We start from the raw sequence: 72,089 nt of genomic DNA on the forward strand, positions 1-72,089 counted from the left end.
TGCAATTAAATACAGGGAGGGACAAAGCGCAGCTAAGTAATTCACAAAAGCACAACTACGGAAAGAAAACTTTAGCTTGGTTTTTCCATCAGTCAGTTACTGGGCTGCTACCAAGGTAAGGGATTTTGTTACAGTGAGGACTGTCACACTGTTGTAGTGGCCCACAGCAGAGATATGAGTCATCTTACTGAAGACCCCCAAGTGGACTGTGCTAATCTCCTCAGTCTGTTATAACAAAGTACCAAAGACTGGGTGGCTTAAAGGGCACTGCCTTCTTGCTGTGACCTCACATGGCAAAGAAAGAGAGAGCCAGCTCTGGTGTCCCTCTTCTGATAAGGACACTAATCCCATCATGGGGCTCCACCCTGATGACCTCATCTAACCTTAATTATTTCCCAAAGGCCTCCACCTCCAAATACCATCACATCAGGAACTGGCGCTTCAACATATGAATTCTGGGGACACACAAAGACTGCATCCATAGCAAGGAGAAATGGAGGGATCATAACAATGCAAAATATCAGCATGTCATATAGATGACTTGGCAGAAAAAAAAACCCAGAAAACTCTATTTCAGTAAATTTTAAAATAAGCAAGTTATTTACTTTACCTTAGAGACAAAATATCACCTGTAACTATAATTCCTTTCTGACTTCTCCTAAGGAGGGGTCCCAAACTAAAAAGTGAAACAAAATAACAGACCAAATACAATAAGATTATCTATAATGAAACAAATAACAGACCAAATACAATCATCTAGAAGCAAAATCCAGAATCATTCCCATTGGAGAACATGGATTAGACAAAAGAATTTTTAATCCATGGATTAAAAATTAGTCTTTTGGGGACTTCCTTGGTGGTGCAGTGGTTAAGAATCTGCATGTCAATGCAGGGGACACGGGTTCAATCCCTGGTCCAGGAAGATCCCACATGCTGTGGAGCAACTAAGCCCATGCACCACAACTACTGAGCCTGTGCTCTACAGCCCACGTGCCACAACTACTGAGCCCACGCACCTAGAGCCCATGCTCTGCAACAAGAGAAGCCACTGCATTGAGAAGCCCGTGCACTGCAATGAAGAGCAGCCCCCACTCACCGCAGCTAGATAAAGCCCATGTGCTGCAATGAAGACCCAACACAGCCAAAAAATAAATTAAAAATTTTAAATTAGTCTTTTTGAGATGCAAATGAACTTAGGTACGAAACAAAAGCAGACTCACAGACTTGTGGTTTCCAGGTGCGGGGGTGGGGGGGGTGGGGGGGGATAGGTTGGGGGAAGGGTATATTAGGAGTTTGGGATTAGCAGATGCAAACTATTACATATAGAATGGATAAACAACAAGGTCCTACTGTATAGCATGGGGAACTATATTCAATATCCTGTGATAATGGAAAAGATTATGAAAAAGAATATATGTATAACTGAGTCACTTTGCTGTACAGTAGAAATTAACACCACATTGTAAATCAACTATACTTCAATAAAATAAATTTTTGAAAAAATTAGTCTTTTTGAATCTGCAAACCTCAGAACACTATGTAAAATAATTTGGACCAAATGATTTAAAAAAAACAAACAAAAAAATTCCATTATAAAGCACCCTGATGGACAGGGCACTTAGGATTCTCTAGCCTAGGCAAAATGACATATCCCAGCATAAAATTTAGGAACACAGGCCCTGGAGCCCTCCCCCTCAATTTACATCCTGGCTTCACCACTCATTAGTTACATGACCTTGAACCTGTTAACTTCCCCAAGCTTCCATGTCCTCACTTATAAAAAGGGGTTAATAGTACTACCCACCTCATAGAGTTGTTGCTAAAATTAAACGAAGTTTAGACAGAAAGCACTTGGAGCAGTGCCTAAAAATAGTAAGCACTCTAATTTTTAGAGAAATGCAAAAAACTTCACACAGGGCAGAATGGCCATCATTAAAAAGTCTACAAACAATAAATGCTGGAGAGGGTATAGAGAAAAGGGAATCCTACACTGTTGGTGGGAATGTAAGTTGGTGCAGCCACTGTGGAGAACAGTATGGAGGTTCCTCAAAATACTAAAAATAGAGTTGCTATATAATCCAGCAATCCAACTCCTGAGCTTATATCCAAACAAAACTATAATTCAAAAATATACATGAACTTCTATGTTCATAGCAGCACTATTCACAATAGCCAACACATGGAAACAACCTAAATGTCCATCAACAGATGAATGGAGAAAGATGTGGTACATATATATAATGGTATACTACTCAACCATAAAAAAAGAATGAAATAATGCCATTTGCAGCAACATTAATGGACCTAGAGATTATCATACTAAGTGAAGTAAGTCAGAAAAATACCATACCATTGGAGCACCCAAATACATAAAACAAATACTAACAGACACAAAGGTAGAAATTGAGAGGAATACAATAGTAGTAGGAGACTTTAACACCCCACTCACATCAATGGACAGATCTTCCAGACAGAGAATCAATAAGGCAAGAGAAATCCTAAATGACACAATAGAACAGACAGACTTAATTAATATTTTCAGGACATAATATCCAAAAAAACCCAGAATACACATTCAAGTACACATGGAACATTCTCTAGTATTGACCACATACTAGGGCACAAAACAAGCCTCAACAAAGTTAAGAGTATAGAAATTATCTCAAGCACCTTTTTTGACCACAATGGCTTGAAACTAGAAATTAACCACAGAAAAAGAAATGAGGAAAAAAACCAATTACATGGAGACTAAACAACATGCTACTAAAAAACCAATGGGTCAACGATGAAATCAAAGAGGAAACTTAAAAACACCTTGAGACAAATGACATGTCATCCAAAAGCAGCAGAATACACTTTTTTCTCAAGTACACACACAACATTCTCCATCTTGGGTCACAAATCAAGCCTCGGTAAATTTAAGAAAATCGAAATCATATCAAGCATCTTTTCCAACCACAATACTAAAAGATTAATTACAGGAAAAAAACCCTGTAAAACAAACAAACAAGTGGAGGCTAAACATATGCTACTAAACAACCAATGGGTCACTGAAAAAATCAAAGAGAAAATCAAAAAATACCTGGAGACAAATGACAATGAAAGCATGACAATCCAAAACCTATGGGACACAGCAAAAGAAGTTAAGAGTAAAGTTTATAGCAGTACAACCTTACCTCAGGAAATAAGAAAAATCGCAAATAAACAACCTAAACTTACACCTAAAGCAACCAGAGACAGAAGAAAAAATGAAACCCAAACTTAGTAAAAAAAATAATAAAGATCAGAGCAGAAATAAATGAAATAGAGGGACTTCCCTGGTGGTCCAGTGGTAAAAAATCCACCTTACAATTAGGGAGACATGAGTTTGATCCCTGGTCAGGGAACTAAGGTCCCACATGCTGCGGGGCAACTAAGCCCACACGCCTCAACTAGAGAACCCAGGTGCCACAAACTACAGACCCCACACACTCTGGAGCTCGTGCACCACAACTAGAGAGAAGCCCATGTGCCACAACTAGACAGAAGTCCAAGTGCCACAACTAGAGAGAAGCCTGAGCGCCGCAACTAGAGAGAAGCCTGTGTGCTGCAACGAAAGATCCTGCATGCCTCATCCAAGATCCTGCGTGCTGCAACTAGGACCCGACATAGCCAATAAATAAATGAATAATAAATAAATGAAATATTTTTTAAAAGAAATAAATAAAATAGAGACAGTAGAGAAGATCAATGAAACTAAAACCTGATTCTTTGAGAATATAAACAAAAGTGATAAACCTTTATCCAGACTCATGAAGAAAAAAAGGGAGAGGACTCAAATTAATAAAATTAGAAATGAAAAATGAAAAGTTACAACGGACACCACAGAAACACAAAGGATCATAAGAGACTACTAAAAGCAACTGTTCACCAATAAAATGGACAAACTAGAAGAAATGGACAAATTCTTAGAAAGGTAAAACGTTCCAAGACTGAACCAGAAAGAAATAAATAGAAAATATGAACAGACCAATCACAAGTACTGAAATTGAAACTGTGATTAAAAATCTTCCAACAAACGAAAGTCCAGGACCAGATGACTTCACAGGCAAATTCTATCAAACATTTAGAGAAGAGGTAACACCTACCCCTATGAAACTCTTCCAAAAAACTGAAGAGGAAGGAACACTACCAAGCTCATTCTACAAGGCCACCATCACCATGATACCAAAACAAGACAAAGATATCACAAAAAAAGAGAAAATTACAGGCCAATATCACTGATGAACATAGACGCAAAATTCCTCAAAATAATAGCAAACCGAATCCAATAACACATTAAAAGGATCAAATACCATGATCAAGTGGGATTTATCCCAGGGATGCAAGGATTTTTCAATATCCACAAATCAACCTGTGTCATACGCCACATCAACAAACTGAAGAATAAAAACCATATGATCATATCAATAGATGCAAAAAAAGCTTTTGACAAAATTCAATACCCATTTATGATAAAAACTCTCTAGACAGTGGGCAAAGAAGGAAACTACTTAATACATAATACATATTAAAGGCCATACATGACAAACCCACAGCAAACAACATTCTCAATGGTGAAAAAATGAAAACATTTCCTCTAAGATCAGGAACAAGACAAGTATGTCCACTCTCACCACTATTCAACATAGTTTTGGAAGTCCTAGAAATGGCAATCAGAGAAGAAAAAGAAATGAATCCAAACTGGAAAAGAAGTAAAACTGTCACTGTTTCCAGATGACATGATACTATACATAGAAAATTCTAAAGATTCCACCAGAAAACTACTAGAGCTCATCAATGAATTTGGTAAAGTTGCAGGATACAAAATTAACACACAGAAATCTCTTGCATTCCTCTACACTAATGATGAAAAATCAGAAATAGAAATCAAGAAAACAATCCCATTTACCATCGCATCAAAAATAATAAAATACCTAGGAATAAACCTACCTAAGGAGGCAAAAGATCTGTACTCAGAAAACTGTAAGATACTGATGAAAGAAATAAAAGATGACACAAACAAATGGAAATTTTTACAATGTTCTTGGAAGAATCAATATTGTGAAAATGACTATACTACACAAAGCAATCTACAGATTCAATGCAATTCCTCCCAAATTACCAATGGCATTTTTCACAGTATTAGAACAAAAAAATTTACAATTTGTATGGAAACACAAAAGACCATGAGTAGCCAAAGTAATCTTGAGAAAGAAAAATGGAGCTGGAGGAATCAGGCTCCCTGACTTCAGACTATACTACAAAGCTACAATAACCAAAACAGTATGGAACTGGCACAAAAACAGAAATATAGATCAATGGGACAGGATAGAAAGTCCAGAGATAAACCCATGCACTTATGGTCACCTTATCTTTGATAAAGGAGGCAAGAATATACAGTGGAGAAAAGACAGCCTCTTCAATAAATGGTGCTGAGAAAACTGAACAGCTACATGTAAATGAATGAAATTAGAACACTCCCTAATACCATACACAAAAATAAACTCAAAATGGATTAAAGACCTAAATATAAGGCAGGATCCTATAGAACTCTTAGAGGAAAACACAGGCAGAAAAGACTCTGACATAAATTGCAGCAAGATCTTTTCTGATCCACCTCCTAGAGTAATGAAAATAAAAACAGAAATAAACAAACAGCTCATGCAGCTCAGTATCAAAAAAACAAACAATCCAATGAAAAAATGGGCAGAAGATCTAAACAGACATTTCTCCAAAGAAGACATACAGATGGCTAAAAAGTCCATGAAACGATGCTCAACATCACTAATCATTAGAGAAATGCACATCAAAACTACAATGATGTATCACTTCACACTGGTCAAAATGGCCATCATCAAAAAATCTACAAACCATAGAACCTGTGGGTGGGAATGTAAGTTGGTACAGCCACTATGGAGAACAGTATGTTGGTTCCTTAAAAAAGTAAAAATAGAGCTACCATATGATCCAGCAATCCCACTCCTGGGTATATTTCTGGAGAAAACCATAATTCGAAAAGATACATGCACCCCAAGGTTCATTGCAGCAGTATTTACAATAGCCAGAACATGGAATCAACCTTAATGTCCATCAACAGAGGAATGGATAAAGATGTGGTACATATATACAATGGAATATTACTCAGCCATAAAAAAGAACGAAATAATGTCATTTGTAGCAACATGGATGGACCTAGATATTGTCATACTGAGTGAAGTAAGTCAGACAGAGAAAGACAAATATCATATGATATCACTTATATGTGGAATCTAAAAAACGGGTACAAATGAACTTATCTACAAAACAGAAACAGAGTTACAGATGTAGAAAACAAACTTATGATTACCAGGGGGTAAGGGGGGGCAGATAAATTGGGAGATTGGGATTGACATATACACACTACTATATATAAAATAGATAACTAATAAGGACCTACTGTATAGCACAGGGCACTCTACTCAATACTCTGTAATGGCCTATATGGGAAAAGAATCTAAAAAAGAGTGGATATATGTATATGTATAACTGATGCTCTTTCCTGTACACATGACACTAACACAACACTGTAAATCAACTATATTCCAATAAAAATTTTAAAATATATATACAATGGGAAAAAGACAGCCTCTATAGCAAGTGGTGTTGGGAAAGTTGGACAGGCACATATAAATCACTGAAGTTAGAACACACCCTCTTACCATATACAAAAATAAACTCAAAATGGCTTAAAGACTTACACATAAGACATGACAGCATAAAACTCCTAGAAGGGAACATAGGCAAAACAGTCTCTGACATAAATTGTACAAATGTTTTGTTAGGTCAGTCTCCCAAGGCAATAGAAATAAGAACAAAAATAAACAAATGGGACCCAATCAAACTTACAAGCTTTTGCACAGCAAAGGAAACCATTGACAAAATGAAAAGGCAACCTACAGAATGGGAGAAAATATTTGCAAATGATGTAACTGACAAGGGATTAATTTCCAAAATATATGAACAGCTCATACAACTCAACAACAAAAAACAAACAACCCTATCCAAAAATTGGTAGAAGACCTAAATAGACATTTCTCTAACGAAGACATCAGATGCTCAACATCGCTAATTATTAGAGAAATGCAAGTCAGAACTACAATGAGTTACCATCTCACACTGATCAGAATGGCCATCATTAAGAACTCGACAGGTAACAAATGCTAGAGAGGATGTGGAGAAAAGGGAACACTCCTACACTGTTGGTGGGAATGTAAGTTGGTGCAGCCACTGTGGAAAACAGTATGGAGGTCCGTCAGAGAATAAAAATAGAATTACCATATGATAAAGCAATCCCACTCTTGGGCATGTATCCAGACAAAACTATAATTCAAAAAGATACATGCACCCCTATGTTCATAGCAGCACTATTTACAATAGCCAAAAGATGCAAACAACCTAAATGTCCATCAGCTGATGAATGGAGAAAGAAGAGGTGGTACATATACACAATGGAATACTACTCAGCCATCAAAAAGGACGAAATGATGCCATTTGCAGCAACACGGATGCACCTACAGATTATCATGCTAAGTGAAGTAAGTCAGAAGGAGAAAGACAAATATCATATGATATCACTTATTTGTGGAATCTAAAATATGACATAAATGAACCTATCTATGAAACAGAAGCAGAATCACGGACATAGACAACAGACTGGTGGTTGCAAAGGGAGAGGGGTTGGGGGAGGGATGGAGTGGGAGGTTGGGGTTAGCAGATGTAAGCTTTTATATACAGAATGGATAAAGAACAAGGTCCTACTGTATAGCACAGAGAACTATATTCAGTATCCTATGATAAATCATAATGGAAAAGAATATTAAAAATGTATATATGTATAACTGAATCACTTTGCTGTACAGCAGAAATTAACACAAGATTCTAAATCAAGTACATGTCCATAGAAAAAGAAAAATACCATATGATATCACTTACTGTGGAATCCAAAATATGGCACAAATGAACCTATCTATGAAACAGAAACAGACTCACAGACATAGAGAACAGACTTGTGGTTGCCAAGGGGGATGGGGGATGAGGGATGGGGGAGGGATGGACTAGGAATTTGGGGTTAGTAGATTCAAACTATTATATACAGAATGGATAAAAAACAAGGCCCTACTGTATAGCACAGGGAATATATTCAATATCCTGGGATAAACCATAACAGAAAAGAATATAAAGAAGAATGTACTATATATATATATATATGTATGTATAATTGAATCACTTTGCTGTACAGCAGAAATTAACATTGTAAATTAACTATACTTCAATTAAAAAGTTTTTTTAAAAACAGTAAGCACTCTATTTCTTCATTAAAGTTAGCTACTTTTTTTTACTTATCAACCATTGCCTCATCACAGATTTATGACCAATGTCCTTGGGGAGGCAAGACCCTGGTGACCTCAGAAAAGCAAAGTATAATCTGTGCTGTCAAAATGCCCCAACAAGGAAGGGTCTCATGAGTCCCTGTGGTGCCCATGAGAGTGTTAACACCTTGTGCTGCAGTCAGAACAGAAACAACAGGCTCCGGGAAATCAGAGGAAATGGAAAGCTCTCACATACAGGGGATGCAACATACCCCCAGACTCACTCGTTATCCTCTCACGCCTCTCCCACCCGTTTCCCATGCCGTAGACCTGCTCCTCCTATTTTCTGTACTGTACACCCAGCAGTCAACTTCCCCATCACCCTCCTCCCTTAGCCTTCCCATCACTAGGACCTTTACAACATAGGTTGGAAATACATCATTTTCATTCACTCACCTCCCAGCACACTGCTGCTGCCCTACACCACCTCTCAGCTGGGCTGCTGCATTAGCCTTCTTACATGTCTCTGCTTCTACACTTTCTCCAGGCCAATCGTTCTCTTCGAAATCTCCAGAAGAACCTCTCAAACTTGCAAAACCCATCATGACACTTCTCCAATAAAACCTCCATTTCTTTCAAGCCGTGCCCCTCCTCCTCTCTCTGCTCTCAATTCCTTCCACCCCCAGAGTCCTATTTTACACTTGCCATATGGAATCCAGACAGGTTCCTCAATCTCCCACATCCTCTCCCACCTCTGTGCCTTGGGTGCAGGCTCTTGCTTCTGTGTGGGATTCCACCATCGGTTTTCTACCTAGAAATCTCCAACTCACTATACAAGGCCTAGTGTCAAATGCTGCCACCTCTCTGGAGCCTTCTCTAGCTTCTGCAGGCCAACCCAGATGCTCTATCGTCCACACACTTATGGTATCAAACACAGCTCCATAATCAATGTGCTCACCATTTTGTAATGGTTCATCTGCAGGAATATCCTCCAGCACTGGGCCTGGATATTGTAGACCATGATAACATTAATGAGAACAATGTAGTAACAAAAAAAATAACAATAATCCTTTCTTTTGTTTCTAAAAAATGCTATTAATGTTGAGTCTTTGGTAGATTCTAGGTACTTCACTAAGCCATTGATTAGCTTGAACCACATAAGATTGCTATTTTTTATTGGTCAAAGTGGTCACACATTAATGATTTCATGTACTTTGCCCCAAAACACACATCTTTTAAATTTAATCTTCACAACAACCCTAAGAGGTAAATATGTTATTATTCCCATTCTATGGGTGGGAAAATTGAGGCTCAGAGGTTTCAAGTAACCTTGCCCAAGGTTCTAGGACAAGAAAGTGAAGGAGCCAGGACTCTAGTCCAAAACTGTCTGCCTCTCAATGCTCTTAACCAGGGCTATATCCTGACCCCAGGATTTTTTATTTAATTCTTTAATCAACTAATGAGGCAATGACATGAGGGTCCCTGGAGATAGGATGATGGTTGCCTAACATAAAGATACAAGTCTGTGTTCAGCAAGTCCAGAGAGGACAAATTCTGATGGCCATGCGGGAGTTAAAGCAGGTTTCTCAGCAGCCAGCAAAGGCTGTTAAATACTGAAATGAGTTCATAAAGGTTATAGAATCTCCTTCAAGGGAAGGATTTCTTCCCCCAGTGGAGGATAGAGTCTCATCTGTCTGAGATGGTTTAAATATAATCCTCTGTGAAGGTCAATAAATTGTGCTCACCAAGTTCTTTCCAGGTTCCTTATGATACTCAGATACATGGGCTTAATGTGGCTCAGCGTGTGGCCTGCAAGGGGGGAGGGGGCTGATCCTCCAGCCAGAAATAATCTCTTCCTCCTTTACACGCTTTCAGCCCTCTGATTTGACCTTCTTTATGACGCATGTAGTGATTTTTGTATGTCGTTTTGCTTTCTGCAAGAGAAAATGCATCCAAAGCATGAAGTGTGTGTGGCTCATTTTGATATCTCCCATAGCACCTGACAGAATGTTTAGTGCTACATTATTAAAACTTTGATTAAATGAAGTTTCCTTCCTCTTCTGAAAGCAATCTTATAGTCCCAAACTGAAAATAAGCCCCTGATTTTCATCTAAAACCTATTATCAAAACTCAGTAACTCACACCATTGGGGGCAAAGTTTTCTTAAATATGCTTTTGGTCCAATCATTATCAGCTATAACATAATTTTTTTCTTTCTTGCATCATTTTGAAATATGGTCATTCAATGTTAATTCCTTCCAGGTAAGATGTCTGAAAAATGAACCAGCATTTCAGCCAATAAGAAAGGAATCTGGCTAGGTTACTAATAGAAACTAACATATCCAGGTATCTAAGTATTCCACAATTCCCAGTTAGAGTCACCACCACCTCAAAACAATTACAATGGAAAAGGTTTTCCATAATTGTCACTCTACAGAAGGATAAATTTTCATGATGATAATAAGTACAATAAAAAATTGCTCTAGCTGTACACCTGAAACTAACCCAACATTGTAAATCAAGTATACCCCAATAAAAACTTTTTAAAAAGTTGCTCTAGATGCTTTTATTCTCAATAAAAACAATAACTATACTTGTACTGAATATTAAAATAAAAAAACTTTCAAATGATCTAGCTCATTCGATCCATACAACAGTCCTTACCATTTATATCACCACTTTAGAAGATATTTAGAGGAAACTTGGATCAGAGAGATGAAGAAAATTGCTATGACTCACAAAGCTAGGAATAGCAAGAGTCTAGACTGGAACCCAGGCATTTTCCTGACTCCAAATCTCATGATCTTTCTACTGAATCTTTCTGTCCACATGGCCAATCTTAAAAAAAAAAAAAATAGCATTTGTACCTCAGCAGTATAAAAAAGATCAAGATCCAGAGATAAATGACCAATTTGTTAGAGGAGCCACGTTTTCTTAATTTTAGTAATTGAGCTTGAACATTAATTCCTCATATCTGGTTAAAAAATACCAATAGCTAACATTTTATTGAGTGCTTACATCTTGCCACTGTACTCAGTGCTTTCCATGGATCAATTCACCTAATCCTTACAAGTTTAGAAGGTTGGTTCTCTTTCCATTTTACAAATGTGGAAACTGCAGTTTATAAAGATTAAGTTGTGAGACCTTAGTTTTCCCAAGGTCACGTGATTTGGAAAGTCAAGTGGCAGAACTGTGATCTGAACCCATATCAGCAAAACCCAGAGCCTAGTCTCTTAACCGCTATGCTAATCTGCTATGCCAGCGGTTCTCAAGGCTCGATCCTGGGGAGGCAACATCAGCATCCCTGGGAACTTGTCAGAAATGTGAATTCTCTGTCCACACCCAGACCTACTCTGGGAGAGGGGCCCAGCAATCTATCTATGTTTTAAAAAGCACTACCAAACGTAAAATAGATAGCTAGTGGGAAGCAGCCGCATAGCACAGGGAGATCAGCTCGGTGCTTTGTGACCACCTAGACGGGTGGGATAGGGAGGGTGGGAGGGAGGGAGACACAGGAGGGAAGAGATATGGGAACATATGTATATGTATAACTGATTCACTTTGTTATAAAGCAGAAACTAACACACCACTGTAAAGCAATTATACTCCAATAAAGATGTAAAAATAAAATAAAATAAAAAAATAAAAAGCCCTCTAGGTGCTTCTAAGTTACACTACAATCTGGGAACTTCTGTGCTAGATGGAAACAAAATTTACAAGCAGCTCATGCAGCTCAATAACAAAAAAACAACCCAATCCAAAAATGGGCAGAAGACCTAAATAGACATTTCTCCAAAGAAGATATACAGACTGCCAACAAACACATGAAAGAATGCTCAACATCATTAATCATTAGGGAAATGCAAATCAAAACTACAATGAGATATCATCTCACACCAGTCAGAATGGCCATCATCAAAAAATCTAGAAACAATAAATGCTGGAGAGGGTGTGGAGAAAAGGGAACAGTCCTGCACTGCTGGTGGGAATGTGAATTGGTACAGCCACTATGGAGAACAGTATGGAGGTTCCTTAAAAAACTACAAATAGAACTACCATATGACCCAGCAATCCCACTACTGGGCATATACCCTGAGAAGACCATAATTCAAAAAGAGTCATGTACCACAATGTTCATTGCAGCTCTATTTACAATAGGCCGCAGATGGAAACAACCTAAGTGCCCATCATCGGATGAATGGATAAAGAAGATGTGGCACATATATACAATGGAATATTACTCAGCCATAAAAAGAAACGAAATTGAGCTATTTGTAATGAGGTGGATAGACCTAGAGTCTGTCATACAGAGTGAAGTAAGTCAGAAAGAGAAAGACAAATACCGTATGCTAACACATATATAAGGAATTTAAGGAAAAAAAAATGTCATGAAGAACCTAGGGGTAAGACAGGAATAAAGACACAGACCTACTGGAGAACGGACTTGAGGATATGGGGAGGGGGAAGGGTGAGCTGTGACAAAGCGAGAGAGAGGCATGGACATATATACACTACCAAACGTAAGGTAGATAGCTAGTGGGAAGCAGCCGCATAGCACAGGGAGATCAGCTCGGTGCTTTGTGACCACCTGGAGGAGTGGGATAGGGAGGGTGGGAGGGAGGGAGACGCAAGAGGGAAGAGATATGGGAACATATGTATAACTGATTCACTTTGTTATAAAGCAGAAACTAACACACCATTGTAAAGCAATTATACCCCAATAAGGATGTTAAAAAAAAAAGTAAATGGTAACCGTTCATAGGGATTCTGTATACGCTCTGTGCTATCAGGGAATGCAAAAAGGAAGTGGGAGAAGTTGGAGACAACTAATAAGGTTGTTGTAAATGAAAATCTTCAGGGGATAGAAAAGCCAAAACGGGAAGAAATAACCTTAACTAGTGCACGCAGAAGCTAAAAACAGCAATGATGAGCAATTAATCAGGCAATATGTTACACTGTAATCAAGGATCAGAAAATTCCGGAAGAACTAAATGACACAGAGTTTATTACTGCACGGTAAATGATCATTAATAAAACATGGCTGTTAAAAGAACCAAAGAGATGAGTAATCACAGAAAGGAAATGTCAGCTGTAGAAGGAATAACCTGTGGTCTTAATCACTTGGAAAAATTACAGGTCTGGACATAGAATCAAAAGAAAAGAATGGAAATTAGCAGTGTTATGAGAATATGGCACAAACCTGATTGCTTTCTTTATATATAAAATTAAGATAGTTACAAAGACACCATGCACTGGTGAATGAAAAGTTTGACTCGGCTAACATTTCAACGGCTAAAAATAGTGAATTTACATAATTGTAGTTTCATATTGTTTAGCATCAATCCCCATCTCTGGTGTAGAAATAAAAAATTACTTACATTAATGCAGAGATTACTTGGCTTGAAATTTATCCGCCCCCACTGGTTATTCTTTGGATTTATCTGGCTGATGACCTCTGCTGACCTGTAAATTTCCTAAAGGACTAACTCTGCACACGCGTGTTTCCAAAGAGAGAAACAGGAGCAGTTTCCAAGGGCATGTCATTCCTGTATCATTCATTCTATCTCTACAGAGGACTGCTTTCTCAAAGTGTAAGAAAAATACCTGCAAGTAAGTATAAAAAGAAAAAGGATTCCAACAGAGACACCAAGTCATTATACTACAGAACTGTGGGTTACTCCTTTCATTTGAGGGCTACTGATTTGAGATCTTTAAAAAAAAAAAAAAATCAGTCTAGAGGAAGCAAATCAAAGAGAATATGGTAATTAAAGCTGTCAAAGGAAATACTAACCAGTAAAATCGTCTAACTGGAATTATGAGAAGATATCATAACTTCCATGGAGGAAAAAGTATGTTCTTCTCCAACTTAGTGTCATGCAGGAATTTTTCATTCTCATAGCAACAAAAATTATCCTAATTAGTTAAAATGTATCACCTACTTACTGTGTGCCAGGAATCATTCTAAATGCAATATATACGTCATCTCCTATACTTTTCGTAGCAACTCTATGATGTATGTGTTATTGTTGCCCTCTCTCAATTTCATATTTGACAGATAAAGAAATTTTGCGGCAGAAAGTTAAAGTTACTCTCCAAAGATGGCCCCCAATAATTCTGCCCCTCCCTGTATGTACAAGCTGCTCCTCCCATAAAGAGGTACAACTTACATTCCTTCCCCTTGTATCTTCTAAGACTAAATTGGCCAATAGAATGCAGAGAAAGAAATATTGTGAGTATTCTAAGCCAGGTATTAAGAAGGCTGGGCTGTTTCTACATCTCGAAATCTAGCCATCATGTTGTAAGAAAGCCCAAGCATCCACGTGGAGAGGCTCTTGCGGAAAATAATCAAGACCTTTGGCTCACGGTGGCCGTTGAGCTCCCAGCCAACAGCCAGTACCAACTTGCCAGTTACGTGAGTGAGCCATTTGGGAAGTATATCCTCCAGCCCCAGTTAAAACACCCCAGCTGGTAGCACATGGAGCAGAGATTAGCTCAATCAAACCCTATCCAAACTGCAAAATCATTGTTGTTTTAAGCCACCAAGTTTTGACATTGCTTATTACACCCCAACGGACAAATGAAACACTGAACTACCAAGATTGCACAGTGAGATAGTCCAACACCATGTAGGCCATACCTTTCTCTCTCATATAAATTAAGCTGCATATGAGGGTGTGCAAAGAAAGGATTCGAATCAGAGGCAGGGGTGAATGGAAAATGTGCTTATATGGACACCTTATTCAACAAATAGTCACTGAGAATCTGGGAGGTACCAGGAACTAAGCCCAGATGCTATAGATACAAAGGTAAATAGTCAGTCTTTAGCTCAAGAAATTCTCCATGCAAGGCCACTAAGACAAAATTTCAATACCATAGGAAATGATCAAATTGATGCAAAATAACGGACAGCTGTTTGGGATTACCTGATGAGGGGACCTGAGTTAAAAAGTTAATACTCTTGGCAGTGCGGCCCCGTGGCCTGGAAGATCTATCTCTTGCTTCAACAGTGTTTAGACGAAACAGACCCAGGGACGCCCCTGCTTCCAGCCTCCGACCACCCTCCAACCTCCTTTCCAATCGCAACCTTTGGAGCCAACCACTCAGGCGCCTTCAGCTTCCAGGACCAGCCAACACTGTTTTTTGAGCTTAGCTCCCTATTGTCGATCAACCATGACCCCCCCAGATTCCTCAGAATTATTCCACCCAGGTGGAGGCCGCAGTGAACTGCCTGGTCAACATGCATCTGCAGGCCCCCTACACCTACCTCTCTCTGGGCTTCTATTTCGACCACAACGATGTGGCTCTGGAAGACGTGGACCACTTCTTCAGCAAGTTGGAAGTACAAAACATACATCTCTTGAAGATACAAAACCAGCACGGCAGCTGTGCCCTCTTCCAGGACATACAGTGCAGAAGCCGTTCCAACATGAGTGGAGTAAAACCGCAGACGCTATGGAAGCCACCGTGGTCATGGAGAAGAACGTGAACCAGGCCGTTTTGGAGCTGCACGCCCTGAGTTCTGCCTGCGCAGACTCCCAGCTCTCGGACTTCCTGGAGAGCCACTTCCGGGGGTGAGCAGGTGAAACTCATCAAGAAGATGGCGCCCACCCGACTAATCTCCGCCAGCTGGTGGCCCCCAGGCTGGGCTGGGAGAGTATCTGCTCAACAGGCTCAACCTCGAGCACGAATAGGAACCTCCTCAGACCGGCGCCCCTTGAGGAGCCCCTCTGGCACCCCTCTGGTGTCAGGGCTTCTGCCTGAAGCCTCTCTCTGCAGCCACTAGGCAGCTTTTTAACCATCCTGGGGCCTTCTCCCAAGCTGTGAACCAAATGTAAATAATAAAGCTTTTTGCAGAAAAAAGTTAATGCTCTTGATTTTTTTCCAGCCACCCTAAGTCAAAGAATTACTGGGCAAGATTTAGAGTAAGCTTGGAGTGCAGGTAGGAGAAAAGTGTAAGTAAACTTGCAGGGTAGATCAACAACAACACAAAAGTGTGTGTGTGTGTGTGTGTGTGTGTGTGTGTGTGTGCGCGCGCGCGTGTGTGTGTAAGAAAGGAAGGCAAAAGATGATAAATAGGTGTTAGGGAAGGAAAATTTAAAACATTCAAAGTTATCTTTGTATGCACACACACACACACACACACACACACACACACACACACACACACAGTACTCCTACGGCAAGGTCCACGGACATATTCTGACCAAATTGAATGTCAAAGAATTCTTTAAAAATGGTTGCAGGGACTTCTATTATAGTCCCAAGATGGAGTAGCCCCATTTCCACCTCTTAGAGAGGCAGAGTTCCTCTCTCTTAAAACTAAGAATTCGAGAACATATGTTCCAGACATGGCAGAAGCCTCAAACCAGAAACCACCACCATGAACAGACAAAAAATTTACTTGAAGAAGAGCCTATTCCCCCTAGCCAAAATACTAGGAAAGGGGTAACCTATATCAACGGAAAACCTTTTTGGTAATACTGCCTTACTCCAGGCAAACTCCAAAAGAAACACTGCATTTCTCCCACCCCATGGTTTTAGGGGGGCTGAGTAGGAAGCCGATCTTCCAGTCTACCCCATCCATCTCTCGTCTCCACAGAAGCAGTTGGTAACACTCAGATTCCTCCAACAGGATAGCATCAGTGAGGTCCAGCAGCAAGCTGGGCTTCCCATCCCTACCGGGGAGCAATGAAACTCAATCAGTGACTCACATCTAGTCGGCACTTCACTTTCCCTACGATCCATGCCACCGGAGCCTGGTGGAGAGCTGAACCACCATGCCTACCTGGCATCAGTGAGGAGGTATGAGGTGGCTTAGTTGGCACTCATCCCCCCCCTTCCTCTCCCTCATTGTCAAGGATGCCTTGCTGAGCTTCCTTTCTCCCTTGTAGCAGCAAAGCAGGTGAGCCAGGCTTCTGCTCTCCCCCTCTCTGTTGTCAGCAAGACATAATCTTACAACGCTTGGAGGCAATGAGGCGGTACAAGTTGATGCCTTGACCGGGAAGGTATCAGTAGGACCAAGTGGGGAGCATCCTCTTGCACGGAAACAATGTGAGCCAGCTCTCCACTTCTGCTATTGGCAGAGCCCCTTTAGGAAGCTGGACATACACACCCATCCAGCCCTCACTTAAGCTACACCTCAACAGGAGGACTACCTACCAAAAAAAAAGATTAAATAGGATCCAAATTCTCAAAAAATAATATCCAAAATGTCCAGGATACAATCGAATATCGCTGATCATACCACGAACCAGGAAAATCACAGCGTAAATGAGTAAAGACAAGCCCCAGCCACCAACACTGAAATTAATCAGATACTGGAATTATCTGACAAGAATTTTAAAGCAACCATCATAAAAATGCTTCCATAGCAATTACAAATTCTCCTGAGACAAATGAAAAACGAAAAATAATTATCAACAACATTGTCTCTTATGTTACTTAGTTTATACAACTGGCAACTATGGCTATGCCGTCTTTTCTTCTTGGAGGTACACAAGTTGCTTGCTCCTTAACAATAAGGATATTATATCCATCTGAGAATATTTATAGTGCTGGCCCTCATTTTCCAAAGAACCTACGACATTATTATGCAATTGAATCTTCTAAAGTACCCACAGCCAACATGACGTCGTTGAAGGAGGTCAGCTAGAGGATGTGACCGCCGGTTGACCCGCAAGCTGGACACAGGAAGTCGGAAGCTCCTCACTCCCTCCCGTCCTTGGAATGTACATTCTGCCCACCATTCCCACACTAGGAGCTATTTCACGGCCATAATCTGGAGAGTAAGGTGTTGTTAAGACCATCTGGACTGAATACGAGACTGAACGTAGTTAAATACACTTTTAAGATTCTGGCAGGTGGATGAGGAGATCACCCCGTCTTGTGGCCACCCAGGGCAAGCCTTGTGTATAAGTTCCCTTGCTTATTAAAACCACCTACCATTCTGGAGTGATCTGCCTCTTTCTTCTGTCTCTTCTTGCCCTCTGTGTACAGGGGCCAGTTTCACCCGGATTTCACCTGGGAAGTTCTTGAGTTTTTGAACTAACAGATGCACAACATATGCCCAGTAATTAATTTCATTGTCACATTAGCTGCTCACCAATTTCCTGTAAATTTCATGCCATGTATTTATTTGCTTAACATCTGTCTCAAAACTTAAAAACCTCTAATTAAAATGCTCTAGAACATGGTAAATAAAAGAAATGCTGAGTATTTTTGGCTTGATACTGACTTTTGTTTACCTCTGACACATAAAAATGTACTTCCTTTTTTCTGAAGAAAAGTATTTGTCAAATGTTTACCGGCAGATAAGACTTTAGAGAGAGAGATGCTTCTGATGACCTTCCTTCATTAAGGTTTTTGGCTTCCATGGTATAAATCAAGAGGTGCCACCAAGGCATACCTTTCCCTCATTGCTGCCATAAAGCCTGAAATTACACGGTCAGAGTCTGTGCATTAAACACCTTTCCATCTTCAGGTATGTCTTCTCCCCAAGTGAAACTACCCTCTGAGGAAATGCATCTCCCTGATGAATGCCCTGTTGGGTCTCAGAAGACATGAGCTCCATGTGATGCCACTGCTCACTGCCCAGTGTGACTCTGGGCAAGTCTTTTAACCCTTCCAACCCTGTATTATTATTATTTTTGTTGTTGTTGTTTTTTGTTTTTGCGGTATGCAGGCCTCTCACTGTTGTGGCCTCTCCCGTTGCGAAGCACAGGCTCCGGAGGCGCAGGCTCAGCGGCCATGGCTCACGGGCCCAGCCGCTCCGCGGCATGTGGGATCTTCCCGGACCGGGGCACGAACCCATGTCCCCTGCATCGGCAGGCAGACTCTGAACCACTGCGCCACCAGGGAAGCCCCCTTGTATTATTATTATTTGTAAAATGTGGATAACCTACCTGTCTTCTCCACTTGGCAGAGTTAATGAGAAAACGAAAACAGTGCATATGTGGGTACTTAATGTAATGAGCTATACAAATACAAGTGATTACTATTAGCAGATAATTTTTTGTAGAATTTTATAAAAATTACTTAACACATCAGAACAAAACGTTTGGTAATAAAACATACAAAGAGGATTTTAGGGGCTACCAGAGGGCTAGTAGGTATATCAAAAGGAGAGGACCATGAGAGAGAAAGAGGGACGCTGCCAGAGACACATTTTGCTGCACCTCAGGTTGCCTCTGCAGAGGTGTTTAGTTGGAATCAATGATCCTTGCAACGTGTCCATTGGAGTGTATGCTCAGGGCTGAGAGGACACCTAGAGCAAAAGATGCTGTGTATGCACATGATACATAGATTCAAGGGTGTGGGCAACCTCCAAAAGGGCTCAAAAATTAGAGACCCTCCAGTTAACACTATTCCTGGAGTGTCTTAAACACTTTTTCCTCCACCATTCATTTTTGTTAAAAGGTTGTTCTCTCCCAGTACCTGAGAAGCTGCAGAGGTGTCAGGAAAAAGTACTGGAATGAATATCCAAAGGCTGGACTTGATTCCATTACTAATTTACTATGTGACCGACCTTGAGTATGTCTCAACCTATTTAGAACCTTTAACTAAATATTATACTTATTTACTCTCTGTGGTTGGGAAACTTTTTTCTAATTTGCTTCACTCTTTTGTTGGCATCTGTTTTTATACATTTCCCCCCGCCCCCAAAGTTACTGGTCTTGGGAACTATTTCCTGATATAGAGTTTAATTTTCTTGCAGCCAAACTATATGTAATATCACTCAAGAGTAGTGACTCGCACTACTTTCACAAGTAGGTATACGTGTGGATTCTGGTAATTTTGTACTCTGTAGAGTAGGAAGAAAAACACAACTCAAGTTGAGAAAAAAATTATCCTCAAAAATGTTTCCTTATAACTGTTTTTAGAGGCCCTTGTTAAGATTAGAGTCGAAGGCGGTGCTAAGGTCGTAAACCGTGCCAGAGAACAATGGGAAAAGGGCAGGCTTAGTGGTCAGAAAGACCCAGGTTGAATCCTTCGTTCTGCTACCCACTAGCTAAGTGACTTGTACACAACTGTAAATTGGGATAACATCTAGCTTGCAGATCAGATTTTCTACGCTGATTAAAAATAATGCAAATAAAGTCCTTGCATATATAAGGAAGTCAATAAACGGTACCTCTATTATGATGATAGTTGTGATTGCTGGGGAAGAGAGAGAGCACTGAAGGAGCAGGTGATCCTAGTCAATCTCAGCGTTGTAGAGCCTTCCAAGAGGGACCGGAAGCCTGCCATTCATCTCAAGAATTTCAATCTATGTCCTCTGGATTCTTTGCAGTAGACCACAGCATACTCTCTAAGATGCCAAATTGTCCCCCATGAGCTTCTCCTGAATGCTGTTCCCCCAAGAGGAGTAAAAAAGGGCACATCTTCCAACTTTTGTGATAGAAAATGATGATCATAGCTATAATAATAATTACTATAATAATTATACTTACCACTTATTCATTTATTGTGTCCTTTCTATATAGGCCAAGCATTGTACTAAGTCCTTTACGTATATTATCTTATTTCATCTTTTCTTCAATTTTGTGAGGTAGGTATTATTACTCCATTAAAAGAAAAGAATCTCAAGGCTCAAAGAGGTTAATAACCAAAAGAGCCAAGATTCAAACGCACTCGCTTATTCACTACTCTATCTGCCTTATGTGAGGCACTAAAATACTTAGCCTTGTTAATACTTAACCCAGACTCCCCAGATGCTAAAAATTTATGATAATTACATAATTAGAATTTCAAATTTAGGGCAGTGACTGAGAATTATTATACTTCATTATGTGACCTTACAAAAGTATTTACTATAATAAATTTGCACTATCTTTTGGAGAAGTCTACAGTCTTCTTAAGCAGAGTCACACGTATTTAAACAGAAAAGTACGAATGAAACTGTATCCTCAACAAACAAGAAGATGATCAAATTAAATAATAGCTGCAAATACTGTCACTGGAAATATATATGCAAACACTAAGTGCCAGGCACAATTATAAGCATTTTACATATATTACTTAATTTAATCCTTACAGCAATTCTATGAAGTAGATACTATTAAAATTCCCATTTTACAGATGAGGAAACAAAGACAGAAGAAGTATAAATAACGGATTTTGAACAAGTTGATTAAACATCCAGGACAGGAAAAGGTCTTTACTAAGTGAAGAACACAGAATAAATGCAAATCCAAGAATCATTCTTCATTTTTAATTGAGAACAAGAACAACATAGAAGTTGTGCCTTGATTGAGGGACTTTAATGATCAATTTACAAATAAATTGTGTTTGTATATCCCAGATATGTGAACTTCACACCGCTGAGCCAAAGTCATCAAACCCTTTCACTTTGCTAAGATTGAGTCCTTATATGTTCAAGGTAATACAGACTGCACGCATGTTATCAACATTTGGTCTTATACCTCTACCACACTTTTCTGTACTCGTGGAATTGTTTTATAACACTCATCACCTAGGTTTCATAATCTATTTCATCAGTGCTTGTTCTTATTTTTCTTATAAAATCTAACAAATGGGTTGTGATGCCTTCACTTATGGAATTAGTGATACCCAATTAGTCATCTGACTACTCCAGACTTAATCTTCCTCTTACTTCTCTTTAAATAAATCAGTACCTGCTTGTGCTCTGAATGAGATTGGGTGAAGAGAAACCTGGCCATCCTTTATCATAGAGAGCCAATAGTTTCAAATATCCCCAAAGTGATCTTGAATCAGTGAGATCCAGCTCCTGCCTTTGGTAATTCTTAACTGGAACACTTTATCCCAATAATATGAGACATAGCCTGAGTGATGCTTAAGTTCACCGTTTAAAAATGAAATTAAAAAGATTTTTAAAAATTAGCTAATAGCCCTTCTCTATTTTCCTAGAAGTTGTGCTAGCTTTAATATACATGTTCCAAAAGTATAAATACTAAATACCTACTAAAATCCAGGCCTTGTGCTAGGTGCTGGGGATACAGAGATAATTAAGACATACTCCCAAGGAACTGAACCAGACAGGGCACCAAAGCCAGTCAGCTAACTGTCATCTTGAAATTGTGGATTCTGTGTCATAACTTATCACTCACATTCTGCCCTAGCCTTTCTCGTGCTTGGCATGAATTTTCCTTTCCTCAGCCCCGACCTCTCCTCTCCTATTCTATTCTTCTACGGCCGCAGGACAACAAAGGTCATTTGGAATGCGAGTAAAACTTAGCTGTAACCAAAGATGCAAAGATCAAAGTTGGCAGCTACATGAAGTTCAGGATTAAGGGACTTCCTCTTTAAGATCAAAATTCCAGATGATCCAAATATAGGCAAATGAGTCCCAGTAGAACACTCCGTTTTCTGTGCTGAATCCAGGAACGAAGCAGAAATCACCATAGAACTGCGTTTCACCCCGTTTTACCCGTGGTCTTGATGCTAATTGCCTAACCCCAACAGTGAGATCGCGTTTCAAAATATGGTCAAACACAAAACAGCCAAGTCAATCAAGCATTAAGTATTCAAGCACAATTATCCCAACACATGCCCAAGTACCAGCAGTGAAGCAGCCTCATTTGGGAGCAGCTCCATAATCACCTCTCCGGTCAGCCGAGACTTTAACCTCTCCCCTCGGGGCCTCCTGTTGGGGACGCCGGGCTGGCTCCCAGGGTGTGAGAGATCACAGCGCCAGCGGCGCCCCCCGTTACCGGGCCTCATTTAAATGCGTGCTCCAGGCGGGGGAGAGGCGGGGCAGAAGGTCCGCAGAAGTTCCCATTGTTGGGGAGAGACGCGTGGAAGCAGATGGTGCAGCCGGTCGGTCTGGCTGTCAGACGCTTTCTGTCAAGTTCTCTGGGGACTCCGGGGCTTTCTTTCCACTCTCCGCTCGCTCAGGTCGTGTGTGTTTTCTCAGGGTGGGCGAGGGGTCCCTTTCTTTATCGCCCCTCACATTTCCAGGAGGCCCACTGGCCTCCTCCTTCCCCCCATTCCTTCCTTCTGCTTTCTCTGCTTTTTCTGGACCAGCTAGTTCTAAGCCTCCAAGGACCCACTCGATGCAGAGAAAAGCAAGCGAGCGATTTCCTTTGTCTCCAACTGATGCCGCGCTCTCCTCCAGCGGGCTTCCGACTGGCATGCTCACTCAGTTATTTAACAAATTACTCCACGGTCCTCGTTTGGGCTGATTGACATTTACAGCTAACCAACCCCTACAGTTAGGGGCGATGTGGTAACTGACTTTCATAGTCTTCCTTCTTCCTTTCAGTCCTGCAATGGGGTGAGCAGACAGACCTGGTGCTTTGGTTTGACCTGATGCTCACCTTACATAACATTGTCAGGGTCTAAAAAAGTAAATAAATAAAGCATGGGTTACAGATGCAACCTTTATATGCATCCGTAAGGGACAAACAGGAGCTTGTGTATATATAACTCTTGTCTCTAAAGTATTAGCTGTTGAACGCAAATCTTGGCCTCAATGCTCCCTTTTAAGATTCCACATAGCTTATGCCAAGGCAGCTCTTCCTTGCAGTTCTCAGTTAAGATTTCCTCCAGTTTAGGATGTTAAATTTGTTTTCGTTTTTAAACCATACTGGCAGCCCCGTGCTCGTTAATGGTATCTCTGTGAGCTGGACAAAGTCAACATAAGTCCAGAAGACTGCTGTCTGGGACTGAGTGGCAAAATAAAGTCAGAAATACCATTTATTCCCCCTCATCTGCCTGGGATTAATCTTTTCCTCCCCGGGGCTATTCTCTAGACTTAACTGATGTAATGTTTCCTTTTGCACTCATCAATAGAATTTCCGTTTCATATTTATCTCCCCTTCTCCCTAAAATTGTGAAACCTGTGAAGAGAGCGCTTATAGTATTCATATTTACCAGTTGAGGATTCAATATTTTTCCCTGGTACTACATACAAGCAGTGCAGTAAATGTTGAATAAATGAATGAATAAAAGAAATTAACAAATGGTAGAAATAAACAAAAGGGAATATGAAAAATACAAAAGAGTGTCTAAACTAAATGTCAATCATTTCTTCCATACCCCAACTACTCCAGATATTCCAGTATGCCACAGTAAAAACCACATTTTACTTGGAAGTAAAATGGCTGTGAGGAATTAGAAAGAAAACCTGAAATCACTAAATACTCATGGCCCAAACTATCCAAGAACACTAAGTGTCCAAGTGCTAACGTCCCAAGGAGACAGGCCCACCAACTGGCAATCTGCACAAGTAGGTTTGCAAGAAGTACCATGGATACACCTGTGGGAGATGGGATAGGAGCTTAGCGTGGCCTCTGGCCCCCACCCAGTCCCCTGTGTGAGCCCTGAAGACAGGGGCTGCAATGCAGAAGCAGAAGTTGTGGATTCACTTCGTGTAGTGCTGTCTTAGTGCCCAAGATACAAAATGTGTCCATCTCCCCACCGAATAGCAACTGCCACAGGCCCTTGAGGATTTACACTTTTGGAGCATCTGCAGATGGCATCCTTGGCACTGACATCAAACATTGTCCATGGGTACCTGGAGCAGCAAGACACCATCAAGTGGCTTCCAGACATCAACGGAGATGAGGATCTGGAGAGAAAAGGGAGAAATGGATGCATCCATTGTGGGAGAGAATACTGCTGCGAACACTCCCAAGGAAAGAAAAAGACTGATTGAAAATTTGAAGCCTATGTACCCTACTTTAGCAGAGAGAGGTAGAAGCTAGGACGTATTGATTATGCACACTTAACACATATTTTTCTTTTCATTGCATGGAGACATAAGCACCAGGAAATCCATCTTGCACATATAACAATGAACCCTCCAATTTGAAGTCGTAAAACACTCTGCTTAGGGACGCGTATCTCTTTAGTTTGTGTTTTATCATTTTTCTAAGAAAATCTTCTCTAATCCATTCAGTCTGCTATTTTGTACCTTAAAAATAGGTTACTGTTTGCACAAGAATCAAAAAGACAGTAAAATAGGATTGGCAAATGCATGATAAGCACACTGCCATCATCCCTTCCCATATCCATTACAGACATTGCTAATCAATCAAGGCCTTGATTGCAGCCTTAGAATCCTGATAAAGCACAATATACCAGCAGCCTCCCTATCAAGGAATCTATACTGGTATTTGATGTTGCTCGTAGTTGTCACCTTCACTTTAAAGATAATAATCATATATTCCGAAGATTAAAACATAGGAAATGAGCTTCATTGCTCAAGAGGTTCTGAGAAGACCCCATGATGCAGCCTTTACTATTAAAAGGGCATTGTCTACCATTGCTGGTTTCCACAATCCATAGAATATAGCCTGTGAGATTAGGGTAGGGGCCATCATGCAAGGAAGAGCTTATTCAGGTAGCAACTTGGTAAACTTGCACTTGCCTTAGTATATGTCTCTGTGGCACTGGTGAGTATTCGTTTGCATTGGAGAAACTGAGGAAGTCCAGAACACTTTCCAAGGAGGTGGTTTCTCAGGGTTAGCAGGCCCCAGGATAGGAATAGGAGGTTCATTCTCTCTGGCCATCTCTTCCTCGAAGTGATAAGGCAGAGCATTGGGGCTCGTTTCCTTTCTCCTGGGACGTGACCTTTTCAACATATGAAGGTCCTCAGTCAATATGCTCATACACTGAGGCCATCACAGAAACAGGAAAATATCACAACACAGAGAATGCCTCAGGCCAGGAGCATCTTCTCAGGCTTCTCTTCTCACTGCCTAGAATAAGAAATTTGAAGAGCAAGTTGCTTGTTTTGTGCTTTTTGTTTTAGCTCTCGAATGTTACGTGTCTTGCATATGCAAATTACCTCATGTGATCCCCACAACCAACCTATGAATTAGCCCCATTCTTAAATGAGTACATGAAGACCCAATGGGATTAAAGTGCCCACAGTCACAGAGCCTGAAGCGGCCAGATCAGTATTTAGATCAGGTCTGTCACAGCAAAGCCAATGTTCTCTCCCCACATACTGGAAGTCCACCTCAGTGTGTGCCACCTGTGCACCCAGAATACTTTTAGGACCATGTATGCCCCTTCCTTCCCTCTCTCTGGACTGAAGTTTCAAGGGCCTTCTTTATCACTGGCCCACCCTGACTGCTTTGTGTGCCATGTCTGGGTCCGGTAATATTACAAACCACAGAGAAGGCCCATCCCTATAGTTTCACTCTCTGCAACACAAAAGAATTCAAGGGAATCTTCTCTGAGGTTTTATTCCCTGATCCAGGGAATATCTAACCAGGCTATTAAAAGCCTCTTGTGGGGTCTACCTCTGGTTGTTTTCAACCAGAAGTAGATACGATTTCATGAACACATGTTACTGATAGGCTGTTGGTTGGTGGGAGTAGGAGACAGTGAAATGGAAATAAGGTCACTGTCTGAGATTTCAACTCTTCAATCAACAAATGCACTCTGGGGTGATACTAACAATATTTAGTAGCAGGTATGAAACAGGTATCAGCCAATGAGAATGAGCAGATCCTGGAAGCTCCCCTGCTGTGCCAGACATCATGAACCTGTAGACTGCTGAACTGCGGGGACACGTGGTAGGATGGTGGGGTGCAATGGGAGGACTCAGGGCAGTGACTGTCCCCACTAGTAAGAAAGTTTTCAAATATTTTAAAAACTGGTAGGGCCATGAAGGTGGTACAGCAGTGGAACGTCAGCCCTGGATATGCTCCCAATAACATGACTGGCCTACAGCCTGATGGAATGTTTTAACACTCAGGAAAAGTGTGTTGATCAGAAGAGGGAGGCGGTTAGTCACAGAGGCAAATGCCAGCATCCACATCCATCCTGATGCTGATCCAGAAGAGATTTTGATCCACTCAGCAGGACTAGTCAGTGGTGGAGAGCGACCCAGCTTGCTCTGAGTCTACATCTATTAAACATTCAAGCTACATAACTAATCCCCTCATTCTATTTCCATATTTATTTTTATTTATTTATTTTTTTGCAGTACGCGGGCCTCTCACTGCTGTGGCCTCTCCCGTTGCGGAGCACAGGCTCAGGACGCACAGTCTCAGCAGCCATGGCTCATGGGCCCAGGTGCTCTGTGGCATATGGGATCCTCCCGGACCGGGGCACGAACCCGTGTCCCCTGCATCGGCAGGCGGACTCTCAACCACTGCGCCACCAGGGAAGCCCCATATTTATTTTAAAATTTATTTTGTTTGAACTCCTGTGCTGCTTTTGCTCTGTGAAACAGTGAAGATGAAACCATTTTTAGACGGTCAAGTGCATGTTGAGCTAAGGTAGAGGAAGTAGTAGAAGTTTGTACCATCACTGCTTTCAGCACCCTTCCCTGATCAGGTTTAAGTCCCATAATTGACACAGATACTGGCCAGGAGTATATTCCTAGGAAAAGCTTGATTTCACCATGCCTCGGTATGTTTAACTTGATAAGTCTTGAAAGAACCGTTGGAGTGATACCACTCAAGTTTTACATTAAATTTGAGTTATAAAGAAAAATTTAAAAAGACAAGTGGAATTATTTCCCAAGTATGGGTAATGTTGAAAATGTTACCAGGTTCGAGGAGGGTTTGATGAGTCCAAGGATGTCAAATTTGAGCAGATTAGTGTCTTCTCAAGTCCTTTGAGATTTATGTGATAGAGAGATACTGTCTTTCAGAAAGATGGTGTTGTCAAAGGGGACTACCAGGCTGGTTGAAGGTTGAGAGTGCCAAACCCTAACCACTAGACACTCAGGGAACGCCTTGAAGGATGAATCTGACCCGTCTGATGATATCCTGTGGGACTACGGAAGTTAGCTGTAGTCAAAATGGCTAATAGGACCAACCCCACACCCGTGTCTAAACCTCCAACCTCTAAGTGTTCCAAACATGAAGGCTTTGAATACACGGATTGGGAGGCTTGCACCATCAATGAAAGAGCTGACCGAGCAGGACCCTGAGGGGCTCCTGGACACAAAAGCCTTTCTGTGTCCCCCACTTCTTTTTTTTTTTTTTGCGGTACGCGGGCCTCTCACGGTTGTGGCCTCTCCTGTTGCGGAGCAACAGGCTCCTGACGCGCAGGCCCAGCGGCCACGGCCCACGGGCCCAGGCGCTCCGCGGCACGTGGGATCCTCCTGGACCGGCGCACGAACCCGCGCCCCCCGCATCGGCAGGCGGACTCTCAACCACTGCGCCACTAGGGAAACCCCCCCACTTCTTGATTACAGGAAATAGTGAAATAGTCTTCATTCAGCCTCCATGACCTTGCCTGAGTTTCAATGACCAGGTTCAAACAGTTGCTAATTAGGGAAGGGAGTGGATACGGAGATGAGGGAGGAACAGTCAAGAGAAACAATAGTGCAGCCTTGGGGCAGGGTCCTGGCTCCTCCTCAAGGGTTACACATAACAGTATCTTGGAGCTGTTTTTTAGATACTGAAACCCCACCAGGTGGGAGAAATTAACGGTATGCTGCCCACAAGCACACAGACCCCAGACCGGTTTGAACCAGAAGGCCGACGATGCTGACTCCTGATGACCTCACCACCAACCAATCAGAAGAATGTCCATGAGCTGATCACGCCCTCTTTGAACCATTACTATAAAACTTCTCACTACCCCCTCCAGGTTAGGACACACAGTTTTGAGGGCGTTAGCCCACTGTGGCCCCCCTTTGCCTGGCAAAGCAATAAAGCTATTCTTTTCTACTTCACCCAAAATTCTGTCCCCAAGATATAATTTGGTGTCGGGGTACAGAGGCCGGCTTCGGCTTCAGGGCTGGGGCAGCAAAGTACACATAGGCCAGCACTGAAAATTTCTGCCTGCTGCAGTGAAACAGGTGGTTCCCAAGAAGCTGCTGCAAATGCCAAGAACCTCCAAGAAGCTGCCGCTGCCTTCATAGGCCGGCAACACTGAGTCAAGGACTCAGAAACGGCCACACCAATAATCTCCACCGCCTAGAGCACAGAGCAAGTAATTCACAGGTTTGCCAGAAGCCCCTGCAAGCCTTGAGTCTGCCATCTGTCCACACATCTGCCTAAACTGCCTCTGGAGTATAATGGCGTCTTTTTCTATCCACCTTCTAAATCTCACGTGAGTGACTCTCACTGGCAGACTCTAACTAGGAACTGCTTAGGGAAGGGGAGCCTGGGAAATAACGGTTCCCAGCTTCTCCTCTGTCAGACCTTAGATACAGACGGACGTGATTTTGAGCTAAAAACAGACATAACTCAGCACAACACAGTAGGTCATACTTGCTGAATAAATGAGCACATGAACTTGAACGTCCACCCCTGAATACTCTGAAGTGGCCACATCTTCATACAGCCTTTTTAGAAACTAGTCAGACACATTCTAAGGTTCTGGTGGCTGAGAGACAGAAACTTATTTGCAGACTTTCTAAGAGAGGGACCTCAGCTGATCCCTAAAACTCAATGGTCCCCAAATTATGAAAAAGAAGAACCTGGAAGAAATGATGCTCTTTGCAAAATGCCATGCTCTGCCAACCCCCTTAAAATATCAGCACAGTGAACTCCATCAGATGAAGTACCAGTAATTTTACTAGGAGAGAAGTTCTATATGTAGACTGGGGACCCACATGTCCACAAAGAAACAAGCTGTCAAACCAAGCATGGTCAACTGTTTCAGAATTTTTCCATTAATATTCATTTGCTGCTCGTTCATTTCTTTGGTTGTCTGCTAGTGCTTGCTACCAGAAAAGTGGTAGCAGGCATCAAAGTTTAAGAATGAGTTTTGCGAGAAATTTTGGAGAAAATGATCTTCTTAAAAATGGCAGGTTTTTATCCTTCTGCAAATTTTGAAAGGATTCCCGCTATTCCGGACTAACTCCAGACCAGTCCAGCCCAGCGTTCCACTGCGCAGTTTGTTACCATGCAATGGATTTGAATCAACCACCTGAAAGAGTATTAAAGTGCTGGCCTAAAAAAGTTTTTTAAATGCAAAGAAATGGTAATAACTTGCCACCCAATTACCCCAATAAACTGCTCCTACTAGAAACAACATTTAAAGGTGGGGATCGTTAAGGATTTTTCCAAGTCTCAGATTCCATGAACTGCGCATCTCTAGAAGTCCCATGCCAAAAAGTTCTTATAAGTGGCTCAAAATCATGGAAATGTGCTGAACTAAGTAGACAAATGTCACCAACCCTACACTAGAAACACAATGAGGGAAGTAAAAAAGGGTCTTCTACCAGAAAAGCAGAAAAAGCATAGATATTGAGAGCTGAGAGAGGGAGAGAGAGGTAAAGAATACGTACACAAGCATGCAGTTCAAGACCATGGCCTGGAGTTTAGACTTTGGACTTTCATCAGCTTCCTTGATTTAACTATTGGTTTTAAGGGAGAAATGAAGTAGAGCCCTCTCCTAAGAATCTGAAAACACACACAAGGGTAAGGAAGCCCTCCGGAAAATATGGGAATGGGACCTTGACTCTTCCCAATGTCAAATATATTTATTTTAAAACTTGTGTGATGGACTGTCTTGCTATAAGCAAAACCAGATGATGAAAAGGACATCATGTGCCCTCAGAAAGGAAACTCTCCAGAGGACAGACTCTGGACTGTGTGACCCAGACCCAACAGGAGGGTCAAGTTCAGTGGAGTTACAGGCAAAGTATAGGCAGTGGACACTGAAACCTGAACCACCTGTGATCCTGCCAGCCTGGTTCCATGGAAGATGTCTAGTCTTAGAATAAAATCTAAACTCCTTACCATGGCTGGCAAGATCCTAGGTGATTAGAACCACCAATCCAGGCTCCTAGCACAGCCCTTCCTATTCTCTAAGCTCCAGCCACACTGGATTTCTCAGTGTTGCTCAAATGCACTGAACTTATTCCAGCCTCAGAGGCTTAACACCTGCTACTTCCTCAATTCTTGCCCAGATCTTCTGAAACAGAGACCTTTCCTAACACCCCATGTAAAAGAATTTCCATCACCCTAGCCAGCCACTCTCTTTCCCATCTCTCGCCTTTATTTTCTTCAGAGCACTCACCACCATCTGAAATTAAAGTATGTACGTACTATCTGCCTCTACCACTAGGACATAAACTCCATGGAAATGAGGATCTTATCTTTCTCAGAGATGACATAAATGAGTTGAAGGTATGTACCAACAAAAGAGAGGACTCTCGGAGCCACACATGCCTCCTCAACTATTTGTTCATTTATTCTTTCATTCATTTGAAAAAAATCTGCCCTGTGCCAGGCACCATTCTAGGTGCTGGGAGTAAAGCAATGAATATAACCCCTGTCCTCCTGGAGCTGACATTCTAGTATGCAGAGATGGCCAGTAAATAAATATGACAGTGTCACGTATACCATGAAGAAAAATAAAGCTGGGTATGAAAAATAGATGTTTAAGTTGGTATTTCATATGGGGTGTTCAGCAAAGACTTCTTTAGGGAAATGACACTTAAACCAGAGACCTAAAAGAAATGAGGAAGAGACTATGTGATACCAGACAAGAGTCAATATTGCTCCATGCAGAATAAATAGGAAGTGCAAAGACCCTGTGGTGGCAGTATTCTTGGTACCGTCAAGGAACATCAAGGGGCCAGGGTGGCTGAGGTAGGGTGCACAGAGGGGACAGAGATAGAAAATGATGCTGGATGATTAGTAGGGCCAGATCCACAGAGAGGAGCTGTGGAGGCTCATACTTAGGTCTTAGGGGAATCAAGCAAGCAAGTCCCTGGGAAGGTAGAACTTTGAGGTCTGGTCAATCTCAATCTCTCTGGGTCTTCCAGGATTTCAGCATGAACCTCATTACTCGATCACATGTCCACATTTATGGCAAGCAGCTTTGAAGGCTGCAGCAGCTTTTTATCCTCCTGGAAAGAGGCAGCAAATAAGCAAGGAGGAGAAGTCCTCTGTACAAGGGTGGCAACCCTGAGGGAGCACAGGGAAATCTGGGGAAGAAAACAGCTGCAGGTAATAGCCTCTGTGATTCAGCTATTAAAGGAATTAAGGCCCTACTGTGACCTTGTTTAGGGAATCTCAGATTACTGAGAATGGGTTACTTGTGAAACGTATGTCTGAATAGACCTGTATGCTCACTGTTGTGAGTGCCTAACACATTGTGCCTAACACTCACATGTTGTGAGTGTTAACATTGTGCCTAACACTCACATGTTGTGAGTGTTAACACATGCTATGAAGCCTTACAGATATTCTCTGATGTCTCTCTTAGTGGGGACAAACGTGGAGTCACACCAAGTCCTTCATTTACATGGAGGAAACTAAGGCCCAGAGAACTGAAGTCACCTGGCTCAGTGTGCACAGTGTTTAGGAGTCCAGGTCTAGCTCTGCCTTTGACTTCCCCTGTCCCAGCTCCTTCAGGCCTCAGCCCTGGCCCCTGATCAACACACTCAGTCCACGCAGTCTGGCATAGGACACAGCCAGCCAAGGAAGAGAGAGACACGCAAGCGTAAGGGAGAACTCCTTGACCTGCCATGTCGGTGCCACTGAACCTAACAGGGGGCTGATTCAAGGCAAGCTTTTATTCCCTTGCTCTGCACCATGCTGCTACTTCCTTCCATGCTCTGAGGCTATTCCGGAACTTGCTGGCAGCACGGAATCCCAGAGAACAGAGATCCCATCAGTAGGCAAAGCAGAAATGAATATTTGCTTGAATTCTTCTCTCCCAAATTTAACCTTCGAAGCAGAGTCCAGCCTACCTGGCCCAAATCATCTGTGTGGCTGAGGGGTGCTCTGTGTGCACGTGTGTGTGTGTGTGTGTGTATCTGTGTGTGCACACAGACCTGCTAGCATCTGATTTCCACTTAGCATCAGCCGGTCTTCTCTGATGGTTTTAATTCGGCCATGCCTGGATGAGATGATTGGCCTAAGTAACGTGATCCTGCTCTCCTCCCTCTTCTCACAAAGGTTTAGTCACCTTAAATCTGGCTATCTTCAAGGACATGCTTGAAACAGAGGGGATGCAACTCAAGGCTTGCTAACATCCCTCCCCTTCCTCACACGCCCTTTAAACATCTCTAAGCTTCAATGTTCCTTCCTCTTCATTTTTCACTCTCCTATCCATTGTCTCTCCTTTCATGGTGTATTAGGACATTCCAGAGAAACAGAACCAGTAGGAGATATATAGAAATATATAAACACACACACATATATACACACGTATATATGTGTGAGTATTTCTCTCTCTCTACATATAGAAAACCGATACGATATATATATATATACATAAATACACATATGTATTTATATTTCTCTCTCTCTCTCTCTCCACACACACATACATACACACATATATATAGAAGAGAGAGATTTACTGTTAGGAATTGGCTCACGTGATTATGGAGGCCAAGAAGTCCCAGGTTCTGCTGTCTGCAAGGTGAAGACCTAGGAAAGACAGCGGAATAATTCAGTCCGAGTCTGAAGGCTTGAGAAGCAGGGTTGCGGATGATGTAATGCCCAGTCTGAGGCCAGAGGCCTGAGAAGCTGGATGGTGGGACGGGAGGAGAGTGGACAAGCAGCTGGTGTAAGTCACGGAGTCCGAAGGCCAGGAGCTCTCATGTCTGAGGGTAGGAGAAGATGGATGTTCCAGCTCAAGGAGAGAGAGAGAGAGAGAATTTGCCCTTCCTCCACCTTTTTGTTCTATTCGGGACCTCAATGGATTGGATGATGCCCACGCACATTGGTGAGGGCAGATCTTCTTTACTCAGTCTACCAGTTCAAATGCTAATATCCACCAGAAATTCCTTCACAGATGAACTCAGGAATAATGCTTTGCCAGCAGTCTGCATATCCGAGGCCAGTCAGGTTGACACATAAAATTAACCATCACACACGGTTCCTCTGATCGCTCATTTACCACCAACTCCCAACTCTTTAACAGCTGCTCCGAACGCCCTCCTAACTTCAAATGCTAGAGCAGCATGCCTTAGGTATTAAAGGGAGCACATCCTGCCCACTCCCACCTCCCCACTCCCTTAAGAAAATCGTGCCTCTTCCTCCCACTTCCAGTTAGGAAGCCGCTGTACTGCTGTCAACACAATTTCCCAAGCTGGAAACGCTTCTCCCCTCACCTCTCTCATCAAATCGGTCACTGTGTGCTTTCAATTCTCTCTTACGTCTGCTCTTGCCTCTACCACTGCTCCCTTGACCTCAGCTCATCTCTGACTTCGACAACAGAATCCTAACCATCCTCTTGACCACTCATCAAACCCACCTGCAAGAGGCAGTAACTCACTGTTACTGACTCTCTTCACAAGAAGGAAGGAAACTCCCAACAGGAATCCAGTAAGGTGTGGGCGTGAATGCTGCTTGCGGAATAGGGCCTGCCAGAGTTTCTTCTTTGAAGATGACAATCAAATATTTAAGTGCTGATATGTTTGTTGAGAAAAGAAAATCAACCGTAACACCTTATAAGCACATGCTCCATGGAAGGGAAGGAGTGTCGGTACACTTTAGATTCTGAGAGATCTCTGGGGGAGTTCTCTGATTTTGATGACTTTCAAGCCACAAGACCTCTCTGAGCTTTGAACGTCCCATCTGTAAATTCAGATACTAATACTGCCCACTTGGCAGGGCTGTGGGAGGAAGCGTGACAGTGCGTGCAATGCACATCTCTGTCTGCCTGACAAGAGTGAATGACACGAGATTCCACCTTCTCTTCACACTGCCTAGTTAATTCCTCCTTATCCACACTCACGCTTCTCCTCAGCAATATCTGAGCGGAGCACGAGAGACTGGACAACCTCACCAACGTGCTAACCTTGAGGGGATTTGAAGGTAAGCAGCCTTTTCTTCTGTGTCCCTAGCCTGGGTGTCAGGCAAACGCTCCTACCGGCTGGCTGACATATGTGGCCGCTGCAGACTAATTTCTTCTGACACGTTGCCTTGAATGCACAGTCACAGAGCATGTGCTGAAGTGCTAAACACCCCCGAACTGTGCACTTTTCAATCTGTGAAAGCTTTTCGGTGGGTCCAGGCTTTTTTTTCTCGACCTGAGGCATCACAATAGAGAAGCACATGGACACTCCGTTGCGGCAATCTGGCATCCTGCAAACGCTCCAGAGCAGCAGCAGTACCTGGGCGTCCCTCTCAGCGAGCCAGACCCCAGCCAACAGCTGCTCCTCTGTGGAAGCTGTGGCCGCATTAATGAGCTTGCAGACAAAGAGCTGACTGTGCGGTCGGTGGCTTGGGGTCTGCGTGCAGGCCGGGGGCGGAGCGCAGGCTACACTCGAAAACCCTAGTCCCTCATTTCCAAAAATTGGTTTGGGGTCCAAATGAGCTAATATGTTTCCCGAGACTTCGATCTCGAAAAGGCTGGATCACGCCTCTGCCGTCTTGAATAATCACGAAAGCTAGCTCCCGGGTTATCTGGCACGGAGAGTTTATAGAGCGTTTTTACACTTCGAACCTTACCATAACCCTATGAAGGTATTATTTTACAGATGAGGAAATGGAGTCCCTGAATGGTTCAACAACATATACAAGTTCACGTGGCTAATAAAAGGCAGGGCAGTGCGTAAAGCAAGCTCTGTGTGGCTCCAATGTCATGACTTTCTGAAGAATCATCACCAAACTTACTCTCAGCCCTTCCATTCATTGAGATGTCACTGCAACAGCTAAAAGGAAGCCTCTGGGGGCAGGAGCTTTCAAGGGAGCCAGCTTTTCTGTTAAGATTTTAAGTCCCTTATCTGCCAGCTAGTTAAGGGAAAACGCTAGGGCATCACAGACTTTTTCAAATTCTTACCATCACACCTAAAGGAAGTCACTCCTCTGACTTGCCTGTAGGGATGCTGTAGGAACAATGCGTGAGGAAGACTCACGTAATACCCTACGCTACCAGCACGGGCGAGTAACCACTGAAAACAAAGTATACAACAGTTGTAGAAATCAAACCCCAAATGACTTCTTCTACCACTACTACTGCTGCTGCTGCTACCATCACTAAAGTACTAATGCAAATAAAACAGCAATGACAGAAACACTCCTACTAACAGGTAGCATGTCCTTAGCCTCTGCCATGTGATAAAGCTTAGGGTTTACATTCATTGCTGAATTCTCTCAATAATCCATCATGGAGGTATTTCTATCCTCTTTCTACAGATGAGGATTCTGAGGTCTAGAGAGGTCACAGAGCTTATGCACAGCAAAATGAGGCTAGATGCTCAGGCCGCTTGACCCCAAGGCTGTGCTATCTCCACTCGCCCATGTCTGCCTTCTCTAAAGGATAGGCAGTCACCAGATGAGTGAACAGTGTCCAGGAGGTTAGGACACACCCGTAGCACAGTCTGGCCAAGGCTAGAAAAGACTAATAGGTACACAGCGGTTGCTTCCAATCATTCAATGGTAACCATTATTCCTAGGCATCCAGAATATGGGTTTTCATCCCCTACATTTCACCTTCTGTCTGGTTGTCAAGAAATAACAGACAAAAGGATGGGTTCTAAAAGGAAGAGGAACCTGGCTTCAGGTGTGAGTTCAATTGAACCCTCTGACAAGTGTTTTAAAAGTACGTGTGTGTGCACACCCCGCAACATCTGTGTCACACGGGTGGAGGATGAGAGCAGAGAGCGGTGGGCTGATTACGTGTCCTTTTCTCCCTCCTGACAGCTATGAAACTACAAGTGGATAGATTATAGTTGAAGATAAAAATAGGCATTATACTGCCACTTTCTCTTCCCCGCTTTTGAGTCGCTCCAGCTTGAAAGCATATTGTAGCATTTTATTGTAGTCTGGGCTCGTGTGGCTTCTCCTGTTTGTGATTCCTTTTTGGAAAACTAGAAACACTCCCTCTCCACGGAGAAATGAACTCAAGTGAGTGAGAGTGAAAGAGAGGCGGCTGTGTGTGTGTGTGTGTGTGTGTGTGTGTGTGTGTACCCTTGTGTCCCTCCCAGCGCCTCTAAGAGAAGCGAGAAGGCAGAGTGTGAATCTGAATAGAGCGGAAATTGGGAAATGACACAGCTGTTTTTGTTTAAATGTAACCATTTTTAGAATTTCAGGATGCACTAAGCTTCCAAACTAGGCAGCCCAGTCAACCTTAGCTGGGGATGGAGAGTGATGCAAATGCATCGGACTTACCATCCCAAGGTCTACAGGAGATCCTGGCACTGCAGGTCACTCGGTGCAATACACGTTTGGCGCCCTCTTTGGTTATTAAACAGAACTCTCCAAGTAGTGGCATGTCAGGTCTCATCCCACACCGCTTCCATTTCCACTTGTCATCTCCATTCTTTCTCCTGAATTTTTATCTTGGGGTCACTTGAAACACAGCAAAGTACTTGAGTGTTTCTCAAAGAAGGTTCCCTGAACCACGGCACCCCCAGTCACTGGGGGTGTGCTTTATCATACCCATTCCCGCACCCACACAGGTCTACTGGATTTGAATCTGTCAGGAATATGAATTCTAACAAGCTCCCCCCGCCGCCGGGTTATTCTCACAAACACTACGCTTTTCAAATTCCTGGTAAAGTGGCAAAGAAAAAGGACTTTAGTGTTGCCCTTACCTAGTCTTAAGACAGGATCCGCCACTTTAAACCTGGGGAAAAAGAAAACAAGACACTCAGAGATGCTATTTATTCCCAAAGCGGACCCAGTTGACCTGGGTCAACTCACAGTTTCTCTAGGTTCTGTATATTTATCTGCAAAAGGGGAATGATAATGGTACCTAGTATATGGGGCTGTTGTGAGAATTGAGAAAACATATGTATTATTCTACGACAGTGGTTCTCAGCTGGGATTGGAGTGATTTCGTCCACCAGGGGAACATTTTTGGTTGTCTCATGTGGGGTTTTGGGGTGGGGTACTATTATCATCTAGAATAACAAACAGGGACACTACTAGACATCCAACAAGCACAGGGCAGCCCCCAACGATAAAGAATTATCATCCCCAGATGTCAATGGTTGACATTTTGAAAAGCCCAGGCATGGAGCCCAGCACATCATGCCTGGCTTCGAATCCGGTGTGCCACCAGTCCAGCTGTGCAAGATGGGGTAGGTTGCTCAGTTATTTGGAATTTTGATTTCTCCATCTGTAAAATAAGGATAAAAATACCTGCCTCACAAGGTCAGTGAGGATGCCATGAAGTAACATACAAAACATATCTGGTATATTTGCAGTAGCGTCCTTTCTCCTATTTCCTCATGCTGGCCTGACTTAAAAGGGACTGATTCCCACATTCATAAGAAGCAAGGAAGCCTGAGGCTTCCTCACCTTTAATTTGTCAAGTGAGGTGCTTTGTGAGTTGCCTCCAGGCAGGGCACAGATGGCCCGTCATCTGAGCGTGCATGCATGGCCAGGCCCTGTTACTGAGGTTAGGAATTACAGGGCCCCCTGCCGGGTCAAGGCTCCAGGACAGTCCCACAGACAGCCACAGGCTGCAATGCTTGCCCTGAATGCACTATTAATCCCATGATGTTATTTTAAAATAATGGAGAACCAGTTTATTGGGAAAGGACAGTACAAAACCTCAAAATAAATCCAGCTAACAAGATGAAGTTTCTGATCTGGAGAGAACAGAAACGCTGCCCTCTTTAACATTTAGGCCATTGGATCTAGAATGCCCCCGCAAATTACTCTCAACTACTCAATTATCTAGATGAATGGAAGACAGCAGAGGTATGCGACGATTTAGATTTTACATAGAATGCAAAGAGCCTCGAGGGTATGCAAGATTTAGCTGTATACATCCGACCTGGCTGGTGTTTCTGGGTGCCCCACCCCAGATACTCTCACATCACGCTTGCTCTACTGTCAGTGGGTAGGGGAGGCTTGGAATTTCACTACTCTGAAGGCAACTTTAACACACAACGATCACAAACATAGGACAGGGCTGGGTTGTTATATTGCTAACTTGCATGAGCAGGAGAGAGAGACACAGAGACCCCACCCTAGCCAATTTCTCTGTAGGTCTCAAGGTCACTCAAGTCATCTTCATCCCCCCTCTTCCTCTTTCCAGCACAATCAATCCTAACCGATCCCTGGTCAATTGAACACACATTTTCCTGTCCACCTAAGGTGCTCGAAGCACAAAATGACCAAAGGCATGGCTCACGCCCTCCAGGAGTGGTAAAGATAAAGAAAAAAAGATCACTCCCCTCCCAGAAAATTAAGGGCTGCCGTGCCATGCCCTAAGATGCAAACCAGAATCTGGCTTCTCACTCTGCTGCTTGAACCCAGTCACCCGTCTTCCTGCTGGGATGGGGTGGGAAGGGAGCAGCTGAAGGGCTCTGCGCTAGGATTTTTCCTCCAGATCGAGATGGAAACAAGCAAACACCACACAACTGGTACCACAGCATGGAGCCTGCGATCAAGTCAGCAGGCAGGTGCCGCCTTGCTCTCCTGCGTCGCCATCACGCACAGCTGCATCGGCTTGTACTTCTCATTCCGGTCAAACCAACTATAACTGCATCCTGCTCATCAGGAAGTCTTCCGCTAAGGAAAGTCTGACTGATGCCTGCAGAGCGCCAAGTCCAGAGAAGCTCTGGACCCCCAGACAGCGCTGGGCCCGGGGGATTCGGCCCCCGGTCACTGATCCTGCCACACAAATGGAAAGCTGTGTCTGTATAAAAAGGCTCCTGCCTGGGGCTCCTCACTGTCATCTTCTACTCTCCATCTGCTCCTTAAGACAGCCCTTGAGGGATGGAAGTAGCATCTTCATTTTATAGTGGAACAAACTGAGGCTCAGAGAACAGGAAAGGGCCTCTTTCCCCAAAGGCTTCATCAGCCATAAACTTCACTTTACATTGAAATATGTACAAGGGGTGAAGAAAGAATCTCATCTTGTTACTCTCTTGCTTAAAACCTTCTAAAAGCTTTCCCATGGCCTGAGGCAGTACTTCTCAACCCTGGCTACACGTTGGCAATACCAGGAAGTTGCAGAAATGCCTATGTCCTGGCCCCAACCCAGACCAAGTAAGCCAGAATCGATGAGGGTGGAATTCAGGCTCCGCATTGGAGGGTTTTCTTTTATTTAAAGCTGTTGAGGGATTCTCAAATGCAGTCAAGATGAAGCACTGCTGCCCTAAGGGAATCGTGTCAAGCTCCCTGACTTCCCTTGCCAGGTCTGTGCAGCCAGGCCCTCACTTATCTCTTTAGCCTCATCTCTTACCCCTCTCTCTCCCATCTCACCCTCAGTGCTTCATCCATGTGAGGCCAGCGTGGGCTTCTGCAGAGGATTACACATGCACACCTCTTTGCTTCAGTGCCCCACCATTTCCCTAGAATGCCCCTCCCTCTCTTCTTCACCTGACTAATTTCTATTTTTTCTTTGAGATTGAGCTCAGCACAGCCTCCTCCAAGAAGGAAGCTTTCCCTGACACCACCTGGTGATCCTCCCAGGCACTTTACGTGAGCAAACCCTATCACTCGAAGAGATCACCATTGATCTTTGCTTGTCTCCTCCCTCACTGTAGTGAGTGCCTCGACCAGGTCACATCCTACACACCTTCTCAGCCTCAGGACACAGCACCAGAGCACTTACAAAGTCTGCTGGCCTAGAAGAATTAAAAGCACAGACTCACAGACCTACTTGTGCACCTATGTTCATAACAGCATTATTCACAATAGCCAAAAGGGGGAAATGACCCAATTTCCATCAACAGATGAGTGAATAAACAGAACATGTCATGGAACATTATTCAGCCTTAAAGAGGGAGAAAATTCTGACATATGCTCTAACATGGATGAACCTTAAAAACATTAATGCTAAGTGAAATAAGCCAGACACAAAAGAGCAAATATTATATGATTCTACTTATATGAAGTACCTAGAATAGGCAAACTCAGAGAGGAAGTATAATAGAGGTTACCAGGGGCTGGGAAGAAGAGGGGAATGGGGAGTTACTGTTTAATGAATACAGAATTTCTATTTGGGATGACAAAAAAGTTCTGGAAATGCACAGTGGTGATGGTTGCACAACATCATGATTGTACTTCATGTCATGAAATTGTACATTTAAGAATGGCTGAGGGCTTCCCTGGTGGCGCAGTGGTTGAGAGTCCGCCTGCTGATGCAGGGGACACGGGTTTGTGCCCCGGTCCGGGAAGATCCCACATGCCGCGGAGCGGCTAGGCCCGTGAGCCATGGCCGCTGAGCCTGCGCGTCCGGAGCCTGTGCTCCACAAAGGGAGAGGCCACAACAGTGAGAGGCCCGTGTACCGCCAAAAAAAAAAAGAATGGCTGAAATGGTAAGTTTATGTTATGTATACTTTACCACAATAAAAAAAAAAATCACTCACAAAAAGTTTGTTTAATAAATAAATCACACTGCACTTAAAAGAGATCTAAAGCCCCACCCCTGGCCTCTTGGACCCTATGCAATCAGGCCTCAGCTTTCCACTCTGATCTTATTTTCCTCCAGCCCTTTCCCCATAATCATTCTATTCTGACCATACTGATCTCCTTTTTTATGCAAATACACCAGACTTGTTCCCTCAAGTTCATTGCAATTGCTTTCCATGACGACTCCATTTCAAATTGCTAAACCTACCCCCACCACTCAAATTACTCTCTGTATTAGTTAAAAATAATACCAACTGATGTAACAGATAAAACCCAGAACCTCCAGGGTTTAGAACAGTCCTAAACTGTATGTATCAGAATCATCTGGAGGGCTTGTTAAAACCCAGACAGCAGGGCCCACCCCTCCAAGTTTCTGATTCAGTATGTTTAGGGCAGAGCCCAAGGATTTGCATTTATATCATGGTCCCAAGTGATGCTGATGCTATTGGTCAAAGCACCCTACTCTGAGAACCACAGGTTTAACAAAATTAAAGTTTATTTCTCACCCACGTAACTATAAAATTCAGGCATGCCTAGTAGGGCAGCTTTCCTCCATGCAGTGATCCCATCCTGTGGTTCCACTATTTTTAACAAAGGATGCCCAAGGTTGTCCTGGGAGTTGTCTCCATCCAAGCCAGCCAAAATGGAAAAGAGCCCAGAGGTCTGCAAGTAGGAAGCTTTTATGGGTCAGGGCCGGAAGTGGCACACATCACTTCTTCCCACATTTCAACAGCCAGAATTCAGTCAAATGGTCACAGCTGAACTGCAAGGAAATTGGGGAAATACAGTCTATCTTTGGGTCCATGTGGAAGAGTAAATGGGATTGGGGATCAGCCTTATCCAGTGATCTCTTATGCTACCATATTTGTCTTCCTAGCCTTATCTCTACCTGATATTATATCACGTATTTATTTCCTTACCTTTTCATTGCCTTCCAGCACTAGGATGTAAGCTTCACGCGAGCAGGTGCTCTGTCTTGTCCACCACCGTGTCTTCAGTACCTAGCACAGTGCTTGGCACAAAGAAGTCACCAATAATTATTTCTTGAAGTACTAAATGCATTTTTCACAGGATACTCTGTCTGATGATCTCCTGTTTACCTTTTCTGTGAGACGTTCCTGAAGCCACATTCCTTTTCTTGCTTATGTCGCTGGGCCCCTGCCATCACAGCAGGCCTATGTTTATGCCAACAGATAGGACCAGTTTTTCCAGTAACACTAGGGACATTGTGATGCCCTCTCAACTGCTCTGTCCTAAGCATGGCGGTCATGCTATCTTCCATCCCCAATGTCCCTTTCTAGTTTATCCCAGTGGCTTTCTTTGTAAAGGAGAATAAAAAGCCCAAAGGATGTTCACTCCCAGCCAGGCTGAAGACCCATGAGCTGGTCTAGCACAAAACACACTCTAAACAGGGTAATGATAACTAAGACAAACAGCTACCCTGTGGGATTTGGACGAGAGGAGTTTGGAAAGTCATCAGCAAGAAATAAAAGAGTAAATATACAGAGTGAAGCCAGCCCACCGTGACAGTGAAGTGGGGAGAGTCCAGAGGGAAAGAGTAACTGTCTTGGATTCTCACAGTCTTCCTGTTTCATTTGCAGGATATCCTTAAAATAAACTCATTTTTTTAAGAGGGTCTAAATGAATCCGTGTTCCCCATTTGGTTATGAGCCTGACTAACTCAAGCCAGCACCTGTTGGCAAAATGGCCAACAGCTCAGTAAGGTGGCTCACTGAGTGGCTGTCACGTTCATGTGCCACTTAAATAGCTCAACAAAGTGACCTGCCCCACCCAGAGATGGCATCTCAGACTGTAACTATAAACAAGTTCAGGCCTCCTCTCCTCACACTAAGAACACTGCAGCAGTTTCTTCACCCCCCCGCTTGGGTCTTCTGCACCAGGCCACCAGATCCATCTTTCAAAAAGCACCACTTTCATGCTGTCACTTTCCTGCTCCAAACCCTCCACAGACTACAGAACTGATACTTAATTTGCATGCCTGTGATAGAAATGCTCACAGGGGCTGCATGTCCATTGTCTCACTTAATCCTCACAACCACCATGCAATTAGGACCTACCATCTTTATTTTGCAGCTCTGGTGACTGGGTCATGTAAAGATTAAATAAATTACCCACCAACCTGAAGCTAAGAACCAGCAGAGTCACAGGAGAACCCCAGGTGTGCCTGTTTGTAAAGTCTCTCCTGTTTACACTACACATTCATTCATTCATTCACTCATTCATTCAAACCTATGTTGAGTGTCAACCATGTGCCAAGAACTGTGCTAGGTACAAGGATGACAATGGATCATTCGCGGGAAGACAACTTTAAGAGTACTATGAGCAGAGTTCCCTGTGCTATACAGTAAGGAACTCTGTTCAATGTCCTGTAATAACCTAAATGGGAAAAGAATTTGAAAATGAATAGATACATGTATATGTATAACTGAATTACTCTGCTGTACACTTGAAACTAACACAACATTGTTAATCAACTATACTCCAATGGAAATTTTAAAAAAAGAACCTTCTTCATAGCACAGGGAACTCTACTCAATACTCTGTAATGACCTATATGAGGACAGAATCTAAAAAAGAGTGGATATATGTATAGGTATAACTGATTCACTTTGCTGTACAGCAGAAACTAATACAACATTGTAAATCAACTATACTCCAATAAAAATTAATTTTAAAAATATCAAAAAAAAAATGAGACTGCTATGAGACAATGAAGCATGTTCCGTATTGGATGGGGAACACGGATGCTTAGAAAGTGGGCTGCAGGAGCTCCACACCCAGCCTCACTGGTCAGGGAAGCCTTCCCTGAGGCAGTGTCACTTGAGTTGAGACCTGAAGGATGAACAGGAGTTAACAACCTGCTTTTCTTTAGGGAAAGTTATCCTGTGGCAAAGGGGCTGCCTAGTGCCTCATCTCTCACTGTGACTCTCCCAAACTGATGGGCTGCCAGGGAAGAGGGGAGAAGGAGGATGGAAGGGATAAAAAGAGAAACCAGAAAACCCTACTGTCAAATGATATTATCAAATATATTTTGTATTTTAACAACTCCTAACCTTTGGGTTTACAACTGTCCCTGTGTAATTTGAAATTAAAATCTATTTCCTCACCCAGCAGCATCTCCCCCCCCCCCAAAGAGATGCACCACTCTCACTGCTGGTCCATTGGCAGTGCTAATTATGTTCTCCATAACACATTCCTGATTGCATAGAATTAAATAAACGTGTGGAGGTGACAGAACAAAACGAAATCTATGACTTACTTGACAGACTGATCAGTTTGTTGGGCACAGGGTGAAAACAGCAAATGTTACACATGCAGATTAGGATAAAAGGCCCAATAAAGTCACATGTTTTTAAAGATAAATACAATCAAACTGAAATAATTTTTGCAGTTTCTTCTATTATAAATGTGATCTGAACACACTGTCTTCCTGTTTTTCAGCCTTTCACAGGCTTCTGATTTACCTTCTATTTAAGATTCCACTAAATTAATAGAGAAAACTATTTCGATAGACTATTCAATCTCGCATTTGCAATTTGAAGGTTGCTTCACAATCATAACTTCTACAATAGAGTGAAAGTAGAAGGTAGAAACACTTTTACTCTGTAAGAGCTTTACCAAGTAGGGAAGGGACAAAGATGAAAAAACAAATTCTTTATAAGGAGCCGAAATAGAAAATCTAGGTGAATAAGCCAGACGATATATCCAAACTGAATTAGTTGAATTTCATAAAGGAATAAAGAGTTGTGACAATGGGATGTCCCCAAACCAGAAAACCCAACTTGTGGTTGGGTGATGACCCCCTTAAAAAGTGAAAGTCTTTGTTAACTATAGACATATGCATGTACACTGTAGCTAGGTGTTCACCAAACCTCACTTCCTTTTTTCCTGGCACCACCTTCCCTCCTCCCATTCCCAGCCCCCGCCCTGCAACTGATCAAGTGCAGAACTGAAACTGGGTTCTGGCCAATAATCAATGTGAATGGCATTCCTACAGGAGTCTGGGACCAGGAATCACTGCGATGAGCACAGTCATCCCAACCCTGCACACACATCTGCTCTGACCCACGTTAGACTAAATGTGAGGGAGCAAATGCACGAAGTGACTGAGCTTTGGTGTGTTTTTACAGCAGTGGACCAACCTTAAGTGATACCCACCAGGGGGAGAAAGGAAACAGGGTCCTCCTGAGTAGACTATGATTTTATAGGCCATGAGTGGATGAGCTACAGATGTCCTAAATGGTTTCACTAGACACTGATAATGTCCTTCATGTATCAGTGTCTACAGAATAAAGTCCCAGACCCCTAATATTGGCACCTCACTCTCCATGGCATCATTCCTGCCTACCTCCCTAACTTCAGCTTCAACCGCCCGCCATCTATCCTCTGTTAGAACCATCCTGCCTCACACGGGTATCCGGAACAACCTCCAGCCGTACGCCTTTATGCATAATCTCCCGTCTTAAGGCCTGCCCTTCCCCTTTTATCTGCCTCCAAAATCCATAATCATCCTTTCAAGTGAAGTCTGAAACCTGGTCTCCCTAGGAAACGTGCTTCTTAAGCTGGGATACAGTAAGCCTTGATCAATGTTGCTCAATACTGTTACACGTGGGGGAGTCCAGGTGTGCTCTGGAGCAGCGAAGGGGAGATGGGGAGAAAACGTGCTCAAACAATGGACGTTGCCCCCCGCACAGTTTTAGTCAAGAAGGCCCAGGGGTTCAACCCTGGTAAGTTACTGGTTCCTTGCCATGCGACACTCAGTCTCTCCTTTGCTCAACGCAGCCACCAGGAGGGGAACGGCGTGGGAAGATAGGAGTAATTTTCATCTTTATTCTCATTTGCCTTTGTCCATTTTCTCACCGCCCCCTTCCTTTCATTTGTATTTTGTCTTAGCTGCCAATTTGGGGCTTAATTGGTAGAATACAGAGAAGCTGAAGTAAAACAAAGCTCAGTAGAATATAAAGAGAAAAGGAACAAAAAAAAAAAAAAAAAGGGAAGGCATGAATGGCAGCCTCGATTCTAACCATAATCAGAGAAGCAGGTTGGTGTGGCACCGGAACATACATGACCTCCCAGTGCAGGAGACTCACGGTTCATTTACTGCTCCATTTTCTCACAGCACAGATAATTTACCTGTGTGATGATTGCATCCTGCCCCTGGGCTCTCAGCAACTCTTCCCTACCTACCGTTGTATCTTGAATTTGGGAAATGTGTCTGCATTCAGACAAAATGCTGAAGATAACTTGGGAGGCAAGGAAATCTCATTTCCCCTCCAACGCAGTGGCAGACTTGGGTTCAATCTATGAAAGTCAATTGGTAGATCTGTGCAAGTCTTCTAATTAGAGATATTCAGATAGCGGGCACAGGTTTCATTTGTATTCCAGGTTTTAAAAAAAAAAACAAATCAATGTCCACACACAGGAAAAACACTGAGCACTTATTCTGAAGCCACAAATTGCAGTAGGGCCCTGCACAGAAAACCAGAGGGGCTGTAAGTCAGTGCAAAACTACCACCTCATGAAGAAGAATGATTAGAAGGAATGGGCAGAACTTTCACCTCCAGGTCACAAGCTCAAAATGCAGCCCAGCCCTGCCTGTATGATGTTTATAAACCACTGACAGTCCATGTGAAAAGAGCTGGCTCAAAGACTATATTTTTACCAGAAATGATTGTTCAGCTGAGAGGCTGAAAAACAGTAGGATCCCCCAAATGAACTCACCTACTCAGCTCCTAAAGGTGTATTCCAGCTGGCACGGCAGAGTCAAATTGCACACCGCATAAAGTTCATTTCCAGAGTTTCCTGAGCCAGCTCTGTGGCAGCGGACCCTGGAAAGGTGAGACTTCCAGACGGGAATTCAGTTCACAGTGCTCGGCTCACCTCTGGACTTTCAGTCACGGAGTCAGAAACAGGGAACAGAAAACACAAAGGCAAGGCTTAATCTCCTTCCTCTGGGCTCCCAGGGCTCAAATTCCTCTGGAGTATCAAGTCTAACTAGCACCTACAAACTAGATCTAAAGGTGAAGGATGATCGAATAATTTTTAAGCTTTGTTTAAATAAGAAACTAATATTTATTAAACCATAACCATGTGACAGGCACTCTCTGAAGTGCTTTCCTAGACTTTATTCATGCTACAAACATTGAATTCAGAGCCACTAAGCAAAAGAACAAAAATTAAAAATTGGGATTCATGGATGAGGGAATAGACTCCTTGATGCAAAGGAATCCGCAGGCATCTTTACTCCTAAAGGTTGTGTGGCAATTTTTACCTCTGTCTCACTCCAAAGAGATTTCTAGGAAACTGAGAGTTAGGTGGTATCACCATCACTATCATCCCCTTTTTACAGAGTGGAGACTAGGCTGAAAGAATAGAAGTACAATGCCCAAGATCACACAGCTAGAAAGTGGAAGAGCCCGTAACTCAACACAGACATCAAGCCACTGCTTTCTGCTTTATAACATGCCACCTCTTACTATGGTTCAGAAATGCTTTCTCCTAGCCCAGGTTTACCCAGGAGCTAGGCTACACCAAAATGGAGATAGGAGGATACCTGGTACTGTTCTAAAAACCAGAGTAAAAGAAAAAATAGCCTCTTTTTTTCCCTTCAGTATGACAACCTGAATCACCCAAACTGGGCAGCGTTAGCTCTGGGAATACCAAGTCCTCTTGCCCTAAGACTTAGTTTTCATGTGGGATTAAAAATAATTAGTAGGGCTTCCCTGGTGGCACAGTGGTTGAGAGTCCGCCTGCCGATGCAGGGGACACGGGTTCGTGCCCCGGTCCGGGAAGATCCCACATGCCGTGGGGCGGCTGGGCCCGTGAGCCATGGCCACTGAGCCTGCGCGTCCGGAGCCTGTGCTCCGCAACAGAAGAGGCCACAGCGGTGAGAGGCCCACGTATCACCAAAAAAAAAGAAAAAAAATAATTAACAAACATTTCACAATATACAAAGCATAATCAGAACACTGCAATCTTGCTATGTGAGTGGCCAAGAAGAAATGTCCTTTCCTTTTGAGAAAAGTCCAAGGAAGAGAAGCTGTGTGGCAGGGTGGAGAGGGCCTAGCAGCTGCATCAAGCACATCTCAGATTGAATCCTGAATCCACCGCCCCTGGTTGGTTCCCCAAGTCTGGGCATATTAACAACGGTGTCCACAAGTGTGGATGGGTGGTGATAAAGCCCACTTTGCAAGATTGTTGACCAAATGCCTGAAACGCACTGAGAAGCATCCCAGGACATGGGGAGAACTCAGTAACTGGATACCATGATCTTTTTGCTAGTTACTGGTCCTAAGCCTCTGGGAATTGCTATGCAGCAGAAGAGCAATTTTACAGCACGTTCCACGGAATTCCCTATTCTAACTACCCAGAAGCAGCACAGTGCTCATCTCTTGAGGCACACACACCCCTGCTGCCTCTGAGCATTCACTCAGTGTGCATTTCCAGGGCCAACCATAAAGGCGAAAATACCCTCAGAAGTCACAGAGACGCTGTTTTTTATAGAGTGTGATTCCCTGACCCAAATCAGTCTTTTTGCCTTTGAATCAGTTTATGCTACCAGTTATTTAGCAGATTGATTGCTGCTATGGCAACTGCACATCCCTCCGCACAGACACAGGCAGAAGTCCTTGATACAATCCTGGCTTAGTCTCTCTGGCTGCATTCAGTCCATGCCAAAAATTAGAGAATATTGGGAAAATTAACTGCCTTCTGCACTATAGGCACTGGGGCTGCATTGTGGTGCAAAGAACAAATGAAGCCTGATGTGTGTCCTTCTTGCCCAGCAGCCCACAAGGAGGGAGAACTAGAGTCCCCAGCCGGGCTCTGGCCACACTGCTCACCTTTGGTTTCCACGGTTTCTGCCAAGTATCAATGCAAGATGTACCCAGAGACTGCAAAGGCCATTTGGCAGTGCTGTGGCCTCTCAGGAAAGCTTTCCACTTACGGTAGGAAAAGAACTCGCTTCTCCTTGTGTCATAAAGAGCTGTATACAGATTCTAAGTACCACTTCCTAGCTGCATGATCCTGGGCAAATCCCTTAAACCCTAAAACCTCAGTTTCCTCATCTATGACAAGAAATTAAGAATAGTCTCTCGGGCTTCCCTGGTGGTGCAGTGGTTGAGAGTCCGCCTGCCGATGCAGAGGACACGGGTTCGTACCCCGGTCCGGGAGGATCCCACATGCCGCAGAGCGGCTGGGCCCGTGAGCCATGGCCGCTGGACCTGCACGTCTGGAGCCTGTGCTCCACAACGGGAGAGGCCACAACAGTGAGAGGCCTGCGTACCCTGGCTGTTACCAATATGGTATGAAACCACAACACTGGCACCAGATGGACTCTCATAGCCCTCAGTTCATTCTTCCTTCTTATCTTCCCTCTTTGGTTTTCTTTAATTTTTTTTAATCTGTTCTGCCTGATGAGCAAGAGAGATGATTAGGCTCATTAGGAGCTGGTTGTACGCAGTCCTCTAAACATTTCTGATTAGAAAGCTTGAGCCTCTAGTTCCGCTAAGTGTGTCAAATTTTCTTTACGATATAGATCAGTGTTTTAGGCTAGTTCCACCTCCAAAGGACAGGCTGGTTCCTCCAAGCGAGGTTTGCTCTGTCCTGTTCTGTCACCTCCAGTGTCTCCCCTCATCCACCAGATCAACCTTCTTTAAAAATGGCAATCTGTCAGCATGAATGAAGCTGGAAAGCTAGCGTGTAAATATAGAACGGTACCCTTCCCTAAAAGAGCCCCTCATCTCACAGATTGTGAGAGTGGCTGAGGCTGCGATCTCTGTTTGCTGAGGAGCCCATGTTATTAGCAGCCATGCTATTTCTGTATCTGGAGGTGCCTGGAGCACTTACAGAAATTCTTTTAACCCATATGTTGTTTTTATGTTTTAACACTCTGTATGTATATGTAATTTGCATAAATACAAAAATAAATAGCTGTCCGGTGTTTCTCTGAAGGTTGTAAACTCCAAAGAAAGAGGTAGCAATCTTCCCATATATTGGCCTTAATGACACAGCCCTTGATATGCAGCGATCAGTAATGTGGCCCAAACTGACTTTGAGATTTAATACTTAATAATTTGTGATGCGAATATTCTCACTTTATGTCCTTTCTATCAGCAAGGATGAGAAAGAATGGTGCAATCAGATGTAAGACCAGAAGCATCACCACATCATAAACCAATACCACTTTCATCAGCTCCCTCTGAAGATCCCAGGATTCAGGGCCAGTTTGTGATAAAACAGTTCATATAAAGCTTTGCTTTGTTCACAGGGTATAAGCAGAGACAACTGGTATCCTGGGACAACAACATAAAGTCAGAGAGACCTGGGTTCTGGATTCTAAGCCTTTCTAAGTCTCAGGTTCATCTTTTTTAGAACTGATAACATGTGTATTATCTACCCGGCAAGGCTAAGGGTGCAAACTCTGCAGTTAAGAGTATCTGGGTTGGACTCCTGAGCTGACCTCTGAGAGCCAAGTGACCCTGAACAAAGTGTCTTTACCTCTCTACACTCCAGGCTCCTCGTCGGAGGATTGGAGGTGATCCCAGTCCTACCTCACAGAGCTACTGTGAAGGTGAATTCCGACGACCTACGTGAAGTGTTTAGCGCAGGCCTGACGCATGGGAGAGTTCAATAAATGTAGCTCACAGGAGTCACCGCAGGAGGAGTGAATGACATACAGCCATAAGAAGCCTGGCTCTTAGTAGGCTTTTTAAAAAATGGAAACTTCAAACAACTGAAAATTGTGCCGTCAAGAACATTCCCCAGATACCACTGCAAACCTCTTTAGAATCAAAAAGTTGGATAGGCTCCCATTATGATAAGAAAGGAACCCTCTTATAAATCCATCTTCTCACTGAGATCGTTTCAGCATTCAGAGCAGGAAGGGGAGAGCAGGGCCTGGCCTGTGTGCAGCCTCTCTGTTCAGAAATGATCCTGTCGGATCACACAAACCAGGGGCTTTCTGCACACTCCTCAGCCCTGGGAAGGCACGATTACTGGCTGCCACCAAGGATGGGGAAGAGAGGAAACAAAAGGTCAATTTTTTTTTTTTTTTTCAAAAGGCCAATTTTTAAATGAATCGGTGTAACAGGACAGTGACCCCAAACTCCTCCCCTCAAACCCCATCAACTGACAAGTTGACCAACCACCCCCTGAGAGCAATGGGGAAGTTTACTTTAACAAAGGGGTCATTTCTGAGGCCAGTAAGGCAGTTCCAAGAGGTAAGGCAATAAATAAAAGAATGATTTTCATAGACACCTAGCATAGATCAGATTGCTGGTCATGCTTTTTGTTTTGTTTTGTTTCTTCAAAGATACACCCACACACCTTTGGCAGTGTAATCCTCAAATGACTAGATGTTACTTCTAAGCTGCAAGACCTCAGGCGCTACCTGTCCTCACCCACACCCAACTGTCTACCATCTTCGCCACCAAACATACCCCCGAAGACAAAAATGGCCCTTCAGTCCCTGAGTCATTTAAACTGAGAAACCAGTTGAAGTGCTATTCCCAAAATAAAACAGAAACATGGCCACTGGCATGAAATATTTACAGCTGTGAGATGAAAAAAAAAAAAAAAAAGCGTCCCTTGACCTGGTAGGCAGGGGAATGATGCAGTTACACAAACAGGAGAGAAGCGCTTTACCCCAACACTGTTCTCTCTTCTGGAATGCCAACGTGCAGCTGTCACGTAAGCTAGACCCAGGAGTTGTCTTCAGCTGCTTCCTTCCCTCCCCACTATATCCAATCACTGACTTGGTTCCATCTAGTCCATGACTAGACTCCATCTCAGGTGTCTGTGCCCTGCTTGCCTATGGGATGCCCTCCACAGTTCAGTGCCTCGTGTCTCACCGCCGACTGACACAGCCACCTCCCTCACTGGTCTTCCTCCATCCTCCATCTCCCTCTCTGCAATGGCTTCTCACGCTGCAACAAAGTCGCTTCAAAGGTCCTTCAAGATCAAGCCCCTACCTACATCTCCAGTTTTATCCTTTGCCCAGCCTCGAACCCCCTCCCAGCCCACCATGCCCTATTCCTCCTGAAACACGTCGTATGTGTGTGTACTTTCATGCTGTGGGGCACGCTTTTCTCTCTGCACGGTTATCTCAGTCCTGACACACCCTCCTCCTCATCCTTCAATGCTCAGCTTTTCTTTTCTTTATCATTTCTGGACTCCCCCAGTTAGGTTAGTGGCTCCCTACACTGCGCTCACTTTGCCCGTTTATGCACTTTCATTATAGCACGTTTCAGACTGTGTGGCAATCGTTTATACATCCACTCCTGTTCTTTGTTCTTTATGTGATGGTCAGTCAGGAGAGGCTCAGGAAAACTAAGGTGATTATACTTACAAGACCCAGAAACAGGAGGCACCATGTGCTGCACAGGGTCTCAGGCGGGAGCACTGGGTGTCAGTCAGGAGGCAGAAGACAGGAGGAAGGAAAAGTCTAGAACAGAGTCTTAACTGGGGGTTTCCTCAAGAAAGGCAAGGCAGGGAAAACATTTTAGGATTGGCTACTTTGAACAGTATCTTCAGGCTTTAAGCTATACGGCAGTCCCTAGCTGTCTGGTAGGGAGCTCTGGGATGATTAGGGTAGGAGAATATTGCATCCTGGGTGTCCAGGTCAGATGGAGGAGGTATGGCTCTGGACTGGTTAGCCTGCTTTATCAAAGGCATGTTCCCGGCTGAGCCCTTTGCTATCTCTAAGAATTGGCTAGTCCCTGAAGGGCCAGTCTCTCTCCAGCCAGAAGGGTTTTTAAGATGTCAAAATATCATAATATATAGAAAATTAAAAATATAAACAGTACAACCCCCAAACTAAAACCTGGGCTCTTCCCTACTAAATGCTAGGCACTGGGCTTCTAGCCGGGTGTCTAGAAGGGCTTGTATTCTACTGATACACTGATACCTACTAGTTTACTGGTTTTCTACAGCTGGTTCTTTCTTTCTTTTTTTTTTTCTCTTTTGCGGTACACGGGCCTCTCACCGTTGTGGCCTCTCCCATTGCGGAGCACAGGCTCCGGATGCACAGGCTCAGCGGCCATGGCTCACGGGCCCAGCCGCTCCGCGGCATGTGGGATCTTCCCGGACCGGGGCACGAACCCGTGTCCCCTGCATCAGCAGGCGGAGTCTCAACCACTGCGCCACCAGGGAAGCCCCAAGCTGGTTCTTTCTGATTAGTCAATGCCCTTCCCATACTGGTTAGTAAATATTTTGAATATCATCCCAGATTACAACTGCCTTTTATCTGTTATCACAGCCTTGTGAGGCATGTACTATTGTCCACATTTTAGAAATCCACAAACTAGTCTCAGAGATGTTAAATAACATGCCCAAATCACAGAATACTAGTAAATAGCAGAGCCAGAATGGGACGCTACATTCGCCCATGCCGGAACCCATGTTCTTTCCTCTCCATCACATCGCCTCTTTGCTTTTTTGTTGTTTCTTCTAGATTCAGGCATCCAGAACAGTGCACAGCATCCAGTAGGCCTTCATTAAACGATTTAATGAATTAAGGTATAAGTAGCAGGGAAATCAAATATTTCTTTGATTTCTTTGAAAAATCAAACTTTTCCCACAGCTGATCTACTCAATGGAACAAAAAGGTGGGAGGTCCATACCTCCATTTTAACCAAAAGACATCTCACAGTAAGAACTGCTTACTTCATCAAAATGCAATATATTCTTACCAATAGGAGCACTTTCATGACAATAGCTACTTCTAGAGCACCTGCAGTGGAGTGTGCCCTGTGCTAAGAGTCTTGTGTTCATTACCTCATTTCATTTTCCTACTAACTCTGCAAGTGAGAAACTGTATCTTTATCCTCATTTTCCATGAGGAACCAGAGGCTCAGAAAAGGTATGTAACATGACTAAGGGTTCAGAGCTGGTAAATGGCAGAGCAGGGATCAAAAAGGCAAGGTGAGACTCTCCAAAATACCTGCCCTTTCCACTCTGCCACACAACCGATTTCTTTCACACCCATGTATCATTTGTGGGATGAGTGTATAGGGCAGGAAATGGGACTTCTTACTACCTGGAGGTCTCCAAGACAAAAAGGTGCTACATCACCACTAAGTAGCCTTGTCGGTAATGGATTACTGTGGCTTCCGTCTTCCGGGCCCAATGGGAGGCTTGGTCATGGGCTCAGGACACATCTCCTGCTGGAATCTTATTAGTGCTTCCTCTGCACAGATAAGAACTGTTGTATTGTGTTAAATTGACTGACACAAACAACCATGCTTTATCCAGAAATAGAAAATGCAATTTTCTTTGGCAGAATAGAACACAGGAAGTGGTGGGGTTGAAATGTCATGCACGGATCAAAGGTTTGGCAGAGGAGAACGGTTAAAGTCAATCTCCTACAGGGGGAAGAAAACAAAGGTCTACAGTAGTCTATAGCAATTATCCACCCGAAGTCACACTATAGAATTGGGAGCCACTGCTACTTAAAACTCTTTAAAAAAAGGAAAGAAAGAACATTCCCCCGCCCCATAATGTTAATGTTTTATCTACATGAATCATTTGGAAAGATCATAGATACACTGCTGAAAATAAAAGAGAGAACACCATCGACATATTCTCATCTCTAGTGGTAGGAAATGACCTTTTCATATAAGAATAAAGTAGAGAGAAGCCAAAACTGCTCCCTCAACACAAACCACCACGAGCGTATTACTACTCTGACATGTATGCCGGAGGAAACTAGAACTGAAGTTAAAAATGAAGGTTATCCATCACTCATATCCTCTGGTCAGTAACCTTCTCTTCAAGTGTAATGTCCACTCACATTGCTACAGTTTCACAAATCTCAAATCACTGTATGACTTTTCTGGGATTATTTTGGGGTTTGTTTGTTTGTTTTTTCTGCAGCAAGGTTTTCCTATTACTTTCTACCTAAGATTATAAATCTTCCAGTTCCTACAACTGATGTTTTGTCCCAATCCCCATATTGTTTTTAATTCTGTGGCACTCTCCATTCAGACCAAGGGGAAATTGTTAACAGGAAACATAAAACAAAGCAGAATACTGGCTTTTAGGGTCAAATACAAAGATATGGAATAAAACAGAAAGATTTAACAAACATAGTTCATCAAGGAACAGTCAAGAAAGTACGAAAGAACAAATGCTCTGTCTCTGAGAAGTGACCCTGCATTCTGTCTGCCTGGCCAAGTCCAGCGAAAGACCAGATGGTTTATGGAGACCCTGTTTCCTATTCAACTGAAGACAGAAGAAAGTACATACATCATAGCAAAACAGATGAGAATTAGATATTGGCCTTTCATTTATCGATTTGTTTGTTGGTTTCGTTGGTTTATGTAACACAAGATAGAAAATAGAAGTATTAAGTACAAACAGTGAGGAAATCATTTAAAAGCAAAGATATATGTGGCATGGTTTAGCCTTGATTAGACGTGGAAGCAGAAGGATTAGGGTAAGAAAATAAACTGGGTCTAAGTTTCACAGAGTCAAATAGGTCCTCCTCCCTGATAACCTACATATAGTGTGATTTTAATAGTGATTTCCCACATCTAAAGCCTTTTCTTTGCTGGGTGTCCTCCGAAAAGTCACTTCTATTAAATACAGATTTGGTTTCTAAGTCACTTCCAGCTCGTGTTCTCAATTCCTTTTTATCTTGAACAAGTCATACCACACCTTCTGAGTATTAACTGTCCCCAGGAGCCCATGTCCCTGACTTAATATGTTGTGAAATGAGAGAAAAGGACTATAAGGTGTCCTGACTTCTCAGAAAAATTAGTCTATAAAAACTGTAAGAGTTTTAATACAGATAAAAGAATTTTACCATTTAAGTGGGATGAATCTTAGAGAATTTGAGTTTGCTTTTGGGAGGAAAATGCTACAAAGATGATACTGATGAGAAAAGAGCATAGCTGCATTTCCTTGAGCAAGTCGCTATATTCTCCTGGGGTCTCAATTTGCTCATGGAGGGGTAAGATGGAGGGGTTCCCAAAGTTAACGGAAGGAAAGAAATCATAAAGATCAGATCAGAAATAAATGAAAAAGAAATGAAGGAAACGACAGCAAAGATCAATAAAACTAAAAGCTGGTTATTTCAGAAGATAAACAAAATTGATAAACCATTAGCCAGACTCATCAACAAAAAAAGGGAGGAGACTCAAATCAACAGAATTAGAAATGAAAAAGGAGAAGTAACAACTGACACCACAGAAATACAAAGGATCATGAAAGATTACTACAAGCAACTCTATGCCGATAAAATGGACAAGCTGGAAGAAATGGACAAATTCGAAGAAAAGCACAACCTTCCGAGACTGAACCAGGAAAAAACAGAAAATATACACAGACCAATCACAACCACTGAAATCGAAACTGTGATTAAAAATCTTCCAACAAACAAAAGCCCAGCATCAGATGGGTTCACAGGCGAATTCTATCAAACATTTAGAGAAGAGCTAACACCTATCCTTCTGAAACTCTTCCAAAATATAGCAGAGGGAGGAACACTCCCAAACTCATTCTACAAGGCCACCATCACCATGATACCAAAACCAGACAAACATGTCACAAAGAAAGAAAACTACAGGCCAAAATCACTGATGAATACAGATGCAAAAATCCTCAACAAAATACTAGCAAACAGAATCCAACAGTACATTAAAAGGATCATACACCATAATCAAGTGGAGTTTATCCCAGGAATGCAAGGATTCTTCAATATATGCAAATCAATCAATGTGATACACCATATTAACAAATTGAAAGAGAAAAACCATATGATCATCTCAATAGATGCAGAAAAAGCTTTTGACAAAATTCTACACCCATTTATGCTTAAAAACTCTCCAGAAAGTAGGCATAGAGGGAACTTACCTCAACATAATAAAGGCGATATATGACAAACACACAGCCAACATCATTCTCAATGTGAAAAACCGAAACCATTTCCACTAAGAACAGGAACAAGACAAGCTTGCCCACTCTCACCACTATTTTTTTTTTTTTTTTTTTTTGCAGTACACGGTCCTCTCACTGTTGCGGGCTCTCCCGTCGCGGAGCACAGGCTCCGGACGCACAGGCTCAACAGCCATGGCTCATGGGCCCAGCCTCTCCGCGGCATGTGGGATCCTCCCAGACCGGGGAACGAACCCGCGTCCCCTGCATTGGCAGGTGGACTCTCAACCACTGCGCCACCAGGGAAGCCCCTCTCACCACTCTTATTCAACATAGTTTTGGAAGTTTTAGCCACAGCAATCAGAGAAGAAAAGGAAATAAAAGGAATCCAAATCGGAAAAGAAGTAAAGCTGTCACTGTTTGCAGATGACATGATACTATACATAGAGAATCCTAAAGATGCTACCAGAAAACTACTAGAGCTAGTCAATGAATGTGGTAAAGTAGCAGGATACAAAATTAATGCACAGAAATCTCTTGCTTTCCTATACACTAACGAAAATTATGAAAGAGGAATTAAGAAAACACTCCCATTTGCCACTGCAACAACAAGAATAAAATACCTAGGAATAAACCTACCTAAAGAGACAAAAGACCTGTATGCAGAAAACTGTAAGACCCTGATGAAAGAAATTAAAGATGATACAAACAGATGGAGAAATATACCATGTTCTTGGACTGGAAGAATCAACATTGTGAAAATGACTCTACTACCCAAAGCAATCTGCAGATTCAGTGCAATCCCTATCAAACTACCAATGGCATTTTTCACAGAACTAGAGCAAAAAATTTCACAATTTGTATGGAAACACAAAAGACCTCAAAGCAATCTTGAGAAAGAAAAATGGAGCTGGAGGAATCAGGCTCCCTGACTTCAGACTATACTACAAAGCTACAGTAATCAAGACAGTATGGTACTGGCACAAAAAACAGAAATATAGATCAATGGAACAGGATAGAAAGCCCAGATATAAACCCATGCACATATGGCCACCTTATCTTTGATAAAGGAGGCAAGAATATACAATGGAGAAAAGACAGCCTCTTCAATAAGTGGTGCTGGGAAAACTGGACAACTACATGTAAAAGAATGAAATTAGAACACTTCCTAGCACCACACACAGAAATAAACTCAAAATGTATTAAAGACCTACATGTAAGGCCAGACACTATAAAACTCTTAGAGGAAAACATAGGTAGAACACTCTATGACATAAACCACAGCAAGATCTTTTTTGACCCACCTCCTAGAGAAATGGAAATAAAAACAAAAATAAACAAACAGGACCTAATGAAACTTAAAAGCTTTTGCACAGCAAAGAAAACCATAAAAAAGATGAAAAAACAACCCTCAGCATGGGAGAAAATATTTTCAAATGAAGCAATTGACAAAGGATTAATCTCCAAAATATACAAGCAGCTCATGCAGCTTGATATCTAGAAAACAAACAACCCAATCCAAAAATGGGCAGAAGACTTAAACAGACATTTCTCCAAAGAAGATATACAGATTGCCAATAAACACACGAAAGGATGCTCAAGGTCACTAAACATTAGAGAAATGCAAATCAAAACTCCAATGAGGTATCACCTCACACTGGTCAGAATGACCATCATCAAAAAATCTACAAACAATAAATGCTGGAGAGGGTGTGGAGGAAAGCGAACCCTCTTGCACTGTTGGTAGGTATGTAAATTGATACAGCCACTATGGAGAACAGTATGGACATTCCTTAAAAAAACTAAAAACAGAACTATCATATGACCCAGCCATCCCACTACTGGGCATATACCCTGAGAAAACCATACTTCAGAAACAGTCATGTACCACAATGTTCATTGCAGCTCTATTTACAATAGCCAGGACATGGAAGCAACCTAAGTGTCCCTAGACAGATGAATGGATAAAGATGATGTGGCACATATATACAATGGCATATTACTCAGCCATAAAAAGAAACAAAATTGAGTTATTTTTAGTGAGGTGGATGGACCTAGAGATTGTCATACAGAGTGAAGTAAGTCAGAAAGAGGAAAACAAATACTGTATGCTAACACATATGTATGGAATCTAGAAAAAAAAAAAACGGTTCTGAAGAACCTAGCGGCAGGATGGGAATAAAGACGCAGACGTAGAGAATGGACTTGAGGACACGGGGACGGGGAAGGGTAAGCTGGGATGAAGTGAGAGAGTGGTGGCATGGACATATATACACGACCAAATGTAAAATAGACAGCTAGTGGGAAGCAGCTGCATAGCACAGGGAGATAACTCAGTGCTTTGTGTCCACCTAGAGGGGTGGGATAGGGAGGGTGGGAGGGAGATGCAAGAGGGAGGGGATATGGGAATATATGTATACACATAGCTGATTCACTTTGTTATACAGCAGAAACTAACACACCATTGTAAAGCAATTATACTCCAATAAAGATGTTCTAAAAAAAAATGATGGACGGGTTCTGCTGTGTGAGTACCCCTAAGTCTCTTTCTGGCTATAACACGTATGAATTAAATCAAAGCTAAAATTAGAACTTAGAGTTCAAGCTTTTTAGTTGTCTGATTAGGACATTTTAAAGAGCTGTTTTCTCTTTGGAATTGCTGTATGTGCCTGAGAGATAAATTTAAAATTTAGGAGAGAAAAACTGTCTCTTCCTTGCTTTCCCCCCAGCCCCAGTCCAGTTGTTGGATAATAAAAGCCAACAAGATAGGGAAGGTCCAAGGCAGACCCTTTTTCTGGCCTCTCCATTCAATGGACTCTCAGAATTATTCTGGTTTCTGAATAAGATGATTCCTTCTTTCACCTCCAACACTTATCTTTCTGGTCAACCATTAAAAGGGATGAAGCAAAAGCACTGCCCAGCAAGAAACTCCTGCAGCTGGCAGAAATGAAAAGCAGAGATCTTCCCTCACAGGTCAAACCTAACTGACACAACACAGATAATGCTGAGCTGCGAGAGAAAAGGCAGACTCACAAGCAGCTGAAACTACAGAGAAACTATTTTGAGTTCCTTTCACCAAAAATTGTAACATATTCATGCTTTGTTATCAGAGCCTCCTGGAACTCGCTGGCTTTTCCTTATTAATAATATTATTACTGAAAGATTTGTTTTCAACTTGCTAATCAACTATTCCCTGATTAGCTGGCATATTCTTGCTCTTTTCAAAACCTGCTGTCATACTCTAGTGCTCCATCTGAGCCCTGGAGGCAGCCTGAAACAAACAGCTTCTTTTTCTCACTGTGGTCCAGGAGAGTTGAAGAGCCCACCTGAATAGAGCTGGAGTTATGTGAAAAGTCTCCTGTTTCCTTGGAGCCCCAGGGCTGTTTCAGAGAGAAAGTGACTTAGGATCTGCCATTTGGCATACAGCGTGCTGCTGAAAGCATACAGGGCTTGCCCAGAACTGGCTTCCCCCTCACAGTCCGGCTCAAAATGGGAACAGAAATGCCTGTGTGGCCAACGGAAGCATCGGCTTTCGCACTGCAGGCTTCTTCAGCAGCTGGGGACAGTGATACTCAGAGAGCTTGCACGGAAGTAAAAAACTCTACCCCTATCTCAAGGTTTCAGTGGAAGAGAGGCACACCGGTGGACAACAGTGAAGGAAAATGGTCGAGGGTATAGAACTGGGAAACTCGATCCTCAAAGCAGGAGATGTTTTCAATGAGGGAGACTGGAGTAGCCTAGAAATTCTTTGGAAATTCGGGAGAGTGGCCACCCTCCTTCCTGGTCCAAGAAATTGGGGGTTGATGGGAAGACCAACCTTCATGGCAGAACAATTTGGCAGAAACTACCCTGAGGAAGATGATGATTGTAAATTCTTGTTGAATAGCATTTTGATAAAAGGTTGGGGGTATAAGTAATTGTTAACAAAGCAAGGAAGCGTTTCTGAGTGCACAATGGAAAAAATCCAGAGGAGCTTTACTATTTGGAGGAACCAGAGGTAAGAAATGGTGGAGTAATCAGGGAATTTGGGCTTTAGAGAGGATAGACAATTTGACAGGAATGGAAGGGCATGGCTTGCTGGAAGTGACTAGCTTAACTGGCCTTACTTTGGCCAATAAGCTAAACTTTCCAAAGTTCAAGAGAGAGAGAGTGGGAACTGCCATGCATTGGAAGTATATGCACTGGCAGGTGCAGAAAAGAGGTCTGTGGTTTACTTTTAGAGAAAATAAAACACTACTTGGGGCTGGAAGATGACCATGCACATAAACCTGTAAATAGTACATAAAACTAGAGTCCCTGTTTGTGCTGAGCCCTCCATGCCTGCTGCTGTGGAGCCTGGCACGTGGTTAGGAAATGGGGTCCATGAACTCTGTCAAGGGGTTATAAAGATCGAACATGCTGCTCTTTCTGAGGAATATAAAATCATATTACTAAATTCTAACCTTGATGGAATTCTGCATTCAATAAACGTTCAACATGCTTTAGTAGAATGAGTAACAACCTAGGAGTCAGAAGACTTGAATCCTGGTCCTAGCACCCCCTTCACCCTTGAAGGAGAAGATTCCCAAATTCAGTGCTGGCATTTCCTCCCCTCTCTGCTCCTCCACAAGTTGATTTCTGCTTCCACCCTTCTGACAAATCTACTCAAGTGAAGGTCCCCAGTGACTCCTTCCTGCCACGTTTGCCATCAATGGATATTTTTAGTCTTAACATGGGACCCTTTCCTCCTTTGGTTTCCCATGAACCAAGTTTACCTGTTTCTCCTCCACTGGAACCACTCCCTAGTACTAAATTCTGGTAATGCAGGACCCATCACTCAATCATCTTTGTACCTCAAACAAGAGTGAAATCAGTGCTTAAAAAATAATTGAATAAGATGTTTTTTTTATCACTAAGCCCTATTTTTTTTTAATCTTTTCAATTTAAAAGTTTGGACTTCAAACTCTAAAATACATGATTTCATGATGATCTTAGAATGACTTTATGGATTCAAGGATCAAGAATTCAATTCAGGGGGGCTTCCCTGGTGGCGCAGTGGTTGAGAGTCCGCCTGCCGATGCAGGGGACACGGGTTCGTGCCCCGGTCCAGGAAGATCCCACATGCCGCCGAGCGGCTGGACCCGTGAGCCATGGCTGCTGAGCCTGTGCGTCCAGAGCCTGTGCTCCACAACGGGAGAGGCCACAACAGTGAGAGGCCCGCATACAGCAAAAAAAAGAATTCAATTCAGGAATCAAATTCAGGGAAAGATTCACTCAACAGAAGATTCTGGAATTTATTACATGAAAAGGATAAGTGAGAATATAGTCACCTCTCTGCTTTCAAGGTCCCAGAAACAAGGTGTCAGCATTTGTAGGTTACTGATACCAAAGTTTTGGATATGTAGCACCATCTGCTTAATAGATAGGTATTAATGCACAGATACATAATATACAGGTAAACTAAATGTAATGGCTTTCATGTCACCATTATCTCATTCTCTTTAGAATGTGATATAACTTACGATGTTGTATATTGTAATAAAATTCAACTTAAATTTGAGTAAACAGAACTGTTCTTTGTAGCAGTATCTGCTTATGATGCTTAATGATAATTATACAGATCTGTTTATATAAATACATTGAAAATGGTTCTGCTGTTTCTATGTCAATTCATTTGTCATGACTTGGTACATAATTCCTTACACTCATGCTTTTTAGAGTATAAAAATAACACTTCCTAATTACAATAAAATTAGAATAAAGTCAGAAAAGTAGAAAGAAGATCTTGATCACACAAAATTTCAACGTTCAATGGCATTAGATGATAACTTGGTGTATTTCCATTTTAGGATTTCTCTTAAAATTGTTATTTTTAGAGGGTATTTAAGCATATGGTTTATATATAATTTTTGAAAAGAATCTATTTATCATCTTCCCTGAAGAAATTAATATACAATCATAAAGGTATTTGGGAATAAACTGTCACTTCAAAAACGCATCTTACAAAAAATATGGTTTTTAAACACAAATCTTTAAATATCTTATTCACAGTTTACAGTGGTAAAGTACCTTTTAAATAAATAAAGCTAAATAAAGTACTCAGAAACTTAATGATATTTATCTCATCAAATCGATGTAAACACTACCTACATCTCTTCTCTCTCAACAGCTAAAGCACCAAGTACCGATGCCACCAAAATCTCAGCACCACACCCTCAGAGCAACACAGGATGAGAGCAGAGTTCAGGTGTTAAGTTATCCCAGGCCACTCTCCCTGACCCAGCTGTTCTCTAATCCCTCTAGTGGATCCATCTCACAGTTCTAGCCCACAAGAAAAGAAATGGAAAGAAGACACAGAGCGCTTAACTTTTCACATCAGGCTGCTGCCCAAGGTTCTTTTAGACCTTGAGGCTGAGGCTGAGATCCCTCAAGGGCCCATGTGTCATTCACCTTTGTATCCAGTGACTGGCACTTCATACAGCACTTGGCCAAAGCTCTTTTAGTTGAATAAAGGCCATGGTCAAATGATCAATTAGGAAAACTATCAATTACAAATAGCAGAAAACACAAAAGTGGTGATTTAAACAAATAAATCGGTGTTTATTGTTTTTATATAGCAAGAAGTCCTGAGCAAGGAAGCTGTTGAAGTTTGTTCAATGGCCCAGCCATGTCAGGGTTGATGTCTCTAAAATTCTCTTAGCCTTCCCCTTATGGTCTCAAGATAGCTGTATTAGCTCCAGTCATGAACCCATGCTCAAGGCAAGAATGGGCCTTGAAAAGTCCCCAGCTGACTTCCAGTTAAATCTTATTATCAGTATCACCTGACTACCCCCAGTTGCAAGGAAGCCTGGGAAAGTTATTCTCTTTTCTGGAGCTGGGAAAAATATCTGGATTCTGTTAGCAAGGAAGAAGGAAGAAATGAATACTGGATGGGCAACTAGCATTGTCCGCCTCAACAAATATTCCTCCCCATTTTTTAAAAGTCTAAATATACATACATTGAAAACAGTGTAAGATAAACAATAAAAGAACATATATTTCACTGCAAGGTTCTTTAGGGATGATCACTCATTGACAGGTGCTTTCAATGACAGTGATTTGGTGAATCAGTGATAGTGAATAGTTCAAGAGAGAAGTCGATCAAGAAATGAGAACGTATATGCCTTGAGTGGTGCACTTAACCCATTGTATGTCAGGATATCCTCTCTTTGGAAGGGAATCTAATATAGGATAGAACTTAAACAAGTTGGATTTGCCGAAGTTAGCTGAATTATAAATGTCTGTCTTTGTTTGTTCTTAATGTGGTTCAACATATTAAAAATAATTCAGAGGATTCATAGAGTGGGAATTGGAGGAGACCCTGTTCAGCCTCCTTTTCATTGTATCATGCAGCCTCTGTAGGAAATTTTCAGCAATGAGGAGCTTTCTACTCTGAGGTGGCCTATTCAAGTTTTGAATTCCTCCAATTATCAGAAAAGTCATTTTCCTAATTAGAACTGGGTTTATCTCTCAATATTATAAACCTATTTGTTCTAATACTGTTTTCTAGAGTGACCACAATTAGCTTGTCTCTCCTTGCACATGACAGCCATTTAAATAAATCAACAAGATACCTGTTCTCTTAGTCAAAGAATTCAGGGCCTAGGACTCTTCCTTAACTGGTGTAGCTTCCACAGCCCCCCTCCTCCACCCCTTCTTCAACCTAGCTGCTCTTCTCTGGGCACTCTGTCCTAGTATTCAGCCCCTGCTATGAGACAATACTTTGGATGGGCTCTGACCACACCAGAGTAGGAATCTACAACAAACCTTAGTGTCAAGACATGCATTAAAAGTTTTGCAGAGAAATTCTGCCCTTTTGATTTTGGTCCATAGCTCTGGGCCTAAGAAGAATTATTTCATATCCTCACTGACCAAACACACATGTTCTCTCTCCTAATATATCTGCCAGGCAATCCCTTCATAATTGCATCCAAGTCATTAGAAAAAGAAAAAAAAAAGTTCAACAAGATTGGGATAACATGCAATGAGAACTTTCCCTTCAAGTTATCAAGTTATTATTTGGGTCAATCTGTTGTTAAAATGTTAATGTACTTTGAAAGATAACTCTACATTTTTCTATTTTATGTCGTTTCCGTAGTTCTCCTTTCCGTATCTCCACTAGGTAATTTAGAGCCATAAGTCATTTATTTGCCATGTTCTCCACCACATTCTGAACAGTACAGTACAGATGTCTGACACTCCCTTAAAAATCAGGTGGGGCTTCCCTGGTGGCACAGTGGTTGAGAGTCTGCCTGCCGATGCAGGGGACACGGGTTTGTGCCCCGGTCTGGGAAGATGCCACATGCCGTGGAGCGGCTGGGCCTGTGAGCCATGGCCACTGAGCCTGCGTGTCCGGAGCCTGTGCTCCACACGGGAGAGGCCACAACAGTGAGAGGCCTGCGTACCGCAAAAAAAAAAAAAAAAAATCAGGTGGAAAAATGAAGCAGGGGAGTTAACATTTATGTACAGTTACTAAATAACAAACATGGTACTACACTTTGAGGTTTTATAATGTCCCCCGTTTTTTTAGAGATTATAAAACAAAGTTCACTATTGTTAAAAACCAAAAAAAACAAACTTCCTTAAGATCTGTGTTTCTTTTTCTGATACCAAACACATGTCATTTTTCCACACCAATTCTCCAACACCAGCTAGGTGTCCAACAATCAATTCAATTCCGACACAAACTACCAGAGTTAGTGCAGACCCCACAGGTTAAGGGCTTAGTCCTACAAGACTCCCCCTACTTCAGATGCCACCTATAAATGGGGTACTTAGGCTACCCACACTTCTGCCCGGCCAATGACAAATTCAGGGGTCCCCATTACCTCCTTGTCAAGTTTGATAATTCCCTAAAAGGACTCACAGAACTCGGGAAAATGCTATACTTAAAGGACACCACTCAGGGACAGCCAAATGGAAGAGATACGTAGGACAAGGTATGGGGAGAGGGGAAAGGTGTTGCAGAACTTCCATGCCCTCTGCAGCTTGCCACCTTCTTAGTACATCAATGTATCACCAACCTAGAAGCTCCCTGAACCCCATTGCTTAGGGGTTTTTGTGGAGGTTTCATTACGTCTTGTAAAACTGATCAACTAAATGACTGGCCATTGGTAAGTGAACCCAATCTCTAGCCCCTTTCCCTCCCAGGAAGTTGAGGGATTGGGGATGAAAGTTTTAACCCTGTAATGACTATCTAGGGCTTTCCCTCTCCCACAAGTCATCTCAGTAGCATACAAAAGACAGGAAATTCCAAGGGTTTTAGTAGCTCTGCCTTAGGAACAGTGGGCAAAGACCACACATTTATTTATTTTTTATTACACCGCAAGATCACATTGTTAGTAATGGTGTAGCCGTATTTCAAACTCAGGTCTGCCCATCACTGAATTCCATATCCTTCTCTTATAACAAACTTCCTTCTGATGAATCAAATCTTTTAAAAGTTTGAATGAAAGGCTATATTAGTACGAGATATTTTGAGACGTGCACTGAGTAGAAATATCCTGTGTCAAAGTCACATCATCTGAAAACTGGTAATTAAGAAAAAGAGGCTTGAGAAATTTGTTTTCCTTATTCTGAATATAATCATGCTCAGCGCTTTCATTGTCATATTTACCCTTCAAAGGCTAAAGCATGTCAAATAGGTAAGGCCTTTGTTCTCCATCAATTGTTTGTTACTAACTGTAGGTTAAGGATCCAGCTAATATTTCACAGCAACTTTCACATTTGTCATTCACCCAGAGATCCACCCATATACAGCCAAATATTGGGGATTTAAATATTTGCTTTCCAAACACTCATTTAAAAGCAAGAAGAATTCGGTTTATCACACTCAAAAATGTAAAACACTGAATGAATAATGTGAGAAAATAGATGATTACAGTTTGAGTTACTCGCACACCACAAACTGCAGTGTGCTCCTTGCGGGGGTCTGTTCCCGTCAGCTGCAAAAGTGTATGGAAGACATTCTTGGGATGGGAATTGGGGCCATTCTGTGGTACTCTACTGCCTTTTTAAAGAGTTTGGTAAAATGACTAACATAGTATTCAGTTTAGTAAAAAAAAAAAAAGGTTGTAAATTTCCATTCCAAGTTTTTCATCAGCAATGTAATTTATACCATTTATTGAGTTCCTTTGATGCCAATTATTAATAATGTCAGGTACTTTATACAGATCTCTAACTCTTGCGACCAACTTCACAAGATAGGTATCATATCCCCATTTTACAAGTACCAAAACTAAAACTCAAAGATTGAGAGGCAAACAATGCAGAACCTGTGTCTTTTTCCTGCATCTTGCTCTTCTAAACTCTCAACGCTCATCTCCTTAAGAAATCCTTCTGGATCAATTCAAATATATTTTCTTGAAAAGGAAAAGAGAGGATAGGAAGGAGGGAGGGCAAGGAAAGACAGGGAAGGGAAAGGAAGGGGAAGGGAAAGAACAGAAAGGGATGGGAACGGAGGGCAGGGCAAAACAACTAGTGTAAACCAGAACACCTAGGGAAACAATAGTTAGTTACTGTCTGTTCCTCACTATAGAATAAAGGTCATATTGACATTGTGTCTCCACTGAAAATGGGTTTCCAAATATCTTGGTCATTTGGCCACCATATTTACTGAACACCTCTCTGTATTCAGAATGTTATAATAGGTGGAGAACTCTATAAGCAATCAAAGATAAGTTGCCACCTTTATGGAACTCACAGTACAGCTGGTCAAGGGTATAAATGCCTGGAATAGCAGGAGGACAGATGTCTTTAGCCCCAGCTACGAAGCCAAAAGGTAGAAGTGCATGAGATGGTCAGACTCCTCCATAAGTCAGTCTTCTTCTCTAAACAATCTGTGTTTGTGAAGAGAACAAACAGACAGAATGTGACTCTGCCAACAATAAATACTGACGGTTCTTTATTCCACATGGTGCATGTTTTCTACACACAGACCCTAGTAGACTCTACTTTAAGGCCATTGTTAAAGATGAGAGGCTCTTCCTGTGGCCTCTTAGCAAGCAGTTGATCTTGGTCCTAAAAACTTTATCCTAACAGGACATACACTTCAAACCCTGAAACCCTTGGTGATAATGAAACACTCTAGACCCAATCAATCCTCTGCAAATAGATATATGTCAAGATCCTGTGCCAAACAGAGGGACAGTGTTTACTTCCGTTTCCACAGCAGTGTAGCAGGTACCTGGAAAAAATGATAAGGAGAATGAAATCACACTCTAGCACCATAAATGATTTCTTGATATTCAGTTTCCTGAGGCTTCCATGTCTATTTCTTAAACCAAGGTGACAGACAGGATGCAGACACTCGAATGACAAACGGCTGAACTAATAAAACTTGGCATGAGTCCCTCTTCAGAATCTGGCCAGGTTTATGCTGATACTTAAAACCCAATCCCAGAGCAGTTGTATAAACCCAGAGAAAGACATCTTTTATTCAGGTCCCTTTCTGACTGATGCAAAAAATTTTAGTCATTTTGAGATAGTGCTTTGAAAACTACATCGACTGTGGCCTTCCCAAATTCATAAGTTGAAATCCTAACCCCCAAGGTGATAGTATAGGAGGTGGGGTCTTTGGGAAGTGATTAGGTCATAAGGGGTGATGTCCTCATGAATGGGATTAGTGCTCTTATAAAAGAGGCCCAGAGAGATCCCTTGACCCTTCCACCATGTGAGGGTATAAGGAGAAGTTGGGATCTGCAATCCAGAATTGGGTCCGCACCAGAAACCGACCATGCTGGCATCCTGATCTTGGACTTCCAGCCTCCAAAACTGTAAGTAATAACTTTCTGTTGTTTATAAACCATCTGGTCTACGGTATTTTGTTACAGCAGCCTGAACAGACTAAGACAATGTCCTAGCACAAATCTTGAGGAGGGCAAGCAACCCCCTGTACTTCCTGGTATCTCCCAGAAATTGTCTAGCATACAATGCTTATTGATTGGTGCTACATACCAACATTCCCTTAGAGAAGGCATCAGATAAAGAATGACACAATGTGAACTTTGCGTTCACGTATATCCATAAAACTCCATTAAAAAAAAATCAACAATCTCTTCCATATGGGCACCTGTGGGTCCATTATAGTTTCAAAAAAGGAGAGATTTCTGTTTCCTAATACTTTGTGCTAAATTCCTTTTGGCCCGTCTGTACTTAAATAATCTGGAATTCATTCATCCTGACTTACCCGGCTGGCTCTCTGAGCACTTTGTTTCCATCCAACAAACATTTGCTGATCAGCTACTATATCATAGGTCTTGTGTCCAGTGTTAGGACAGACAGATGAACAGGACCCATCCCTACCCCACCATTAGGTTGCTCACAATCTAAAGGGGCTGTCTGACCAAGAGGCAATTACAGCACAGTGTGGAGATGCTAAAATACACGGTGATATGGAGGAGATCGTGGGGGGTGGAGGGAGGTGCCAGCAGACTAGCCTTAAGGGGGTAATAGAAGCCTTTCTTGAGGTAAATCCAGAACTGAGCCTGGTCAGGGACTAGGGCACCCTTTTGAGTAATGGGTCCTGAATCAACATGATTGACTGACTGATTCTACTTCTAAGAAGTGACAATTAAGTAAAATATACTTTCTTGTATTTTTAACTTGTAAAATGATTTATACTGTGACTTTAAAGGAGCCTTGAATTTATTGCTATTTGACCTTGGTCAAGTACAGTAACTTAGTCTCTCTAAACTTCAACTTCCTCATCTGTGATATAGGGTTATAATGCCTGCCTCACAAGGCTGTTTGGAGCGTCACATGGACACAGAAAGCCAATGACCTATATCAACTTGCCACTAGCCAGCGGGGTGAGGGAACAGAGACTTCCCTTTTTCCGTCAAGGGCAGACTAAGGAATTAGGAACTGAAACAGATGCAATGAAATCTGATATCACCTACAACAGAGCTAAGTGGCTGGGGAAAGCATAACAAGGCAGTAACCATGCCTAAAAGCAACCAGAGGAATAACTGAGCAAGTGTCTGCTAAAATAGAATCCGTGCTTTTTCAAGAGGTCTAAGTCTCAGTTTGGGGGTGATATAAACCAAACCCACTTGAGTGGATACACAAGGTCAACGTGGTAATCAACTTGAAAAGCCTGCAGTTGATACTTCTAATTCAAGAACAGTAAACAAAGGTTTTGTACATAAGATGAGTTTAATGTGCCACTTTATTAAGCAAAGGAAAATGACTTTTCTAGAAGGACCTGAAATTCAGCTCCTGTTTGGAGACTGTGGCTATGCTCCAGAAAGAAGGGAAGAGTTAATCCCCAACTGTGCCCACATGTGCAGTGGCAGCAGAAATTGGAGGAAAGAGTCCTGAACTAGCCTTGAGTACTATTCCTGTCTCCACGCTCTCCAACTGCGGGCTCCCTGCCAGTAACTGCTTTTGTGAAGCCACCAGGAGCTGCTGACTAGCTGAATTTCCTTGTTCATCCAAAAGCTATATTTAGAGTGACAACCCCTTGAGATTCGGGGGACCCTGAAACAGGGCAAGGGATATGGTCCTGCTCTGACCAACAGTCACCTTGTAGGACGGCTCTCTTGACCCAGGCCAAGAGAGTAAACTCAGTGTGGAGGGCAAGTGGAGGGGGGAAGGGGAAAGAAAGAGAAAGAGGGACCCCATGGAGAACCAACACTATGCCAGTCCTAGAGCTTGGCGCTCTCACTCACTGACCTCATTTCAGCCTAACAATTATGCAAAGCAGCTATTATTAATGTCTCATGTTCTAAAATGATGGGCAACCAGGCTAAAGTCAAAATTGAGTAGAGATTCAAACCTAGGGCTCCGAAGTCTCCTCCCTGTCTTTCCATTGCTATGGTCCACCGCCTCTGTAGAGCACCCTCTGGTGGCCAGGGGCACGCCTCGCCTGAAGGTTTTCCCTAGATCCTTCTCCCTACAGACCCTGAAAAGCCCTGTCCCAGCTTCCTGGTTAAAAGAGCCAGGAGTCTGCCTGGGTTTGAAAGGGACCCTGAGGCAGTTGGAGAATTTCTGGGCCTGGTTCAGTGGCTCTAAGTACTACAGTGTGCTTGACAAGAATTTTCAGGGCAAATCCTTCTTTGGGGATATTAATCCTTTTAAGAGAGAGGTATCTATTTAGATAAATGTAAGTCTCAGTTTGTCCTTTTCTCATAGTCCTCCTGTCTGTAAAACAGAATTAGTGAGTAATGTCCATCGTATAGTAATACAGGCTGGTGGAAAGTGTTTCAGAAAAAAAATAAAACTATTAACTCTTTTAAAAGGAGGAGAAACATAGAACCATACAGTTTCCATAGATATTAACTCCTTGGTTCTCAAGGAATTGGAGATACAAATATTATCTCCATTTTACAGAAGTACAAGAGGTTCAGTGACTCACTTAAGATAAAATGGTTAATATGAACCATGCTCTGACTAGGTATTCTGACCTCAAAAGGCATGTCTTTCTCACTAAAATACCCACTTTCTAATTAGCTTAGATAACAAACTCCTACCAGATATAAGAAAAGGGGAGAGATGATATTAAATTAAGCCACTGTCTTGTCCTGAATAAGACTTGAGTAGTAAAAAGCAAAATGCTGTACCTGCTATGGAGGAAACAGAAACAGTCATCTTATCCCAATGGACAGGAAGTGGGGTTGTAGGGAGGGGA

The 72,089-nt window shown here is 42.6% G+C and overlaps 1 long non-coding RNA gene and 1 pseudogene across 2 annotated transcripts; one reads left to right on the forward strand and one right to left on the reverse strand.

The window, feature by feature from the left end:
* Window positions 1-14,206: 14,206 nt before the first annotated feature.
* Window positions 14,207-16,060, forward strand: LOC137228363 (ferritin light chain pseudogene; annotated as a pseudogene).
* A 5,497-nt stretch (window positions 16,061-21,557) lies between these two features.
* On the reverse strand, window positions 21,558-51,463 carry LOC137227907 (uncharacterized). 2 transcript variants are annotated; one of them, XR_010945051.1, is made up of 7 exons: window positions 47,291-51,463; window positions 42,469-42,560; window positions 37,771-37,802; window positions 37,346-37,525; window positions 33,604-33,655; window positions 25,720-26,050; window positions 21,558-24,918 (listed from the first exon to the last, which is right to left on the reverse strand). It is a non-coding gene; the product is annotated as an uncharacterized lncRNA (long non-coding RNA). The 2 variants fall into 2 exon arrangements; XR_010945052.1 differs by having other exon boundaries at window positions 33,586-33,655.
* Window positions 51,464-72,089: the final 20,626 nt, after the last annotated feature.

The sequence above is a fragment of the Pseudorca crassidens genome, chromosome 7 (genome assembly GCF_039906515.1).
Source record: "Pseudorca crassidens isolate mPseCra1 chromosome 7, mPseCra1.hap1, whole genome shotgun sequence".
Classification (NCBI taxonomy): domain Eukaryota; kingdom Metazoa; phylum Chordata; class Mammalia; order Artiodactyla; family Delphinidae; genus Pseudorca; species Pseudorca crassidens.